Source organism: Vigna umbellata, chromosome 1, assembly GCF_029865625.1.
Source record: "Vigna umbellata cultivar VRB3 chromosome 1, Vumbellata_1.0, whole genome shotgun sequence".
NCBI lineage: Eukaryota > Viridiplantae > Streptophyta > Magnoliopsida > Fabales > Fabaceae > Vigna > Vigna umbellata.
The window spans coordinates 24580473-24652561 of NC_142165.1; the positions used below are offsets into that span (position 1 = coordinate 24580473).

The 72089-nt window shown below is 31.1% G+C and overlaps 5 protein-coding genes, 1 non-coding gene and 1 pseudogene across 6 annotated transcripts; 5 read left to right on the top strand and 2 right to left on the bottom strand.

Annotated features, from left to right (window-relative positions):
- Positions 1-6488: 6488 nt before the first annotated feature.
- Positions 6489-7985, top strand: LOC124836527 (uncharacterized). The gene has a single exon (XM_088101422.1). It carries the CDS (start codon positions 6608-6610, stop codon positions 7604-7606), a length of 999 nt encoding a protein of 332 aa, XP_087957548.1. The 5' UTR covers positions 6489-6607; the 3' UTR covers positions 7607-7985.
- Positions 7986-11854: 3869 nt separating this feature from the next.
- On the top strand, positions 11855-16632 carry LOC124836526 (ras-related protein RABC1). The gene is made up of 6 exons (XM_047311695.2): positions 11855-12282; positions 13660-13728; positions 14403-14468; positions 15143-15264; positions 15429-15557; positions 16242-16632. The coding sequence occupies exons 1-6, from the start codon at positions 12141-12143 to the stop codon at positions 16350-16352; spliced, it is 639 nt and encodes a 212-aa protein (XP_047167651.1). The 5' UTR covers positions 11855-12140; the 3' UTR covers positions 16353-16632.
- A 4357-nt stretch (positions 16633-20989) lies between these two features.
- On the top strand, positions 20990-21061 carry TRNAQ-UUG (transfer RNA glutamine (anticodon UUG)). Its single transcript has one exon. It is a non-coding gene; the product is annotated as a tRNA-Gln (tRNA).
- A 352-nt stretch (positions 21062-21413) lies between these two features.
- On the top strand, positions 21414-27105 carry LOC124836520 (DNAJ heat shock N-terminal domain-containing protein). Its single transcript, XM_047311691.2, has 10 exons — positions 21414-21698; positions 21797-21856; positions 22354-22436; positions 23143-23296; positions 24343-24472; positions 24784-24942; positions 25043-25224; positions 25549-25629; positions 26443-26574; positions 26684-27105. Exons 1-10 carry the CDS (start codon positions 21612-21614, stop codon positions 26762-26764), a joined length of 1149 nt encoding a protein of 382 aa, XP_047167647.1. The 5' UTR covers positions 21414-21611; the 3' UTR covers positions 26765-27105.
- A 20995-nt stretch (positions 27106-48100) lies between these two features.
- Positions 48101-50562, top strand: LOC124836528 (patatin-like phospholipase domain protein). Its single transcript, XM_047311697.2, has 2 exons — positions 48101-49080; positions 50331-50562. The coding sequence occupies exons 1-2, from the start codon at positions 48239-48241 to the stop codon at positions 50395-50397; spliced, it is 909 nt and encodes a 302-aa protein (XP_047167653.1). The 5' UTR covers positions 48101-48238; the 3' UTR covers positions 50398-50562.
- A 10929-nt stretch (positions 50563-61491) lies between these two features.
- Positions 61492-62265, bottom strand: LOC124836522 (phosphoenolpyruvate carboxylase kinase 2 pseudogene; annotated as a pseudogene).
- Positions 62266-65794: 3529 nt separating this feature from the next.
- Positions 65795-69171, bottom strand: LOC124836521 (F-box protein SKP2A-like). The gene is made up of 5 exons (XM_047311692.2): positions 69014-69171; positions 67917-68288; positions 66954-67302; positions 66729-66870; positions 65795-66483 (listed from the first exon to the last, which is right to left on the bottom strand). Exons 2-5 carry the CDS (start codon positions 68180-68182, stop codon positions 66119-66121), a joined length of 1122 nt encoding a protein of 373 aa, XP_047167648.2. The 5' UTR covers positions 68183-68288; positions 69014-69171; the 3' UTR covers positions 65795-66118.
- Positions 69172-72089: the final 2918 nt, after the last annotated feature.

A 72089-nucleotide genomic window follows, 5' to 3' on the forward strand; every position in this document is an offset into this window, starting at 1 on the left:
AATATATCTTATATCTCCTTATATCATACGTTCATATATCATTTGATAGCATTTTTTAACACATTATACTGATATCTGTGATAATTCATTACGTTAAACGCTCATTGACTCAATATTGTTTGGATATTAAATCTTGAGTTTCACCATTAAGTTCAACATGGTAAATGATTATTTCATTCAACACTTTGAATAGAAAGTTGTATTGATAAACTCATTATTCACGGTTAGTCTTAGGCAAATACAATTTGTTAGACGCTTCATTCTATAAATAATATTTCGTTAAGTATTGTATGTTAAACTTTAAAACATGAGTTGCTAGATAGTTTAGTCTCTCTAGAGGATCTTGTCTTAACAAACATATCAATGTAGACACCTATCATGTATTTAAATGAAAAATTTAAAGAAAAAACAACCCTTCTTAATCTACATTTGTAGAATGAAGTGTGCAGAAATCAAGTTTAAGGAATTCTACTATATTATGTTGTTTTGAAGTTGTTTGAGGCGTTTAGTGGTTTTAGCTATAGTTGTGTTCTTCACTAGCTTAACATTTTTCAAAAAGAGATTTTCATTTTCTTGTTTCAAAATAATTAGCTTCCTTTATAGGTTGTTAGGAAGGATTTTACATCAAACTTAGATGATGCCAAATCATTTTTCCAAATCTCATTTTCTTTTAAATAATTTTAAATTGTTTTCTTAAACTTTGATAAGCTTTTGCCATTTTTGAGGAATTTGGCATTAATTCATCATATGCTTCAATGACAGAATGAATATCACTAAAATCTACCTCCTCGTTAGAGTTATCTAATGTATCACCAACTGAGTCAAACATTAGACATAGTTTGACTTCTTCATCATCTTTAAATGAGCTTAGTTCTTCTAAAGTACTTATTGCCTCTTCTTCTTTGACTTTGTTGGTTTCTTCGTATGTGTTTATCAGTATGTCCCACATATCTTTTGCACTTTTACATTGTTATACCTTTTCATACTCTTCTTCACACAGAGCACACATTAATATATTGTTAGCCTCAGAGTTCAAAAGATAACTAAGTTTATGATCTTCTGACCAAGAGATTCTAGCCAAGGGCTCTCCTTCTCTATTCAGAAGTATAAAGTTTCCATTTTCTACAATATCCCACATGTTGACGTGACATGATTCAAAGAAAGTAATCATTCTTTGCTTCTAATGATTGATTTTTTCTCCTTTGAATATAGGACGACGATTGATGGCATATCCTTCATTTTCCATTAGGATCTGGATCATTTCCACAAGTTCTGTTAAGAATTAACCCTTTTAATACCAATTAAAATGCAAGAAAACACTATATAAGGGAAGGAGGGGTTGAATAGTGTTTTAATCTTTTTCGCAAATCAACACTTAATGATTATTGTACGGGTTAGACGATCTGCAATAATTGTTAAACATGTGTATTTTTAATAAAGTGTATAGGAAAACATTTTAAGCAAGAAAAATAATAACACAAGTATTTTTATATTGGTTCCCTCAACCTGAGTTACATCTACTCTCCCTTAAGACTTTTTAAAGAGTTTCACTAAAAATTTACAAAGATTACAACGAGTACAAACCACTCTTGGTATACACCAAGTATTATCAATCACTCTTGGTTCCAACCCTAGTCAATCTGACTAAAATGAGTTTAACCGCTCTTGATATCCATACTAGACAACCTGTCTAGAATGTTTAACTCAAGAGTTAAACAATATAAGTGTTTGAATTCACTTCTGAATATAACACGAGTGTTTTGGTTTGTTACAAAACAGAAGACAACTCTCGTAAATAAGATATATGAATAATACAATGTACTTCTAAAAGCTTGTAAGGGTTCTTTCTCTTTGAACGAAAGGCTTTAGACGATATAAACTTAGAGGTAGAGCAACAACGTAATGATTCAATGATAGCAATTCCATTTTTTTCCTTGTTGTTCTTTATCTCTTTATCGAGTCCTCTTTATGTAGCCTTCTTTGAGATATGACCATTACTTAGAGATTTGAATTTCCTTTAGGTATGTAGCATTTATGATAAAGTCATAAGCTATGTTGCTTTCTTGTAGAGTAACTGTGTTGTGTACGGATGAGACAGGCAAAAGGTATTCATGAAACTTTCTTTGAATATCCTCATGTTTCTAAACATTCTTCTTATTATGAGCATGCTTTTGAATAAATTTGATAATATACACAGAAAAAGAGAGCACAACACGACAGCCAAAAAGTACTTGAACATACATGCATTCAAACCATTACATGACCTAGGCATTTGAAGTGTTAGACGACTTAAGTGCTTAAGCGTGATGGTTGATTTAATTGTTTGATGCTAGTCTATTTTAAGTAACTTGTAAAGATATTTAATTTCAGTTGTGTTCAGAGGCTTTTTCTTTTTGTTCAAACGCTATGACGATTAGACGCTATGTTAGGAGCTCTATAGTGTTTAGCGCTTTTTAAGTTTATGCATTATATGCAATTGTGATATCAGATATTCATATATCATTTGATAGTGTTTGGCGCGTTATACTAATATCCTTGATGATTCCTTTCGTTAAACGCTTATTGGCTTAACACTATTTGGATGTTAGGTTCAGTGTTTACTTAAAGGTTTCCATTATATTAGACATTGTTTGTCAATCATGTCGGTTAGATAATATTTATTTTAAAATGTTGTATTTATAAAAACATTGTAAATGATTATTTCATTCAACACTTTGGATAAATATTTGTATTGATAAACACTTTATTCAGTGTTATTCTTTAGCAAATACAATTCGTTAGACACTTCATTCTATAAGTAATATTTCGTTGAGTATTATATGTTAAACTTCAAAGCATGAGTTGTTACAATTTAGTCTCTCTAGACGATCTTATCTTAAATGTAATCAGATAGTTTTTTTGACTTGCAGGCTAGTCTCAAAAATGTTTATGAAGCAATGCCCTCATCATATACCTTTTTTTCTTAAACCAATTTAAGAAAATCTTGTTATATTTATACAATGCCCATGTTTCGTCCATTTAGGTGTGCAACCTTGATTTTGTTTTTGTGTTATGATATATAAATGATTACTTTATCAATATTGTTCAACATTTACAAATGTGTTTCGTCGCTTTCTTTTTGAACCACATTTATGATCTTCACATTTCAGGAACCTATATACATTTACATTTTTCACCGTGTTAACTCCTAAGAATTTTTGTTGATTTATATTTAACATGTATCCTAAACAAAATTCAATGGTGTTTTCTATAATATACCTTTCCAAAAAAGAAGTTTTTGGATGGTACTAATTCCTACCATATTCTTTAATCCTTTAAACAATTATTCTACAATATATTTTACTCCATCTAAACAAACTTTTCCTATAATTTTCATGCAATATATTTTATAAATTTTTTATAATTCAATCACTAAAATTTTAAACAATCTAATGACTATAATTTAGTCACTCTTGAGGACGAAAATAATTAATTAGTCAATATAATTTATACTATTCCTAAAAACTAAATTACAATTTTAAACAACTTATAATATTCACTACTACAAAAGTAATTTAATATTTTAAATTTACACAACAAAATTACAACTTTCAAATTTAAAAACCAAAATTTCAAACTCAATCAACACTTATATCGATAAAAATATAATGGAGACAAACATGCACTCATACACTAGCACAAAAATCGCGTACAACGTCGAATATTTTGGGCTTTTAACGTGAATTCGCGAACGAAATCATATTAGGAGACGTTAAATTTACATCGAATTTAAAAAATTCAATGTTAAATTAATGTCGAATTTTGTTAATATTCGACGTTAATCAAATTTTTTGTTTTTTTAAATTAATTATGATCATTTTTGACAACTCTACGAGACATGAAAAACAAAAAAATAATAAATTTTAGTGTTTTGTATTTTATAAAGCATGAACTATGAACGTGTAGTGTAGTATCAAGAACAAACAATAATAACCAACAACAAACAAGTTCAATCAAACAACAATAACAAACAAGTTCAACTAAACAAGAACAACAAACAAGTTCAACAAATAAGTTCTTCAAAACGAAAACGAAAACTAAACTTCAAAAGGTGGGTTCGTCGAAATAAAGTTTCGTCATGTGAGAGAGAAAACAGAATGCACCTATGAAGGATAAGAGCACAAAAATAATCGGTTAAAACAAACAAAAATCATATATAAAGTAATTAACTAACATGCATTTGTATCAAAGGAAAGATTACATTTGATGCTTGTCAAACTTCGTTTGAGAAAAGTTTAAGAATAGAAGAGGGTATCGCGTGCTAAGATAAAGTGAATGAAAATCTCTCACTCAAATTTTTATTGAATTCACCAACCTTTTGACGTCGAATTTAAAAGTCATTCGACGTTTTATATCCTTTTACGTCGAATTACAATTCTAAACGGCGGTTAATAATTGCATTTATTTACAAAAATGTCACCGCTCATTTTTAAAGTTGGTTATTCAGTGATGGTTGAATGTTGAACGCGTGACGTTATACACCGTTTTTGTACTAGTGATATGATTGAAATCCCTATAAACAACCACACATTCATTTCATTAATAAAATGAAGATAGTGCATCAACCTTAATAACATCCATAAACCAAGATATGTTTCGGTGTGATCAAAGTGAAACCTCCACCGTAATAAATGGACAAACAAAATGCAAGGAGATCATACTTATGGTGAAGAACCACTACAAAAATGTTCTCACTAATGCCAAAGAAGAAAGAAAACACAACAAATTCGTTGACACAATATAGCAACGATATTACATTCTCAACTATATATGTGATATTATCATAGAAACGATAGATGATCTATCTAAAATTTTAAAAAATGTAAGAAAAGCTTAAGGTTTTAAAAGGTGAAGTTTATAATAAATGATAAATAATTGTTTTAACCTATTTATACATATTTTATTTATTTATTTTAAAACATAGCTTCTATACTCAATTCAACTCGTTCTATAAAGATAAAAGAAAATCATGATTTTTATATTTAAATGGACTAAAAATAAAAAACTTAAAAAAAAATAGATTTGGCTCATTTTTATTTTTATCATTTTACATAACAAAAACATAATTAAACTTAAAAAGAAAAGTAAAAAATGTTAAATTAATCAAGGTCTTCAATCAATCGTAAGCTGATCAATGTCCATCTTAAATCGAAACTCAAAGTCTAGTCTTAGATTGAGAACTTTCCAAGAAGGAAAAAAAAAAATCCAAAGCGCGTGGATGTGTAGTCTATGCCAAATATTGACCTAAACCCCTTCATTTAATTATTATAGAAAGACTACTTTATAGTCTTTGCGTCGACGTGAATGACTCCTTGCCTGGTGGGTTGGTCTTGCCTTTTCCTTTTCCCCCAAATACTACCCATTTCCACGCAATTTTACACCTTTGCCATTTTCATTCAATTCTCTTATTTTCCATTCATCTTGACCTACAACCAAATTCTTGATAAATGTACTTCATCCACCAAATTAAATTTAAAATGTCCACGGATCTAATAAATACATTAAACACACGTTAATGCTTTCCTTTGTTACATATATATTCATTTTTATTTTTTTAGTATTGTGTTTATTCCTTTATATTTAAATTATAGATGAAAAAGTGTGAACATAAAATATAAAAATCCTTAAAATTTAAGTATAAGTTTAAAGTTGTAAAAATAAAAAAGTTATATGGTAGATCTTACGAATCAATTTCCTCCATTTATCCTAGTAAAAATATTCTAACAAAAATGATAAAACTTTATTGTTTAAAAATAATAAGCCGTTCACCAAAAGTTTATGTTTCGCATCTAATTATGCAATGAGTTGAAGAATAATTAAAAGAATTAGGCAACATTGTGAAATAAACCGATACAAAGTACATAATAAATAACACAAAAAGATAAAATTGAATCATTTTCTAATGTATTGTGTAATAATTTTTTTCACACAATCCTTTTAAATTAATTTATACAATAAACACGATATACTCTTATACAGGAATACACAATTGTAATATTAGTCATAAATACACAATGACAACTAATTAATATAAAATAATGTATCCAGTAGACTATTAATTTATCACTTGATTATTAAATACAATGTCCCAAAAGTTCAATATATTAAAAGTTACATTTTTAAAATATTTCAATAATCAGTTAAAAGAGACAACATAATAGTGGGGGATACAAATAATTTGTTTGTTTGATGAAATTAAACCAAAATTATACAATTTATAAAGTACACAATTTGAAAAGAAAATATTGTATTTGGGTAACGAAAACTTATTTAAGACAAAATGGTAAATATATATATATATATATATATATATATATATATATATATATATATTAATGGTTATTTATTAGGTAAGGAAAGAAAAATAGTGATTAATTGACTTTTCAACAAAAGCAATTCATTTGAAAAGTAAGGGTACTTTGTCGAGGACAATTCCAAACCCGTTCTAGATTTTTGCTATAAACCATTCATCCTCTTTCCAACACACGATCTCCTTCCACATCTTCACCCACCGACTAAACCATTTTTCAAGCCAAAACTCCATTGAAGAAAAGTTCCAAAGCAGAGCATGGATAGAGAACAAGAAGAGATGCAATTTGTTGGGTTCTTTGGTGTCTACAAAGAAGCCTCCAAGATCATACTTTCATGGCGGAAAATCTTCTCCTACATCACCCTAACACTCATCCTCCCTCTCTCTTTCATCTTCCTCCTCCACATAGAGGTCTCCTCCCTCCTCTTCAGGAAGATTCTCTACAACTCAATAGTCATGGATGAGACGAAGCCCAACACCCCTCAATACAACAAGCTCTCCGACATGATCTCTTCTGAATGGGTCACTCTTGTGCTCTTCAAACTCGTTTACTTCACTCTGCTTCTCGTCTTCTCCCTCCTTTCCACCTCAGCAGTGGTCTACACCATCGCTTCCATCTACACAGCGAAAGACGTAACTTTCAAGAAGGTGATGAGAGTGGTCCCAAAGGTTTGGAAGAGGCTCATGTTGACGTTCTTATGTGCCTTTGCTGCTTTTTTCGCTTACAATATCGTCACCATGGTGGTTATCTTCTTGTTGGCAATTTCAATCGGGTTCAACACCGGTGGTTTTGTGGTTTTTGGTGTGATAGCGGTTTTGTACTTCGTTGGGTTTGTGTACCTCACCGTGGTGTGGCAGCTGGCGAGTGTTGTGACTGTGTTGGAGGATTCGTGGGGGGTTCGAGCCATGTTGAGGAGCAAGGAGTTAATAAAGGGAAAGATGGTGTTGTCCATATTCGTGTTTTTTACACTTGTCGGGTCTTTTGTTTTGATAAGAATTTTGTTCAAGGAGACTGTGGTGGATGGATGGAGTGTGATTTCTGTGGACAAAACAGCATATGGTGTTCTTTGTTTCCTTCTCTTGTCTTGTTTGTTCCTCTTTGGGCTTGTTGTTCAAACTGTGATCTACTTTGTTTGCAAGTCCTTTCATCATGAGAATATTGACAAGTCAGCTTTAGCAGACTATCTTGAAGTTTATCGAGGAGAGTATGTGCCTTTGACAGCCAAGGATGTTCAGCTCGAGCAGTACCAAGTTTAATGTACAACGTAGCTTTGGTATAAACTAATCAAGCATCATGTGTTTCATAAATTCGGATTCTCTCATGAATTTTTTTATGTTGTTTATATGTTATGTCTTATCAATATACTGATATATACATATATACTTATTTTTATGTTCTAAACAACATTGAAAAACACAGCAGAGAACCTGAACTTGCGTTTGATGATGTGGTTGTATCTGCTGTACTTTATCATCATGTCATCATTTTGAGTGTGAAATTAAAGGGAAAATGAAGAAAACTGATTGAAGAGTTCTTATGTATGTATTTGATTTGCTGCTACAAAATGGAATTCTGATGTTGCTTCTTTTGCAAAGGTGTTAATAAATGGTGCGAGGTATGTTTTGTTTGGTATTAGATTGAGTTTGTGGGTGTGAATAATGTTATGGTAAGCAGTATCTATCAGCATATTAATTTAGGCACTGAGTATGTGGTGGAGCAAAAATAGAATCACGAGTTATAATTAAATGACTCATTTGTTGTTCTGAAATGGTAAGAAAATGAAATTTCATTGGTTACTTCTACAAAAGGAGAAAGGTTGTGAATTAACTATGACCCTACATGAATTTATTTTATTTTATTCTATTTTTACTGCACTTTTTACGATCCTGAAAAGTTCATTTGTAATAAATTGTATTGAACCCCATGGATATCTAGGCAAAATTGAGCATGTATTTAGGAAAAAGAAGAAAAATAGAATCAATTGTTTAGAAATTAAAATTAGTTTCTGCGTTAGCTCAAGTTAAAAAATTTAAAGAAACTATACAAGAGATTTTTTTTATAAATTAGTTTATGCATAAACTAATTTCAATATTTTTCTTATTTTATTTTTTTAGATTTGCTTATGAAGAACTTCAAAATATGTCTTCATTTGAGAGAGTGAATTTTTTTATCACTAATATTACCTATAGATAGGGAAAAAGGGATTTTGAATTTTAATTGGTTTTACAATAAGTTGGATTTCGTTGGTTAAGCTACAAAGGAAGGAGAAATTTCTAAAATAATCTTATTGGAATATGAATGAGAGCTCTGGATGATAATGAAAAATAAATTCAATTTAAATGACAAGTTGATACAAAATGGAATGATAGTTTATCCATAAATGACCACTTAAATGACAAATAGATGTAAAATTGAATTAACTACTCATAAACGACACTCTAGTGAGTAGATGAAAAAGAGAGTAATGAGTGAAAAAAGTTGTTAATATTGAGAGAATGATTCAAAGTTATTCTCCCTTTTTGTAGAGATGTTTTTATATGTATTTTCATATCTTTATATTTTTTTAATAATATATTCATATTAAATCTCATTATATTATTGTAACCAAATAATACAAAATATATATATATATATATATATATATATATATATATATATAATAACAGTATCAAAATAGTAATTGAATAAAGATCAAATAATTTGAGTAAAATTGATGAAATATGTTTCTTATAACAGCCAAATTAAATTTTATTATAAGCTCTTCAAATTATTTAATAAATTAAATGTGTTTTAGTAATTTAAAATACGGATGAATATGAAAATGAGGTATGGGGATAAGTATAAAGAAATGAATAAGATGAGAATGATATGTATATACTCGTTATCATGTCCTCGTATCTAATTTAAAAAATTGAGTATTATCCATATCCATATTTTTAAGATCTAGAAAAAAATAAAATATTTAGAAAGGTGGTAGGTATAAATGTCATTAAGTAAAATAAGAAAAGATAAGTTATACAAAATTGAAGTGTAACATTGGATAGAGTTCTTTCTTATGGGTTGGTGACTATGGGTTTGATCTGTGTTGTATGCATAATACATGTTTTATTTCTTTTATTTAATTATATTATATGAACGTGTATGTGTGATATCGTTTGTAATGTTTGTAATGTTTTATTTCATAAGCATCGTCTACCTTTCCTCTTTAAAGAGAATTATTTTAAATAAAAATATAAGAAGAAAATGGTTGTTTCAAATTCCTTTCGAGAGATTGACAAGCTTTTCATCTTCAACAATTATTTTCTGAACAAGAACGTACATGTGTAAATGTTTTCCATGCAACATTAGATGTACATGGCTTCCTTACTCTACTTCTCTTATACATGACATGAGCCTAGGATTAGTAGTTTCCTTCTTCTTTATAGTAAGGTACAATGTCTAACACAATTAATTGACTTTGCAACATTGGTATTCTACTTTTTCAAAAACGTTAGACTCTCTTAAGGAGATCTTGATGTAGACATGTTTCAGATCCAAACAATTTTTATGTTAAATACTTTGTAAACCAAGAAAATCAACACTCAACCACAAGTGCATCTTGGATGCTTTAGAAGTTCAACTCGTTTTAGATCATGGTGACTAGAAAGAATTCATAATAGAATATTGACGTCCCATTTATATTTATAATAATATGATTATTCTTGAATCGAAGTAGGATGAATGTATAACCAAATCGATGTAGGCTAAAAGTCAAAGTGAACCAGTGCAAGCCAAAGGTTGAGTCAATCCGACACATAACGAAGGTCGAACTGAATCGTCTATAATGGATGGTTAAGACGAGTCAGTTAGACCAAAGGTTGAGATTGATCGAAAAGGCTAAAGGTTGAGACAATTTGACAAGAGTCTAAGGTAGAAATGAGCTTGTATGGACTGAAGGTCATAAAGGTTGGGACAAGTCGAAGGAAGAAACAAGTTAGCTTGGGTTGAAGGTTGAGCTGCTTCAACTCGAGACGAATGTCGAATTGATCGATCATGGTCGAAGGTCAAGAGGAGTTAGTCAAGGCGAAGATCGAGATGACTATACTTGGGGCTGAAGCTTGAAACAAGTCAACCCTAATTAAGGGTTGAGATGAGTCAGTCAAGCCAAAGGTCGAGCCAAGTAGATTGACTCATTTCTGGCCAAATGTTGAGCTAAGTTGGCCTTGGCCGAAGCTCAAGCCAAGTCGGTTCGGGCCCTAAGTTTTAAGAAGTGGACTTTAAGTCTAACTCAACCTTACAAAACCAGCTTGTAAGATAAAATTTGCATCCACTTATATACTATAAATTGACCTTATCTCTAGTTAATGTGAAACTAGACCTTAGTGGATGGTCCGATAATAAGTTGGACAATAGATCCAACAAACAACAAAACTCGTTAGGATAGACTTTAATACCATGTTAAAAAGTGAACTTTAAATCTAACTCAACCCTACAAAACCAACTTGTATATAAGGGAGGTTTGCACCCCACTTATATACTATAAACTGACGTTATCTCTAGTCAATGTAAGACTTCTAACATGAAGTTGAGACGAGTTAATCCGAGTTGAAGGTCGAAAGTAATCAATCCAAGCTAAAGATCAATACGAGTTTGTCAGGCTGAAAATAGAAACGAGTCATAAGATCAAGACAAGTCATTCTATACCAAAGGATAGAAATGAGTTATTCATATATTTTAAAATAAATTTTTTCAAAGAGAAATTAAATTACTAAGGTAGTTAAAATCACAATTATGCTTAAGATCATGAAGGGGTTCGTATAGTCAAAGGATCTTCATTAACGTTGTATCCTTCATAAAAGAGTAGGATAGCAAGAACATAATTTTCTTCACCACCATCTTGGGTTTGACCTTTAACCAAAATAAATGTTTCGTGTGTATTCATAATTTATGTCGATAAAAAGAGAAAATTTTAATTTTTAATTGGATAGTGTGACGGTGTTACATATTTGTATTGATTTTTAATTGGGAAATAAATTTTAATAATAATTGGATGAAATGTGGTGACAACATATAACATTGGAATTTTTTTAGTTACATTAACTTTTAGTTAGATTTTGGTTTCATTTACTTAATAAGGTGAAGAGGGTGCAACAAAAAATTTTAAAAAATGTAAATTTATACGATTTTACAAGTTTGTATGATGATCTTACCAATTCTATTATGTTATGTTACGATTATGCCTGAAATTTAACTTGTAAATTTTATGTAAAATCATAGCAATTTAAATTTCAATTTTAACTAATAAATTAATATATATAAAAAATTTAAAATATATAAAATATTTTAATTACTCCATTCAAATAAAATATTTTAAAATTAAAAAAAAAATTCAACTATAAATAATTTAAATATTATATATTTAATTTTTTAATTACTAAAATTCTTATCTAAACACGATTTAAATTTTATTATAAGAAGTATATAATATGATTTTCTCCCATTAATCAAGGAAGCGTAAAGTGTGGGTGCGAAAACACCGACAACCAAAATAATCACCGCAAAAGGCACGCGACAAACTTTAAACGGGTTTTCCATAACCTTCTATACACTCCTTCACTTCCATCCTTTCCCTTCACTTTCTGCTTCCTTCCACTTTCCATCGAATCGAAGCAATTTCCAAGGAATCGAATAAAAGAAGAAAAAGAAAGAGAAGCAAAACCCTTCTTAGATCCAATCCAAAATTGAACCTATCCATCAAATTAAGAGCCAAGTCCAAGCATTGTCGATTGAATTTCTCATCTGGGATTCTCAATGGATGCTTCGTCTTCCTCGAGTCAACCCGAATTCGATTACTTGTTCAAGCTTCTCTTGATTGGGGATTCCGGCGTTGGCAAAAGCACCCTGCTTTTGAGCTTCACCTCCGATAATTTCGAGGATCTTTCTCCCACCATCGGTTGGTAACATTTAAAATATATATATAATTCTCCCACCCTGCTTTTGTTATCTATTTTTGTAAATTTTAGTTCAAGAGCTTCTCTCTGATGATCGGTGTTAGAAGAAATTATAAGGGGTAGAATTTGTAGTTGAAGGTCTGAAGTGTTAGTTACCTGGTGGATTTGTGATGCGTAGAAATGTTACGAACATACAATACAATCTCTAACACTCCTTTGAAGTACTCTTGAAATTATAAATTTTGGATGGTTCTCACTTCTCATCTATATCCTCTGTCCTGATTTGAAATTTTTTATGATTTGTAATCAATTTCCACCCCCAAAGAGTGTTGCTAGCAGTTTTCTTCTTTTAAGTGATGTGGTAATATAATTATCGATGGAATTGGATGGGGTTGGTTGGTGATGTCTTTCTAATTCATCTAGACTTATAGGGGTTACTTTTATTTTATTAACGTTTCATCCTCGAAGAGCTCATTGAGATCTTGGTACTCATTTTAATTAGTCATGTGTTCTTGTGAACTTAATTGTATGGTTCAGTGGCATTGTAGTCCAAGTTACTCGACAGGGTTGAAGTCGCCACTCCCAATATTAAGGGTGTAAATGAGTGAACCCAAGCCGAGCACTTGAAAGTCCAAGTTTGGCTTGCAAAAACGTATGACTCTGACTGACTCATTTGTTTAAATGAGTCAAAGTTTTTCTTGGCAGCGACTTGTTTAAAAATAAGCAACTTTTAGCTTGTTCATATATAAGTGGATTACAATTTGCTAAATATATCTCGTTTCTTATTTGAGATTAACATGTATACACACTCTATCCCTCACACGAGCTTTTAATGTCAAACCGATGATGCTTGAGCATGAGTCATTTGTATAAGTAAGCCTAAATCTTAGCCATATGCTTAAGATTATTTGGTTGGTAAAACAAACAAGCTTGTTTGAGCAATTAATGAAATAAGCTCAAATAATTTATTACTAGATTAGCTCATTTACAACGCTAACTTGTATATATTTTGACTCCTAATACACAAGTCAGTACCTAGTCTACATGATTGACAGGTTATGGCCAGTCAGATCAGGCTTCATACACTTGATTGTTTACTGGATCTAGTAGTATCTGTTATAGAGGATCAAATCTAAATCAGGATTGGAGAATACTGGCTTCAATGTTGTGTTAAGTAACATTCTATTGTTTCTAATATTTTATTTTGGCTAAAAGAAATATTGAGTGTTTGTCTGCATCAGTCATGATAACCCCATTACGAAAGTTTATATCCATGTGGTTTGTTACATAATTGTAGAGATTCGTGCAATTATTTATGAGAAAGTTATATTTTCTACTCGGTCAAATATGCATTGATTCTTCTTATAATCGTGTTGCAGGTGTAGATTTCAAAGTTAAGTATGTTACAATTGGAGGAAAAAAATTAAAACTTGCTATTTGGGACACAGGTATTTTCAATTATAATTTCTTGATAGGCCAAATCCCTTTTATTCTGTGTTGTTTGCTTTTGTTGTATACTTTCAAATTCTATAGTAGTTGGGGTTTAAGGAAAATAACTTTTACCATTGCTATGAACTCATACTGCTAAGTGAGCGTGAAGCTATGGAGCTCTCATGTTTTGATCTTTAGTTATAACATTTTCCATCACAACTGAAATGAAATTTTTGAAATTTATTTTTGAATATCTCACTGTTGGTTCATTAACATATATTAGGATGCAACCTGGATTTTGAGATCAAGATTAAAAATCTTAGCGCTCAGCTTTAAACAGAATTGGGAAAGTTCTGTAACATTGTTTAAAGTCAGCATATTGGAATGCATCTTCTCAATGATATTGAAGTTGCTAATTGATTAGTATAGTATATCATAGAATTATATCTCAAATATATTTTGTTGATATTCAGCATATATACAATGTATATTTAAGAGAACACGAAATGCGCTGCCTATTTTGTGCAGTATATACAGAGATCAGAAGCATCTGATATACTGAATTCTGCATTTGTTGCAAATTTGTTTAACTTATCCTTTAAAGAATGCAAATTTGTTTACCTTATCCTTTAAAGAAGTCATATCATTTGAATAACTTAATTGCAATACTTTGTATTTTCTCTTTGTGCAGCGGGGCAGGAAAGGTTTAGAACACTTACTAGTTCATATTATAGAGGAGCTCAAGGAATAATTTTGGGTATGTTTCATGATTTTCTCTGTACTTCGCAATATTTTTTTTTGCTATTCAATGCATATGCTGTACACTTCATTTCTTATTTGTTTAATTTTTGGTATCTTGTTCAACTGTAAATCATACAACATGGCTCTGTATAGTTTGCACATATTTCAATTTTATCAATTATGAATATATACTGTATAAATTTAACAAACGGGTGATTAAAATGAATTCATTGATGACATGTATGTTGTCATTGTTTTCCTTTGATGATGACCTTGCATGTGTATGGTGTCATTAAATGCTGAATTTATTGTTGTGCATAAAACACATTTTGTCAAATGATTTTGCAAGTTTATTATTATATGTGAAGAGCTGTCCAGTGGTAAGGTTACACCTTGGTACGTTCCCTAGTGAGGAGCCTTCCAGCACTTGGTATGGTGAGATGTCATGGTTAAGTTTCTGTCAGCGATATGACCTTGACTTGCAGGAAATTTGCTTCAGATTGAATATATCGTAAACTAAATACAACTGCAACGAGAATGTTGGACATATTCCATAGATTATTTATAGATGTTGGACGTGTTTTCTTTCCAAATATGATGTGACTGTTTAAATTGTTTAAGCATAGAATCATATTCTTCTGCAGTTTATATTATAAGTCTATTCAACGATTCTTGGTTGTTTGTGTACAGTATATGATGTCACAAGGCGGGAAACTTTTACGAATCTATCTGATATATGGGCTAAAGAAATTGACCTTTACTCAACCAATCAAGATTGCATCAAGATGCTTGTAGGAAACAAAGTTGATAAGGTGTGTTGTTAGTGAACTTTTGTGTTACTCTTAGTTCTAAGAAATTGAGGGTCATTCTTGATTCATTAATACTGAAAGTTTCAAATGCTGCTCATGTGAACTGTCATATTCAAAGTTGGCATGGAAGAAAGTAATCCTCGTCCTAATAGGCTCTCTTATTTCAGGAAAGTGAAAGGGTTGTCAGCAAAACTGAAGGGATAAACTTTGCAAGGGAATATGGATGTCTGTTTACTGAGTGCAGTGCAAAAACAAGAGTCAATGTTGCACAATGTTTTGATGAGCTTGTAATGAAGGTACACATATAATGCAACTCTTCCAAAATCCTCAAATCAAGGAAACAGCAAGCAAGGGGACACTAAAATATTTGAAATGGTTATTATTGCTATTCTTGTGTTCTTTGGTGATGCCTTCTCATAAAATATTTTTGGAACAACTTGACTTCAAGCAATGAAATGAATAGTAACTTGGGAAACTTTGTTACGATGAACAGAATTAGCCTCTTGTTATTAGGATACAAGCTGTGGGAATGGTTGAAAAGAGAAGTGAAACCTATTATATGGTTGAAAATATTTTCTATCACAATTAAAGATTCTTAAGTTTATTAATGCAACAAAAATTACCCGTATGCTGCAGCCAGTATGCCTGTTATATGGGATATAAATCTCCAAAATAAAACAAATCCTGGCCCTATGGGAAGGGAAATCTTAGTTGTCTGAGATAACTGGAACCAAAAGAAACAATAGAAAATAAAATACAAAACAACTGACAAAATGCCCAAACTTTTGTATGTCCCATCTATTTTTGTTCACAAAGTACTATTTCTTATTGACATAGATTGCAAGATTTACTTTTTGGAAACTTTTTGTCAATAGAATTTAGGGTGTTGTTACTTCTATTTATTTGTATAAATTACAAGTCAACACCCTCATAAAAATGAAAGAAATGCTTCAAATTTGAGTTTTCATGTTTATCTGCAGATTTTGGAGACACCAAGTCTCTTGGCTGAGGGCTCATCTGGTGGGAAAAAGAACATCTTCAAGCAGAAAGCACAAAATTCTGATGCTACAAGTGGTGGCTGCTGCTCATGATTTACATGTTTAAGGGGGCTTTCACCTTCCACTTCTTGGTATGATCTGGATTTCAAGGGCAATTAAATTCATTACGTGTAACAAAATAACTTTATTATAGCATGTATATCAAGATTAAATTATTTTTCTTCTCAAGAATTTACCTTATGTTTAAAGATCTCCATGTTATTTGGTTTGAGCAATCATCTGGGCATAGTTATAGTGCACCTGCATATGAATACTGTTTGTATATATAACGCTTTTGATGTTTTAACATGATCAACGCTGTGCTTCAAGGGGACATTTTTCGTCGACAAACGCGTAGCAGTTATTAAGCTACCATCTTCTTCGACGTAAAAGTAGTATGCAACATCATATATTTGTTTAATCTGCAATCGAGTGTTCAGATATGGCAAAGCAGTAAATTCATAGCCATGACCCAACGTATCTTGTTATCAAATTAACAACTAATTATTCATGGTCATTGCATATTAGAGTCAAATTATAATTAGAAAAGAACGATTGGAAGATTACCTTAATTTAACTCAGTGGATTGAGGACAGGGCAAAAGAAAACACTTTGCATCATGCTTTAAATGTGTATAGTCTTAATTAGAAGCCTGTCAGATATTGTCATTTCATAATGCTGATAAGGATTGATTTACCTCTGAAACATGAATTCTTATGAGAGGTTATGTACTCGACGGTTGACATTTAATTAAAAATATATCACACTAATCTTAAATTCAATGAAGTGCATGTTTGTATTATTAAATTGTTAAAATCTAGAATACTTACAGTTTTTCTCGGAAAAATGTCTATAACACCTTGTAAAGGACAATATCCCAAAATAAAAAAAATGGTAACGTAATAATTTGTGGCCGCTGTAAATGGTCTTTTTCTGCAAGTAGCACAAATCAAACGTTCTGATTCATATTATTATTACCTTCTTTCCTTTAACAAAAATATGTTGGTGGGGGAAAAATCCTGAAGATATTTGTTGAAAATGGTTCAGTAAAGACTTATTACAAGCTAATATTTTTTAGTTTGTTTAAAATACAAAGATGTTACTACTAATTAAGAATATGTATTTTTATTTTAATTGATATAGTAAACCGAAGTTACTATTAGTCCTTTTAGTTTGGATTATTTACAATGTGTTTGTTTTTTAGTAATTTATTTAAATTATGTGGGATAGAGAGAATTTCAGCACGTCCGATATTATATCACCCAAACAAATTTCTCTAAAATATTTCTTAAGAAACTCTAATACATGAAAGTGTATTTTTAAGTCTAAGTTAATATAATAAAATCAATTTATTATGTATATGATGACATAATAAGCCAACAAGCATATCAATAATGAACAAAACTAAGAAGTGTAAGAATTTAAGATAGAGTACTAGAACTAATAAATATTTTAAAATAATAAGATTGAGTATTTTAAAATTAAAATAATTCGCTAATATAAATAGAAATTTTAAATTCGTCTCATTATTTAAAATACAAATCATTTCTCTAAAACTATTCTTTTTAGTTTTATCTTCCTTCTCTTTATGAAGTCTTTCTTCTTGATAATTTGTTTAACGACCAGGAAGTTTTTATGAGATCACAACTGAGTAATCTTTATTTCTACCCAATTAGTTTTTCGTTTGGAGTAAGTAAGTTTCTATCTTTTTTTTCTTTTGTTTTTTTTATGATCATGCTTAGGAAATCTCACGCATATATCATTGGTGTTCATTTTTTGGTTCTTTGTCAATCTGTGGTCCTAAGAGGTCTTTTCTACCACAATTTAGTGATTCGTAGGTGTTTCTAAAGATCATTGTGCGGAGCAAAATGTGTTCATTCTTAAAGTTTCGTAACTTCAATGTAAGGTAAGGGAAACTAGTTGTTTATCTTTAAATTATGTTTATTGTAAAATTTTGGTGCTTGCATGTATAATAATTTGATTAAATCATAATCTGAATATTTATGTTACTATTATTTCGTTTAAGTAAGTATATTTGATTAATTGATGATTAATTTTAGGTGAGGTGTAATTTTTGATGCTGTTGTGATGATGAATTGTATGTTATGATGTTGTGTTGATGAATTAACTTGGTTGGAATGTTTAAGAGTTGAAGAGTCATCAAAGTTGTGGGCTTTGTAATCAAAATGTGGATTTTGATGGGCAAGTTTTTAACAAAATGGTAGGAGTCAGAAATGTGAAATATTAGGTCTTAATTCATGTTAATTAAACCTTGTTAACGTCTTGGGTTGATGAAAATCTGATAAGCAAAGAAGTGTCAATGTGGTGGTTTTAGAAGAGTTTAAGTCCATTTTTGGGTTTTGACAATTGAGATTTTGAGATAAGGGTTAAATGAGAAAAATCAAAAGTTCATGGTCCTTTCTTAGGTTATATAAGACTTGTCTAGAGGTTGAATTACATGAAATCTAGTATGGAGTATGTATGTTGTTATTGTATGATGTTTTAAGTTCAACTTCGAGGTTTTAAGTAGTGAAGATCTAAAGTATAGAGGTTGTAATGAATTTAAGGTGTTGGGATATGTTATTAAGTCAATTATGACTTATTAAGACTCTTAGTTTGTAGAAATTTGAGTTAGAAAGTGTTGTTTTGAGTTTAGGCATTTTTGGAGTTGTCAAATGAACTTAATGCACCTAATTTCGGGTTTAATAATTAAATGAGTATTTTATTTTAATTCTAAATATATAAATTCTAGGGTGTAAGGAATCAATTTGATCACTAGAACAAGTCAAGTGCATCAAAGTCCATGAAAACAATGTTCACTCAATTGATATGGTGCTAAGCACCCCTCGAGCGCCCCATGAGCGCCCCTTTCCAATGTCGCTAGGGCTGAGCGTCGGGTTTCTGGGACTAAGTGCCACTTTCCAGTGGCTGTAACGCTGAGCACTAGTTTCTTGGGCTGAGCGCTACTTTTGTATGGATGATTTTAAAGGGGGTTTTGTACTGTTTAGTGGTTCTTATTGGACTGGTTCTTATGTATTGATGTATATGTAATGGTTTTATGTGATTTCTTACCTTATTTATGTGAAATATATGTATATGATTATGTGGAAAATATTAGGATGGTGATAAGTATGTTGTTGTTTAAGTGAATTATTGATTGACGTAATTCCATGACCTCTTGGAGAAGTTACATGGTGGGTGCCCTATAATATTGTAAGTATGAATATAGGAAGCTCAATCTTGGGGTTCATCCTAACACTCTAATGATCACTTATTCTCAAGTAGAGAGAGGTAAGGTATGTGATGAAAGTAGTAAGAGGTCATAGTTTATGGGTTTTACCTTGGCGTAAGGCAAGTGATAACGAACTAACCTTATATCGTAGCTTGGGGTGCGTCAGCTGATTCACCATTACAAGTACACGAACTATCATAGCTTGATATTCATAGTATATATGGATGATCAAGTTTAAGTCTGTTGCATGATTAAGATGGATGTTTATATTGTGTGAAGTGTAATACATCATGTAATGCTATTTTATTATGATAAATTGTTTTATGTAATGTGTGAGAAGAACATTGATACTGAAGGGGCAAAATGGGCAAAAGAAATAAGGGGTGAGGATGAGTTAGTTAGAGACCCAGGACACCTGGCACCTGCTGTAGAAGCTAGTGGTAGACAACAGCACGTGAGAGAGAGAAAGGTGAGCACACGGTTGAAGGATTTTTAGTGGAGAAATAAGGGATACAAAAGGGAATGTAGTGGCCTCTAGGAGATAGGCAATGATTGAATAGTCTCTCTCTCTTGGATGTATTTCTTTCTATTGCTGAAGTTTTGGAAGAGGTAGCACGTTGTACCCTGTGTTTCTTTCAATTAAAAGGCAAGAACCAACCCTCAGTCGGTGGGGTTCTGGTTCATTCGATTTTGGTGCTCGTTTTTCTATGCTTATCATTGTTGCATTGATTTCTTTATATTACATTTTACCACTAGCTTACCTTTGCTTTTGTGTTGTTTGTTTGTAGGTTGTTTTTCTCTTTTGGAATGATTATCTAAATTGTGTGAATTTAGTGAAATGTCTTTTCAGATATTCCCGCGAGAGGTGAGGGTGAAGTAGATGGGTTGTTAAATAGTTCTACATATAGAGATATTGTCTTTTATAGGTTTGTTTTCTTTTAATGATTTTATGTAATATTTTATTTTAGTAATTTTATATTATTATAATGAGATGGTACATTTATAATGGATTTAAAGTATGAAATGATTTTAAAACTTTGTTAGTTGGTGTGTTTTCGAAGTTTTAATAAAATTTGAAAGATTTTAAGATGTCATCTTAGGGTTGAATAGGCAGCATATTTTCTCTATTTTGGTAACTATGACAGGCGGAAGAGAGTTTGTTTACTTTTTAAAAATCTAAACTTAATTAACTTGAAATGCGTTAGGAAAAAAAAAGTCAAATAAATACTTAGTCATTTGAACAATCTTTAACTTTTAATAATCTCTACATTTAAAATCATAAACTAAAATTTATAGAAACATTAGAAATGAAATTATATTAACAAATAATTTGCATGACGTCAAAGATTTTACTGGGACTCGCAACTCTACTTAAACTCATCGTTCAACTTGTATTGAATTGGAGTTTCATTATAGGTTAAGTTATAAATAACTTGTAGTGTTGAATTTGTCCACAGTTGGTTCTATGGTGTAGTGGTTAGCACTCTGGACTTTGAATCCAGCGACCTGGGTTCGACTCCCGGTAGGACCTTTTCCTTTTTTCTTTGTCAAAGTTCTTTTCCTTTTTCTTTTTTTTTGTCAAAATTCTTTTCTTTATAGTCTTCAGGTCCAGATGATATCGAAAAAGGTGCACTGACACCAATACACAAAATGATGACGCAACTTTCAGGCAGAGAAAAAGAAAAAACAGTTTTATTTTCCATTTTCAATTTTGATATAAAGTATTTCCGAAATCCTGAAAGCCCAAGAAAGAAGGAAGAGAGAAAAAAGCAGCATTGAGAAGTCCAAAAGGAAAGGCCCACAGACAGCTCCAAAAGCCACTCTCCATCTATTGATTGTATTCCGAAACGAAAATGATGATGATGAGATAGGCACTGTCACTGGGACACAATGCGCTTAAAAAACTGTTTTCTCCCGCGAAAAAGCACTTCCCGTGAATTACAATATTGCGCATCAGAACTGTAAAGCCTACACTTCCTCGTGACCCCTTCCCCTTCTCTTCCATTCGTTTTTCCTTCTCTCTTTCTCTTTTTCTTTCTCCTCTTCGCTTCTCTTCTCAGGTTTGCGTATTGCCACGCACCATGGTCAAGGAAACGGAGTACTACGATATCCTCGGGATCGCTCCCTCTGCCTCCGAAGACCAAATTCGCAAGGCCTATTACCATAAGGTTATTCAATCTACTTCAACTAACTATTCTCCTTCTTGCTTTGATTTGATTTAACTTTCTTTTTTCTCATTTTCTTAATTGCTTGGTTACTGCTACAGGCAATGCAAGTTCATCCCGATAAAAACCCGAACGATCCTCGCGCTGCCGAGAAGTTCCAGGTAGCTCCACTCCACCACTGCAATCTCTCACGCTTAACTATAATTTAATCGTAATGCACTCATACAATCATATATTGCGGTATAATTGCTTTAAACTATGTAAAAAACATATCAAAGGGATTTTCCAATTAATAATAATAATAATAATAATAATAATAATAATAATAATAATAGTAATAATGATGATTCAACATTCTTAAATACTGTTATATTGCTTTTCCACAGTATATAATCTATTTTAATATTATGGTTAGAGAAAAAAGATACTATGTTTGTGTGGAGAAATTTTTTTATAAATATTTTCAGGAAAAAAATTGTTTTTTTATAAGTTAAAATTAGGTTATGTGTAAATTGAAAATAATAATTTAAAGAGATTATATGAAAATAATTTTATAAATCAATTGATGCAAAAACTGTTTTTTCTATATTAGAAGGACTTTGTGAACAGGTATTCGTGTAATGTTTTTAAGTATATGTTTAACTTTTTGTGTTAGCAGATATTGGGTGAAGCCTACCAAGTTTTGAGTGATCCGGTTCAGAGGAATTCGTACAATCAAAATGGGAAGCATTCTGTATCGAGGTACTTATGATGATGAGGATTTTCAGCTTAAATACCATTGTGGAACGTCATTGTATTTGCTAACAATCTGATTTGATTAGCTTTAATTATTGTGATGAATGTTATTAAAATAAAGAAAGAAATACTAGGCCTGATTAGCGTTCAATGGTAATGTTACTTTTACCCAAGGCTTTTGGCACATAATAGTCATTGTAATTTGTGAATACACATCTGAGCCCCAATCTTACCTTGACTTGACTAAGAGTACAATCTGGGTTAAGAAAGTGCAAATTCCTCGTTCCTCATGTGTCATAAAGAGAAAGAAAAGTAAGAAAATAATAAGACTATGGTCGAATAAATAAAAATCAAAAGAGGATCAGTATACGCTCTGTTTTATTGTCTTAAGGGTTCATTGGTATTAATAATTTAATTAAGGAGTTATTTATTTAACAAAAGATTTAATTGTAGAAAAACCTTAATTTAGTAAACTCATTTTAATCAGCTTCGTAAATTATAATTGAAATACAGTTAAAAAATAAATCATGATAAGTTGAAAGCTTCCTAAATTATCAGCTAGAATTGGTCCAGTGACTTAGGGTTTAGGGAGTTTAACTTGGATTGTAGGATCAAACAAGTCATTTAAAAGTAAAGGTGTCCTTAATCTTAATTGTGATCTTCCCTGAAGAAGTTTTTCTTTTAATACATTAATGAATGGATTCCTTGACAGGGAAACTATGCTTGACCCCATGGCTGTCTTCGCCCTGCTCTTTGGAAGTGAATTGTTTGAGGACTACATAGGGCATCTGGCTGTGGCATCAATGGCTTCTTCTGAGCTTGCTGATGAAAGTGAGGATCCTGATAAACTGAATGAGAAGTTAAAGGCAAGAAAGTTTTACATTAACTTTTCATCATTCCTTTGGCTGTATTAATGTGATTTTTGTTAGAGAAAAAAAACTAACGTTATTGGGCCTTTAGGTTGCTATAATCGTTTTCAATTATAGGTTTCCCGATCTCACTGTATTTCATTTTTGAACAGAATAGCCGTTTTTAAGTAATGTTCGATCGATTACATATTAATTAATATTCGATTGATTGGTACGAGGTTATCAGTAAAAAAAGATTTGTCTAAGTCACTTTTTTGTTTTTGTCCAAGTTACTTCTTTTTTTTGGTGAGAGGTTATGGACAAAAAAATTTGTCTAAGTCACTTTGTTTTTGTCCAAGTTACTTCTTTTTTTGCCAAGTTTCTTCTCTTTTTGTCTAACTCACTTCCTTCTTTTTTCTTCTTTTTTTCTTTTGTGAGTTTTTTTTCGCACCTTTCTCTTTTAATATCAAACTACAAAAAATAAAAAAAGTAAAATTATTCTTCAAAACACATCAAATTAATCTTCACTACTTCAGCATTGACTTCTAAGTTAATAAAATTCACATTTTCTTTTGTTGATCAATGAATCAAAACGTCTCACTAATGATAAATCGTGATTTTAAGATAAACAAAAGTTGCTCCAATTGAAAGGAAAAGGCAGGTCGTGTCAGAAATTTGTGTTATTGCCATAGTAAACCAAAATTATGAGCTTCTACATATTCGACAATTTCCTAATTTGATATTGTTCTCTTGTAAAAAATCATTTATACTCTATCACTGATTTTTCTGCTAGGAAACTGAAATATGTGCACAATCCCTACTGTCATATATTGCTTCTGGATCTTTTGTTCAATATTTCCCTTGACTTTGAGTATATAAATAGACGATTTTATAACCATTCCACTTCATTAAGTTCTTGGACTCATTTAACCTTGTTGCATCAGCTGGTGATAGACAATGACATTGACAATTTAGCTATGCTTTATATAGTTGATTTGAGAGAAAAGCGGCGAGAGGTTTTCATTTTCTTTTAATTTTACCTTCATTTTCTATATTTCATATAGGCTGTCCAAAGAGAAAGGGAAGAAAAGCTAGCAAGAAATTTGAAAGATTATCTTGCCCAATATGTTCGTGGTGACAAAAAGGGATTCTTCCTACGAGCAGAATCTGAAGCAAGACGGCTTTCTCGTGCTGGTTAGTGAACTTTGAGCTGCCTTTATTTGTAATACTTGGGACGAACCACATGATGCCATCGCTTATCATTCAATGTTGTAAACGTTGAACCTTAAACAGAGGATGCCCCATGAAACTCCTAACATTTCTCTGATTGAAATTTAAACGACTTAGGCCAGACATTTTGCCATAAAAAAAACTCGAATGGTTTTCCTCATGATAGATGGTACAGAATCTCATAGTAAAGACTGACATCATGAATAATTGTTCGTAGCATGTTATTTATCGATGACATAATCAATTAGATTAGTCTCCGCTGTCTCTGAATGCAGCATTTGGAGTTGACATGTTACATACCATCGGCTACATATATTCAAGACAGGCAGCGCAAGAACTAGGGAAAAAGGCCATTTATCTTGGGGTGCCATTTTTGGCTGAATGGGTACGCAATAAAGGACATTTCTGGAAATCACAACTCACAGCTGCTAAAGGTTAGTTACATTACCAAAGCCTCACTTAACAGTCTGTTGCATTTCCTGAGGTTAGCTATTTCAAATGATGTTTTAATTTTATTGAGCACATGCAATTTAGGTGCTTATCAGTTAATTCAGCTTCAAGAAGACATCCGCAAGCAATTTAAAATGGATAGTAGTAGTGGCCCTGAAAATGATGTTGACTCTCACATTCGCCTCAATAAGGACACATTGATCAGTTCCTTGTGGAAGTTAAATGTAGTGGACATAGAAGTTACCCTTGTACACGTGTGTCAAATGGTGAGTTCATAACTCATTTTAATTATTTAACACGAAGGGATGCACTTTAGTAGCTTCATAGTTGATCAGTACACATGTTATTGTATTAATTGTCGTTTATCCAGATACAATGAAGCTCTTGGAGCAAAAAAGTAACTACTATTTCCACGCGCTGAAATGGTTAATAGTATGTTAGCTAGAAAGCCTGAGACAGTAAAGCCTAACATAGTCCGAGACGAGTTATAATGAATTCTATATGACTTCTTTTTTTTATCGCCTGCGACCAGAACAAAAGACGTGAAATGGCTAACTAGCATATTGTTCTTCATACATTTATCGTTGCAGGTGCTAAAGGAAAACAATGTCAAGAAAGAGGAACTTAAAGTTCGGGCTACTGCTCTTAAAATTCTTGGGAAGATATTTCAGGTGCATATTCAGTTACCTTAGCAACTAGCTTTCAGGTTTCTCTGAATATATGCTGTCAATTGTTCTTCATAATAACTTTTGGGTAAAATAACATTTTATTCCTATAATATATGACTGATTTCGTTTTATACTTTTAAAAATATCGGTTTGCTTTAATTCCAATTAAATATTTATTCATTCTATTATATAATGTCATGTTAACGATGACGTGACCAGTAGAAAATATAAAACTATTCCAATGTTTTCTGAATAATACTAAAATGAATATATTTCAATATAAAGTGAACTAAAATGAAAATATTTAATTATAAGAAATAATTCTTTTTTGCTGCTTGTTAGAAATACTTCCTTTTTTTGTACTTATAAGAAATACTCATACTGCAAACTTTATAGTTTTATAGGTTTCCCCCTTAAAATAAGACAAATATATATATATATATATATATATATATATTACAGAGATATAAACAATTTCTTAAAGTAGATCCATGAAAACATATACTACATCACTAAAACATTGTTTCAGTGTAACTTTTGTTATCTGCACGATGCTCTGCCCCATGCCACCCTTTCCCCACGGTCTAAGCATGATATCTATCTGTCTCTGACACTAGGTAAACTTCAAAATGTTTAGATACATAAAAGAAAATCAAAGACAATTATGTACCTTTCATAATATAACAGTGAATCTGTGTCTTCATATATAAATTCTTTGCAATTTGCATATTATTTTAAGGCCAGATTCGTGCCCCACAAGGGCGCAAAGCAAGTTACCATCATCAAGTTTGCTGATAAAACTAATGCTTCCTTCAGGACAAGTATCCAAAAGGAGAAACTTTGAGGAAGAAGATTGCAGCTAGTTCTGATGACGAAGGAAGCACTTCTGATTCTTCAGACGATGAATCGCCTAGAGCAATTTCCTATCGAACTCCCTTTTTCACGCAGGTATATGTGGAAATATTTACAACTAATCACAAAAATTATGTTTATACCACCATGTATTCACGATACTCTGATTACGAAAATACGTACACATTTATTCTTTCTTCTGCAGGGTCTCGGTAGACTTTTCAAATGCCTCTGTAATCCAGCATTTGATGTGGATGATGAAGAGATAGTTTACAAAAGCAAATGACTCATGAACTTAAAGACACTACGAAACAAAAAAATCAGTCCTTTCAATATTTTGTTCGTGAGATGATATACTAAAAGGACTTTTCTGATACCCTCTGAACGTAGTTTTGGGAAGAATGGGGCAAGCCGTGAATAATCAATCATATTTCGTTGCTTGTTGTCATAGTCTTCGCCCTCAAATTTTACATGTGTCATAACACTTGGTCAAGTGTAACATTTCTGTCAAATCCACAACACTTTTCTTTTTCTCTTTTCCTTTTGTATCTCACAAAATTGGAAATGAATAGTAACTTCTATATCGAAATTCAAAATGTCATGCTTTTAGCAAATTATCGATTCCAAATACGGCACTATGAATTTCTTGACACTACCGTATAATACTATTACACTAGCAAATGAGTATCATAGTTTTAGATGCTGACTTTTCTTATATAAGCATGTTATTTTTTGTTTATTACTAGCAAGGATTCAATTTTTTTGTTAAAAAATTATTATTATATAAATTAATAAATAAAAGGATAAAAATAAGTGTATCTGTGAGTAAGTTTTTTCATAAAAACTTATCAGAGATAAAAGTAACTGAAGAACCTTTTTCGTAAACCAATATTGGTTCATACAAAATAAAAAATATAACTTTCTACTTATTGTGAAATATTGCAAATAAATTTTAGTTTATAACTGTCTCATAAAAGTGTTCGTGGACATGAAAACCGTTTTTGACGGATCAGTAAACTTGAATGTATTGCATTGTAGATGGAATTTAAGAAGATGAAAAAACTTTTCTATTCACTTTAGAGGAAATGAAGTTGATGTTGCAGATAGAAAAGCGGGATCGTTCATCAACTCACATCTTTCGTATTAGCATATATTTGAAGAAAAGTGTTGTATTTTTATTATATTATCCCTGTGATTTTAATAATAATAATAATAATAATAATAATAATAATAATAATAATAGTAATAATAATAATAATAATAAAAACAATAATATTATATTTTTTTTTTTAAAAATTAATTTTTATTTTTTTCTCTTTCTATAATAATTTTTACAATTATATATAATATTAACAATTACAATTTTATATTACTTTTACTATTAAAGGTATTTTAGTAATATTTAATTATTATCAATTAAACAATTTTTTTATTTGTCACATTGGTCAAATTCTAAACTAATTTTCGCAAATTTTACTTCAAAATTCATTCTCACTCACCTCCAAATCTCTTCAAACAAACAATAATCAATTCACTCTCAAATCTCCTCAAAATTCATCCACCCATTCTCCCCCAAATCAATCATTTAAAGTGAACACACCCTAAGTGAGACATAACTTACTATGAGCAGAACATATAAGTTTTGGTATCCTCAAAATGGTTAGAGCAGTGGCTTGATTGTAAACAATATATTCAGGCTAGACAAGTCTCAAACCATTGTGCTCTGGTTCTTAAAACATCAATTATTGACTTGGGTCTGAAATACATAGAAAGGGTTTAACGATACGGTGAAAAGTGTTGGGTTATTGGGCTCCCTTCCTATGTGGAGAATAGGCTCAAATAATGTGGACCTTTATGTCTCACTAGGTTAAATAGAGATGGGTCAGATTAGTAGGAAACATTAGAGTCATTTGAAGAGAGGCAAAAGCCAAGTGAGAGAAAAATGAAGAGAGAAAGTTATTCCTGCATAACCCTAAACCTGCATTGGTGTTTTCATCGCTGTGAATTCGTTCATTGTTGGATCGAGCTGATTTTTGGACAGTAGGTTCCAGACATATGGTTCTTCATTCTAATTGTTCGGATCGTCAATCAGAGGTCTAGATCTGGAGAAATCGGTCCTGCACCAATAGCCCTGTTTAGGAGAATTTTCACCTTCTCTGTTCTCATTTGTAAGCATTTGTGCTTATTTAAATTGGCTTATTGAACACACCATTTGGTGTTATTATTGGAGACTCTTTTGTATCCTATTATTGATCATAGTGGATTTTTCTTTGGTCTGGACGACTTGTGATTTTTACCCTTGCATTGAGGGATTTTACACGTTAAAAATTGTTAGTGTCTCTTTGTGATTTGGATTCTATTTTTGTTCTATTTGTTTGGTGCTCCTCACAGATTCTCGCAAGAAGGGGGATTGAACTTTCGCTGCGTTATTACTTTTTTCTAAGTTGTTATATTTTTTGGCCCTTCCCGCATTAGAGTGGCATCAGAACTCTTTGTTTAAGGGATTGTTTAGTTTGCGTGAATGCTGGAGGCACATACAAAATTGATTCTTTTGAACGGATAAAATTATCACCTATGGAAAGACAAGATGAAGGACTTGCTATTTGTGAAAAATTTGCACCTTCCTGCTTTTGCTTCCAATAAGCCTAAATCCAAGTCAGATGAAGAATGAGATTTTGAACATCAACAGGTATGTGGATTTATCAGGCAATTTGTTGATGATAATGTTTATAATTTTGTTCCTAATGAGACACATGCGAGAATCCTAAGGAATAAGCTTGAGTCCTTGTATGCTTCTAAGTCAAGGACTAATAAATTGTACTTGTTGAAAAATTTTGTGAAGTTGAAGTACAAGGAAGGAACTCTTGCTTCAAATCACTTGAGTGAATTTCAAGGACGCTATGATCAATTAGCAGGAGTAGGTATAAAATTTGATGATGATCTATTGGGCTTATTCCTATTAAACTCTTTACCGGATTTGTGGGAGACATTTAGGGTTTCCATGATAAGTGCTACCCCTAATGGTGATATTTCTTTACAAATGGCAAAGAGTGGTGCTCTTAATGAGGAGATGAGAAAGAAAACACATGGTACTTCATCTCATTCAAAAGTGCTTATCATAGAGAATAGGGGGAGAAATCGAAAGAAAGAACAAAATAGTGGTAGAGATAAAAGCAGGAGCAAGTCCAGGTTTCGGTACAAGAATGTGGAGTGTCACTATTGTCACAAAACAGGGCATATAAAGAAGAACTGTTTTTTGTTGAAGAAAGAAAGCAAAGACAAAAAGAGTGAGCAAAGAGATAAAGATATTGATGATGGTGATCGTGTTACTACTACTACATGTGGTGACCTTATTTGTCTTCGTGATTATGACACTATTAATCTTGTATCTAATGAGAGCATGTGGATAATTGATAGTAGTGCTACACTACATGTTACATCCAGGAAGGAGTTCTTCAAATCTTGTACACCTGGTGATTTTGGAGTTTTGAAGATGGGTAATGATGGGGTGTCTAAGGTTATTGGTGTTGGTGATGTTCACTTGCAAACCAACATGGGGATGCAGTTGTTGCTTAGAGGAGTTAAATATGCTCCAGATGTTCGCTTTAACTTGATTTCTGTGCAGGTACTTGATGATGGTGGATTTGATAACCACTTTGGTTCTGGAAAGTGGAAGCTCACCAAAGGTAACTTGATTGTGGCTAAAGGGGAGAAAAACTATAAGCTTTACTAGACAAAAACTTTGGTTGCTAAAGATAGTGTGAATGTCGTGTATATGGAGTCATCTTTGTGGCATAGAAGGCTTGGGCATATTAGTGAAAAATGACTTAACTGCTTAGCTAAAAAGGATGTTCTTTCAGTATTGAAGAGTGTAGAGTTGGAGAAATGTTCTCACTGCATGACTGGTAAACAAATCAGAGTATCCTTCAAGAAGCATCATCCTTCCAAGAAGTCAGAGTACCTTGAATTAGTGCATTCTGATGTTTGTGGCCCATTGAAGGTAAAATCTTTTAGTGGTTCATTTTACTTTGTTACTTTTATTAATGATTATTCCAGGAAGCTTTGGGTTTATGCACTATAGAGAAAGGACCAAGTGTTGGACAAGTTTAAAGAATTTCATGCTTTGGTTGAGAGGCAGTCAGGCAGGAAGCTGAAGCGCATTCGTACTGACAATAGTGGTGAATATTGTGGACTATTTGATGCTTATTGTAGAAAGTATGGTATTCCACATGAGAAGACTCCTCCCAAAACTCCTTAGTTGAATGGTTTAGTAGAGAGGATGAATAAGACATTAATTGAAAGAGTTAGGTGTATGATTTCTGAAGCAAAATTGCCTAAGCATTTCTGGGGTGAGACATTGTTTACATCAATGCATGTTATTAATTTAAGTCCTGCAGTTGCTTTGAACTCTGAGGTGCCAGACAAGATTTGGTTTGACAAGAATGTTACTTATGATCATTTGCGTGTCTTTGGTTGTAAAGCATTTGTTCATGTTCCAAAGGATGAAAGATCCAAGTTAGATGTGAAGACAAGGCAATGCATCTTCATTGGCTTTGGTCAGGATGAATTTGGCTACAAGTTGTATGACCCCGTTGAAAAGAAAGTTGTTAGATCGTGATGTGCAATTCATGGAAGATCAAACCATTGAAGATATTGATAAGGTGGAGAAGTCTACAGCTAAGGAAGATGGTAATGTGGTTGATTTTGATCCAATTCGGTTGTTTATTAATGATTTGGATATTGATGTTCATGATGATGAACAAAATGGTGATATTGATAATCAGCAGATTGGAGATGACTTGGATGTTCCTATTGATAATGTTGATGAAGAGGAACATGATGTGTCACTAAATGAGAGTCTTGGTGATATACCTGAGTTACTAGAAGCTCAACCCAGAAGATCTGACAGGCCAAAACAACCTTCTAAGAAGTACTCTACCAATGAGTATGTGATGTTGACTGATAAGGGGGAACCTGAATGTTATGAGGAGGCTATTGAAAGTGAAGAAAAGCAAAAGAGGTTGGATGCAATGCAAGATGAGATGAAATTTCTGCATGATAATCACACTTATGACTTGGTGAAGTTGTCTAAGGGTAAGATAGCCTTAGAGAACAAGTGGATTTTCAGGGTGAAGCAAGAGAGCAATTCTACATCTACTAGATATAAAGCTAGATTAGTGGTGAAAGGCTTCAGACAAAGAAAGGGTGTTGACTTCAATGAGATTTTCTCACCTGTGGTGAGGATGACATCCATCAAAACTGTGTTAAGTTTAGCTGCTACTATAGATTTGGAGGTTGAGCAGATGGATGTGAAGATAGTTTTCCTTCATGGTGATTTGGAGGAAGAGATTTACATGAAGCAACCAGATCGTTTTCTTGTTGAAGGCAAGGAAGACTATGTGTGTAGGCTACGAAAAAGCCTATATGGTTTGAAGCAAGCTCCGATGCAGTGGTATAAGAAGTTTGAGTTTGTTATGTGTGAGCAAGGCTACAAGAAGACTACTTCTGACCATTGTGTTTTTGTCACAAAATTTTATGAGAATGATTTCATTATATTGTTGTTATATGTTGATGACATCAAACCATATAGGCTACGAAAAAGCCTATATGGTTTGAAGCAAGCTCCGAGGCAGTGGTATAAGAAGTTTGAGTCTGTTATGTGTGAGCAAGGCTACAAGAAGACTACTTCTGACCATTGTGTTTTTGTCAGAAAATTTTCTGAGAATGATTTCATTATATTGTTGTTATATGTTGATGACATTCTTATTGTTGGGAAAGATGTATCCAAAATTGACAGGTTGAAGAAGAAACTAGACGAGTCATTTGCCATGAAAGACATGGGAGCTGCTAAGAATATTCTTGGTATAAGTATCACTCGTGATAGAAAGGAGAAGAAACTTTGGCTATCACAGGAGCACTACATTCAGAAGGTGTTGCAAAGATTCCAAATGGAAAATGCTAAAGTTGTAAGTACTCCTCTTGCTACTCATTTTAAGTTGAGTGTTAAACAAAGTCCTTCAAATGAAGCTGAGAAGATGAATATGAGCAAAGTTCCTTGTGCTTCTGTTGTGGGTATTTTGATGTATGCAATGGTATGTACAAGGCCTGATATTGCACATGTTGTTGGTAGAGTCAGTAGATTTCTGTCAAATCCAGGTAGAGAGCATTAGAATGATGTGAAATGGATTTTGAGGTATCTTCGTGGTACTAGTGGTTTGAGGCTTTGTTTTGGAGGTGATAAGCCTACTTTGGTGGGTTACTTAGATTCAAATATGGTTTGAGACATTGATTCTAGAAAGTCTACTTCAGGCTATTTGATTCAGTTTGCAGGGGAGCCTTGGCTTGGCAATCAAAGTTGCAAAAGTGTGTAACGTTGTCTACTACTGAGGCAAAATTTATTGCACTTAATGAAGCATGTAAGGAGTTGTTATGAGTGAAGAAATTCTTGCAAGAGCTTGGTTTTGTGCAAGAGAAATACTTGTTGTATTGTGATAGTCAAAGTACTATTCATCTTGGTAAGAATCCAATTTTTCATTCTAAATCCAAACATATTGATGTGAGGTATCATTGGATATGTGATATTTTGGATGCTAAGTTGTTGGGAATAGCGAAGGTTCATATAGATGATAATGGTGCTGATATGATAACCAAGACATTGCCAAGAGGAAAGTTTGAAGTTTGTTGTGAGATCGTCGGATTGACGGATATCTCCACATAGTCGTGAGGGGGAGATTTGTGAGTGTTACTCCCTCCACCACCACACAGTGCTCTCTATACCTCCTTATTCCTCTTTTACCCTTCAGTAATATTTAAACGGATGTGAATATACGTTTGATTCTTAAATGGATGTCAATATCCGGTAGATTCTTAAACGGATGTCAATATCCGTGAAGGACAAATGGATGTTGATATCCGTTCACACGGATGTTGACATCCGTTCAAGAAGAAGAGAAATGAGGAGACCAGTGTTAGCCTAGTGGCCGATGTGGGTCATGGTGGTGGTGGTGCTGGTGGTGGTGCTTAGAGTTGTGAGAAGAGAAATGATGAGTGCGGTGGTGAGGCTCGTGAGCCACGTGGTGGACGACGGAGTTTGTTCTAAGAAGGGGGTAATAAGTTGCAGTGGGAGCAGGGGAGGACCCGTTATCGGATTTATGGTGGTGATGAGAAGTCAGAGCTGAGTAGTTGAAATCCTACGACACGTGTCCTGGTGGCGACAGGTGAGAGGTGTGGAACATGTTGGTCTCAGGCTGAGGGGGTGGTGGTTGAGGAGCGCCATAGAAGGGTGGTGGTGGCTGTTGGTGGGGTTGGGGAAGGTGTTTGTTGGTGGAGGGTAAGCAGTGCGTCTTTCGTCGTCGTCTCTATGGTGGTGAGTGTGGCTGAAGGGAAACAACATGGTGGATTTTAAGTTTCAGAATGGGAACAAAGAGAAGGCTTGTTGTCCAATTCTTGCCACTATGACCAGTGGAATTATCTACAATTTTGTATCCGGCTTTAATAATGGATCAAGTATTTTATCGCTTTTTGGTATGAAGGGGTAGACGTCTACTGTGTAAATCCATCACCCATAATCAAAATTTAGAGAAAAATCGTAAAATTTAGAGAAAAATCGCAAAATTTAATAAACTATAAATAATTGGACAGTGACCTCAAAACATATATTAAAATATGATTTCAATAAGAATGCTACTTTTTTTTTGCATTGCTGCATTTTTCATTAACTTCCATAAGTTTCTTATTTCAGGATGATTACCCTTCTAGGCGTTGTTTAACAGCAGAGTTTCACAATTGAAATGAAACAAATGCAATAGATGAAACCAGGAACAAAAAAATAATCATTATTTATTATTTTATCTCAACTATTAGCTATTATTTGTTTCATTTTAGGTTGTGTTTATCTATTTAATTTGTCATGTTATGTGTCTCGCTTACTTTATGGTGCAATAAGAAAAGTCCTACTCTCGACCAAATATTTTACATTTTAAGAGAAAAGTAAGAAGAAGAATGAAAAAATTGTAATAAAATAGACCATTTTATAGAGAAAAAAGAAGTATTCTCTGCGACATTCTATTTCTAGCTTATTGAAATTATTTATCATTCCATAAGTTTTCTAGGGGATGATTGATTTTGCATCCACCAAGTTGTGTGCAATCAAAGAAAGAGAAAAATGAAGGGACGTAGAGAGATTTAGGGTTTTAAAAAAGATAAACAAAGTTAAATGGTAAAAATTAAATTAATGTAAGGTATTTTTGAAATAAAAAAATAGTGAAGAAATGTAGGGAGTATTTGGGGGGTGGAGGGAGTAACTCTCTAAAGTAAATAAATATAGTTAAATATAAAAAAGGTTACTTTTGTAATTAAAATTTTTTTGGAAAGGGTTGGGGAGGTGGAGGGAGAATGAGTGGTGGTGGAGGGAGCAACACCCGAGATTTGTTGGGTTATTGGATTCCCTTCCTATGTGGAGAATAGGCCCAAATAATGTGGACCTTTATGTCTCACTAGGTTAAATAGAGATGGGTCAGATTAGTAGGGAACATTAGAGTCATTTGAAGAGAGGCAAAAGCCAAGGGAGAGAAAAATGAAGAGAGAAAGTTATTCCTGCATAATCCTAAACCTGCATTGGTGTTTTCGTCGCTGTGAATTCGTTCATTGTTGGATCGAGCTGATTTTTGGACAGTAGGTTCCAGACATATGGTTCTTCGTTCTAATTGTTCGGATCGTCAATCGGAGGTCTAGATCTGGAGAAATCGGTCCCGCACCAATAGCCCTGTTTAGGAGAATTTTCACCTTCTCTATTCTCATTTGTAAGCATTTGTGCTTATTTAAATTGACTTATTGAACACACCATTTGATGTTCTTATTGGAGACTCTTTTGTATCCTATTATTGATCATAGTGGATTTTTCTTTGGTTTGGACGATTCGTGATTTTTACACTTGCATTGAGGGGTTTTCCACGATAAAAATTGTTGGTGTCTCTTTGTGCTCTGGATTCTATTTTTTTTTATTTGTTTGGTGCTCCTCGCAGATTCTCGCAAGAAGGAGGATTGAATTTCCACTGCGTTATTACTTTTTTCTAAGTTGTTATATTTTTTGGCCCTTCCCCCATAAAAAAGAATGTGAGATTCTTACCCACTAATGAGTAATGGCATGGTAACGATGAAAGAAAAACTGAAAAGGTTAAAAAAGGATCTAAATTTATGGAATAAAGAAGTGTATGGCATAACAAAAATAAAGAGACACAAAATTGTCATGAATATTATTGAATTGGATAGTAAGGATGATGAAAGGAGAATTAAGAATGAAGTGAAAAGAGTAGAATTGAATGGTAGTTGGTGTGAAGCCAAGTCAAGTTAAAGGAGAAGTTAAAGAATTTTTTGAAAACAAGTTCAGGATTATAAGTATGAGTAATATTAAGCTTGATAATATTGGATTTCCATCCTTAACAAATGAAGACAATATAGGACCTTGATTAGTAACACTGAGGAGTTGGAAATAAAGGAAGATATTAACCAATGTGAACTTCGAAGAGCTCTAGACCCGATTGGTTGAACTTCCACTTCATTAAAAACAATTGGGAGACAATTAAGAACGATGTTATCCAAGTAATCAACTGCTTCCAACACTTTTGGACATATACTCAGGAGTTGTAATGCTTCATTCATAATCCTAGTACCAAAAAAAGTAAACCCAGTTGGTCTTCATGAATTTAGGCCTATATAATTTAATGAGGGTGTATGTATAAGATTATATCCAAGGTATTGATAAATAAGATGAAGAAAGTGCTCCAAAATGGATTGATAGCTCATAATGAGCTTTCTTAAAGGGAAGAGGGCTATTGGATCGTATGCTTATAGTTAATGAAGTTGTAGAAGAATTGAAAAAAGAAGAAGAAGAAAGGGGTAATTATAAAGGTGGATTACGGAAAGACATATGACTCAGACATGATGGGATTTTTTTTGTATAACATGATGGGTAGACTAGGCTTTTGTTGTAAATTGATAGAATTGATACAAGTATATTTGGAGTCTACTACAATTTCTGTTTGGGTTAATGGAAGCTTGACTAAGGAAATAAAACCAAGAGGTTTGAGACAAGGGAATCCAATAACCCCGTTCTTATTCTTAATATATAGTACCTAAGGGGTTAGTAGAGTTAGTAAGGCAGAAAATTGGTAAATAACTACTTGAAGGTGGAGGAATTCGGAAGAATGAAATTAAGGTTCAATTACTACAATTTGCAAATGACACACTTTTTGTATGTCAACCTAATAATAAAAATATTGTGGTAATAAAAATCATTTTGAGATGTTTTGAGTTATTTTTAGGTCTTAAAGTAACATCCATAAGAGTAAGATAAGAGCTATAAGGATTAAGAAGGTAGAAGTGGATAATTTGTTTAGGATATTAAATTGTAGCTATCTGAAAGTACCTAGACATGACTATTGGGAGGAACCCTCGTAAAAAGAATTTTAGAATGAGATAGTGGATAAAATAAGAAATTATCGATCTACATGAAGAGCAAGACACTCATTTTGTAGGTAGTGTGTCCCTTATTAATGTTATTATTTTAGTCCTACCATTATTCTACTTATCGTATTTTAAGGTACTGAAAAGTGTTTATAAAACTATCAAGGAATTATAAACAAATTTTCTTTGGGGATAGGGAGCAGAGGATTGAAAGATATCTTGGATAAAATGGAAAAACTTGTGTAAACCTAAGGAAGATGATGGTTGGGAATTAGATACATTGAAAAGTTAAAGGTGGACTACGAAAACATACGACTCAATATGCTAGGATTTTTTTGTAGGATAAGATAAGAGCTATAGAGATTCGGAAGGCAGAAGGCAAAAGTGGATAGTTTGTCTAGGATACTAAATTGTAGCTATATAAAAATCTCATTCAAGTACCTCCACTAAATTGTCGCGGATTGTTGTGTGTGGATGAGAGAAATGATGAAGATAAGAGAAAAACAAATTAGATAAGTGAGGAAAGTGTGTTAGTGATAGGTGAGTTTTTCTTATTTTTTTTTTATTTTTTATTTGTGTTTAAAGTATGTTTTTTTTATGAATGAGAAGTTTTTTGTCTACTAAATCTTGATACACTTTGTTAAACTGTACCAACTGAAAAAAGAGATAAATAAACCATATATATTCATAAATAAAATACTAAAAGAAACATGCCAAACTATAAAGCACTTTTACCTTTATATAGTTAATTCTACTTTACCTTTATATAGTTAATTCTACTGCATCTCATGTACATTAAATATTTTAATACTTAGCAATCCCGTGAAATAAGTTTATAAAATTACAACACATCAAGTACCAAAAGCTTATATGAAGTATATGTTTACTAAATAACGTTTTATTCAAATATACCTATACCCTATAATTATCAAAGCTGCCCCTACCTTATAATATATACATGTTATACGTTACTATATATTTTACTATATAAGAAAACAAAACCACCATTGGCTTTTGTTTTATATAAAAAAAAAAAAAAAACAAAGTCACATCCATCACGCCTAATAACTATCACACATTCATAAAAGTCTTGCAACAATTTCATAGACTATTAAAAAAAAATGTAGTAAAACGCCCAATTCAAACACCAATTATTTTAAACATTTGTATATAATATATTATGCCAAACACAAAACCACGATTATGTAAATAAAATAAACAATTTCAAACACGTAATTATTAAAAACCCGTTTCGGCTTTATCCACTTAAAACGCCAATACCTAAAAAAGTACCAAATATGTCAGCCATATTTAATAAAAACATCTCATAATAAAACCATACCCACCGAAAATTGCAAAAGCTATTTTGTCTTTATCCCAATTAAATCACCAATGCCTAATAATCGAAAACCAAACCCGGAATTTATTTCCAATTATGTCTATACAAAAAATAAAACAAAATTACGACTTTCACACCAAACTGCAAGGATGACAAATTCACTCTCACATTACTTAACTTAAACTTTACTAAAATAAAATAAAAATACGGTTATTTTAATATTATAACGTTTTTTTAACTTATATATATATATATATATATATATATATATATATATATATATATATATATATATATGGTATAATAATATCAAACCATAATTACTTTCATAATACAAAAAATTAGAATAACCAAAAGTATATATATATATCTTTAACCTAACAGAAAACGACAACCTCTTTTACTGCAAACATATTATGATTAAAATAATTCAATCTTTTTAAATACACATTATAATAATTTCAATGCTCCAAAAGTCTTATAATAATATATGCTTATTATAGAATATACATTCATATTACTATATAACGTATATATTACTATATATGAAAACGATTCCATCATTTGCTTTTTGATGTAAAACATAATAACCATAATAACGATAATAATAAAAAAACAACACTCACCCACTATTTAACTTTATCCCATGAAATATGCACTTAAATAAATAAATAGAAAAATACCATTTAACAAATGCTAAATCCCTTTTAGCTTTATAAAAATAAAAAATAAATAAAAACGCCGGCTAGCAAATGATTAAATATTTTAGAAATTTAAATAAAATATAATTACATAATTTAATAGAAATAAAGCACTAAAAAGAGTGTGACAAAGAAAATATAATTTACTCCCTTACCTAAATTTTCCAACTTAAGTTTAGCGTACTCAGATATTCTTATTCCAAACCGTTCTTCTATCTCAACGTGAGCTTTCCTCATAATATTAATAGGCCCATTTTTTAATTCTAATTATGAGCTTAATTAAATCTATTAAATTCACACAATTCCATTCAATTTAATCTTAACTTAATTCACTTTTCTCATTTTTCCAATCTTAATTAGAGCAGTTTCCCTGCATCTTTATAGTTTCTTCTATATCTCCAAAAATTTTCATTGTCTTTTTCATTAATAACTACCGCTGTTCGAATCGTTAACACTTATTTGAATATCAATTAAGATTTTTTTATTTTAATTTCTTTTAATTTATTTTTTTAATTTTTTATTTAATAATAATAATAATAAGAAATTACAAAATAAAATTTAATATTTTAAATTGAAAACAAAACTAAAAAAATATTAAATTAAAAAATTTATTTATTTTAATTCAATAATAAATAAATATTTTTTTGTTTAATAAATATTTAATTAACTTAATGTTTTTCATATAATTAAATATACATTAATATTTTAATTTATAAAAATATTAAAAAATTAAAAAAAAAACTTAAAAGAAAGTTAATATATTCGATTTGAATTGTTTATATGTTAACCGAATTTTCAGTTATCATATTTTTTTTAAAATTTTTTTGTTTCTAATTTTATAATATATTTTATTAATTTTTGTTTAATAAATAATATTTTATAAATTAAAATATTAATATATATTTAATTATATAAAAAAATTAAAATTAATTAAATATTTATTATATTAAAAAACAATTTTCTGATTATTAAATTTACAGAAATAATTTTTTAATTTAAAATATTAAGTTTGTAATGTTTTAAATATATTTTATTATTATTATTGTTAATGTTATTATTATTAGTATTATTAAATTAAAATAAAAATGTAAATTTTAAAAAAATAGTTTAACCAGTGAACACTGGTTAAGTAAAGAAAAAGATTTTAACTGGTGTTCGAACGTCGGTTAAGTAAAAAAAATTGCAACCGACGTTCGAACGTTGGTAAAGTGTTAATCGACATTCAAATGTCAATGGCTATTAATAAAAATGGTAGAATAAAAATTTTTGGAGGTGTAGGAAGAAACAGTGGAGGTGAACTTCTTTCTTAATTATCAGATTTCATTTGTAACTATATTAGTCGATATATACACAAAAGACTCTATTGTCAGCCTCACGAGATGTTTAAGTAATGAAAGTTTTCAATACTTATGTCATAAAATAAGTTTTGATGTTGATGTGAATGTCATTAACTAGGCAACAGTTCTTATAATAACCACAAACTCTATACCCATAACTTGATGAAAACCCAAGACACAATATAAGACTTAGGAGGGCCATGATAAGAGCAAGAGATAAATTAATTAATTTTGTGTTATTTTTCATGTAGAAATTATATAAATAATTTGGAAATGAATGGAATAGACAAGATGTTTTAGTTATCATTTGATGTGAGAAAACTCCTTTGTTAGGGTTTACCCCTAAATAATTTGATCTTATTAAAAATTTCTTAATTCTTGTGATGATCTCATAGCTTATCAAACGTTGTTGTTTATGGTGCCTAATTTTATGTAATTTTTTTCGTCTAATTGTAGTGTTGTAGGTCAAAATTTTTTTTTCCAATTCTGCAAATTTTAGGATTCACCACTAGTAACATCATCATCTAAATTTCATATTTGTAGGTATAATTTTGGATGACTTTTAATTATGGTTCAAGAACAATCATTGTTTGTTGAAATTTTTAATGACAATTATTTTAATCATAGTTATTTTTGTCAAATATTTAAAGATGTGAACATTTACCATGATTCAAAAATTGTTGTTTGGAGGGTTGATCAGTAATCGTGAAAAGTTCATTATATAGTAATGTAAATAAAAAGATAGTAATGTAAGAGTTAACCAAGAAAACACAAACAACCACCACCAACTAACTACGGTAGGGCATGCTTGATCAACAACAAAGCACCAACAAAGGAAAATTAAAAAAGAGAAAAGTGAGTGAATTTCAAAGTTAACTTAAGAAAAAAACTTTTGTAATTTTTTATCACAATAAAATAAATTATGATAATTTTGTAATTGTCATTTTTTTTTTCAGTTTTTGACTTTCAATAATGATTTGTAATAAATCATTATATTATTTCTCTTGATTAACGAGGATCTGAATCAATCATGATAAAAGATCTTTTCTATTTATAACAGTAACACCGTATTTTTTTTCTTGAATAAGAGTGATCTTTAAACCATTATAATTTTGGTCATTTTATGGTAATTTTGCACTAGAGGGAACTATTCCCCATGTACTTGACGATGCTATGTATTGCCAAAGCCAAACCAAACCGTTCGGTTGAACTGAGTTTTACAGCTACCAATCAAACTACGTCTCTTTCTTTGCACCTACACTTCCATGATATGCATTATTTACTGTTGCTTGGGGAACATGCAATACTACTGTTACTTTTTCCTAATTCATAAGCTGAGACAATCATCACTGAACGCATATTCCAAACAGAAAAAGCAACCATTATTGTTTGTGAAGGCAAATGAATGAGACAACATGATCGATGATAGCTTTATGATTCACTCCACACATCTTAGTGCATCTGATTAAAGACAATGATGCCATCGTAATAATTATCTCTGACCCACACTTCATTCTCCAGTATCTATATTTTTTTCTTTTTCACACATAAACTGAAGAAGCAATTTCCATTAATGGGTTCCTTTGTTATGATGTTTTCCTTGTAACAACAATTCATTAGAATTAAAGTAGACCCAAAGAAAAAGCCAAAGGAGCAGAAGATACACAAGAAAATCAATCCCTACTAGAAAGAGTGCAACTCTCATCCAATAATCTTCTTGGTCTTTAGTTAGGTGTGATTGACTTCATTTTGTCACCATTGAATCTTCCTTATATGCCCATTTAACTTTTCAGATTTACTTCTCAAAAGAATAAGTTTACTTTAAAAAGTAAAAGTAAAAAATTATAGCCATTAATTTTAAATAGAAGTTTAGATGGTTGTTGTTAGGTTGAAAAAGAAACTTTTTTATGTCACTGTTTAATTAAGAGTTTGTTAGACTATGTTAAGAAATTCTCAATGAGTAAAAGTAAAGAGTATTACATAAAAAAAATTCATCAAACTATTATTTTAAGTTTTTGAGTTTGAGATAACTTTAATATTTTGTGTGGATTGAATTTATGTTTCATTATTATTGATTCTTCTAAGTAATAAATTATTTCTCAAAAGATATTAAAAATATAAATTTTTTTTTTCGAACATCCATCAAAATATGTTAGTTATATATTTATTTGCTATAATTTCATTAAAAGAATATCTGATGTGACATAGCCTTCTTGTTTTGGTTGAGTTTAAATCATGATGGTCCTAGTCTGTGCAATTATTCCTTAAAAACAAATCCTAATTTTGAATGAGGTAAAGGAGCGTGCGTCATGTCTTGTCAGTTAAACAAAGATGGAGAATACGAGGGACAGATGCGGTCATTGCCTTTTCCTTCTTCTACGCAAACAAAAGACAAATGTTAATGGATCTCTTCATGATTCTGGTTAAAGAATCTTGAGGAAAATATTTTATAAAAAAATTGAAGGAAAATCAAAAGTGATTGTGCGTGTGAAAGGAGTAAATTCTTCTTACTGATACTATATTTTTTGAGAAAGGATTATAATTGTATTTCGAAAACATGTTTCACATTCCAGTCTATCAAAGTTTAAAAATAAAAATAAAACGAGAATAAAAAAAATGGGTTTTTTTGTGTGAAGGGAGCATGTTTTTTGTGTGAACGCTGAAAGGCAGTTGAGAAAAGTTTAAATCTTGTCTTCATAACTAAGTAGTAAAGTGAGACACTAAGCCATGGAAAAAATAACTCTCAAGATAAAGAAACCTAAATTGATTAAATCTAGATTGCTTAATCCATTAGATGAAGAGTTGAGTATAGAGAAAACCTTTTGATAACGTTATTGTTGACACAATCAAATTAATATTACTCCACTATAGCAATTTCAGTGTTATTAAAATAATAGTCATCAAAATAGAAAAGATAAAATCAACCCTAAGTTGTCTCCCAAAAAACACATAATTGACTCTTAACAAATTAGTTTTTATAAAAACTATACAAAAGGGTTAGTCAAATAAAATAAAAATAATATAAAAAAATTAAGATAAACAAAATAAATAAAATATTAGATAGAAAAATAATAAAATAAAGAAATAAATTAAATTGCCATAAAGATAAAAATAGATAAAAACAATAATAAAGAAAATAGGTTGATTTTAATGTTTTTTCAAAATATGATTCATTATTGGTTATCTAAATATTATTGTTCAATTAATTATTATCTTGGATTTTCAAATTAATCAATATAAAGTTTCAATTAATGTGTTGGCATTATCACTATTAACCAAAATGCAACCTTAATTAAAAGTGAGAACTTTTTTTATTATTTATAGTAAATTCAACTAAAGTATATTGTCAATTAAATTATATATTGTCTAATCATGTTTATTCTTTTGTCTTCTTACCAAGTAAAAAGTTAATTAACCAAAGTAAAGTGTTGATTAATTTTAGTTAAAGTGATTACATTTAATTAACGTAAAGCTTATAGTAAAAACTCATTTATTCACATTAAAGTTTCTAAATTTAATCAACGTATATTCTCAATTAAATTTAAAAATCCTTATATTGATATGACCAATGTAACATTCCAATTTAGTAATATAAAATTTACTAAATTGAAACATTACATTGATAAGGAAAGAACAGAACTATAATTTTATGAAGAACTAAATTCTTATCCTAAAGACCGAAATACTCCTATACCGCTGCTATACCAACAACCTTCCGATGAGCCAACTGAAAAAGTTGTATCCCTAAGCTCACATCATTCAAGTGATCATCGCAAAAGAGAAACAAACACACAAAAACAAGCCACAGAAAAGCAAGGGTAAGCTAGAGTAATTTAATTGATTATACTAATCATGCAAATTAAACAAATACATAAGCATGTGTCAACCGAGCATTTCAAGCATACAATGACCGACCATACATTAATGGCAATGACCGAACACTTGACTTGATCATCTGGGTTGTATGAATGTGTAGCTTGAGGTCGTCCCTGCGCTCGGGGGTGTAGTAATTGGAACACCCTCAGCTGTCACCCGGAGTTAGTCCGTTATAACTCATCTACGATACCCTATAGGCTAGGACCTCCTGCTATTCTCACGACATGACTTACCCATCTCTACTTGAGACTTGGTAATCATTAGAATGTCAGGATGAACGCCGTGGATTTCGCTATCCATATTCATACTTTACCACCAAATTGATAACAAATCACTGAGACATTCCTCCTTGGAATTCTCTTTCACATCCATATTTCAATTATCATACCATACTTTCATTTTGACACCATTACGATAATGCATACATTAGCCATCAAAGCAATTGGAACAATTAATTAAAATATCACACTGGAATAAATATAAATATGGGCCGAATAGAAATAACCAAACATATATGAACAAGACCGAACACCCTGTGAATGTTGGAGACCGATCATTCTCTCACTACCTAAAGAACAGGACCGAACGGTCAATAATAGATACAGCTGAAGAGAAGGTCGAGCACTATTACTGACCAACAACTAGAGGATTCCGAGTACCACAACATAACCGACTACTACCACCATACCAAGTACTAAGTTTAGACCAAACGCTTATGGCTTAGGCCGAGAACACCTATAGCTTAGGCCGAACACTTAGAGTTGATACCGATTACTAATATAAGACCGATTTCTAAAATATCACCGAACGATCATTAACAGGTAAGGCCCATGAGAGGCCGAACACAGTTAAGATTGAATACAAGTACGAGACCGAACGCTAGTACCAGATCGAACGCTAGTACCAGACCGATTGCTACTAAGAGGCCCCACACCCCTCTAAGACGGATCGCTACTAAGAGATCATACTCCCCACTAAGACCGATCGCTATTAAGAGGCCCCACACCCCACTAAGATCGATCGATACTAAGAGATCACACTCCCCACTAAGACCAATCGCTACTAAGAGGCCACACTCCCCACTAAGACCGATCACTACTAAGAGACCACACTCCCCACTAAGACCGATCGCTACTAAGAGACCACACTCCCCACTAAGACCGATCGCTACTAAGAGACCACACACCCCACTAAGACTGATCGCTACTAAGAGACCACACACCCCACTAAGACTGATCATTATGACTAAATAAAATATTAGTACAAGACCGACCGATCATTAACTGAAAAGCTCTACAGAAGTAGAACTCAGTTAAGATCGAACACAAGAAGAAAGCCGAAAGGTCAATGAATGACACTCGGCGATCTACATAATTATGCAGAATAACTGCAGAATTATGATCAACAATTATCTTCACCAATTACTACCACTTCCCAACTTTTAATCCTCTAATCAAGATTCATATACCAATTTACGGCTATCCAAAGGTACCTAAAATCGTTCTAAAATCATCCCAAAGAGTCCCATACTAGATTTCACTCCCAACCCCAAATCTCATTTCACATACCCACTTCCTTAAGATCATAACGAACCAAACACTTATACAGAGAAACTCCAACCAGTTCACAGGTTCCAGCATTCACAGATTCAACACAATTCAATCAAACATTCAAGTTACACACATGCAACCATCTAGTAATTTCATACATAGAAAATCACAATTAAGTTAACTAGCTTCCCTTACCTCTTAATCGAACGAAATCTTCTACCCTTCCAGAAATTTGCTCACACTTCCAGAAAATCTCAAGAACACCTATAGCTCACTGATTGATGAGGATAGACCACCAAAAGACCATAAATGTGATCAGAAATGGGAAGAAGAAGTTGATGAACACATGTAACCAGAAACTTGGCTTGCATGTGTCAAAAAGTTTTGAAATCTCACAAGAGCTCAAGAAATCGAGACTTACCAGCTCTAAACAAGACTTTGATCGGTGGAAAATGATGTTTTTGACTCCAAGATTACTTAAGTTCGGTCTGATTGAAAATCAGATGAAGTAAGATGAGAGATTTTTAGAGAGAAGGAGGAGAAAAGAAAAGAGAAGAAGATTTGGAGAGAAATGATTGTATCAAAAAATGGGACGAACATTTGAAATTTTCCTTTATATAGTAATATTATTTTAATATAAATCATTCGGTCCCATTATTCACACACATCTGTCCACTCCAAAATCTTTAAAATTTTCGGTTCTTACAATCAATATGCATATAAATTAAAGCATCTTGATATTTATCTACAATGTAAAAATAATTACTTTTTTACTTGATTCTATAACGAAAGATATAGATAAATGAAGACCACAACAATATTAAAAAGAACAAAAAAAATTATTTCATTTTAACTTAAATTACAACAAAAGTAACACAAAGACTTAACACTTTATGGAATGTAAAAATAACATAAAAGTGAAAAAGAATGTAGAGCAAGACATTATTAGGTTTCCTAAAGGGTTCCTAAACTCTTTCTTAATGTGTTTCTCTAAGTATATAGAAATTACATTGAATATTGTTTTCGACTTTTTTGTTATTGTAATTTACTTTCTAATAATCTAATATCTTCAAGATATATTTGATTGTTTCGTAAAGATAAAATAATTTAAATAATTACGTTTAATAATAATTGTTTATAATAAATTATTAAATAATTACGTTTATAATCGTCAAAACTTTTTGTAAAGAGATAATGCAGTGTATTTAAACAAGTGCTAAATTTTTCAGATATTAAGACAAGCCTAACGAGGATCGATGAACATTAGTAAGAAGAAAATATCTTATATAATTATTTGGAATATTTCTTCTCAATATTAACTCCAATTAAATTTCTTTAATAAATTTAACAAACTAAAAACAGTATCGTTAGTAGATGTTGAAGATTTGATCTACGGAGTGTCAAACTGAATTCTCAATGAACAATACCATTGTACCGTACAGTCTGGTATGTATTGTATGGTCCAACGAGGAATCAAACAACACTCAGACCGTTTTTCCAGGTCATTTTTCCGAGTTTACTTAGATTTAGGTTGTACTATATGACCTAACAATATGAAAAGATTATCAACGGTAATAACTCATTAAACCCTAAAAGTATTATTAGGTCATCATTAGGTCCGCAAAAGATAAAAATTCATCACAAGTAGTATAAATAAAGGTCTCAGGTATGACTTTAAGGTATTATGCGCATGCATCACCTGTTGTGATAATCGATCGGTTATATTACTAACTTGAACATTAGATTGTTTTTGACGGATATCCACCCACACAATTTTTGACAGACAGAAAGATGAACGAACAACGTATAGATGATCACTAGTGAACCCATTGGATCTTCAGGACAAACTTGGAAAGCTTGAGTAAGGGAACTCAACCCCAGATCGGAAACAACCATTATTTTTTTTTTCGTTTTTTAATTTTTAAAAACATATATAATAAAGCCAAATTAAAATTCGAGTTCTGAAACAATCGAATTTTCAACATATTCATTCTTACACAAAATAATCTATTAGAAATGGATTTTCAATGGACAAAATTATAACTTGATTTTCCAATTTTCTTTTTAAAACTTGATAAAGATAACGAAATTGGAGACTTTTTCATATGAGAATTTGGTTCCTGACTGTAAAGAAGTCCAGTTTGGAAATTAAAATAAAAATATAATTATTTTGATAAAAGAAGAAAGATTTATTTTAAGAAGAAAAGAAGAAGAAGCAAAAGACAGTGGTAAAAAACAAGAACAGGGTAAAAAGAAACAAGGAGAGGAATAGGCCCACGTGTCAGTCCATCTAGAATCATTGACTTTAAGGACGCTCTCTCTCAATCTATTCTTTCCTTCTTTTAAAAATCTTAGTCTCCAAGAAATTAAAGAGCAGCATCACCTTGAAGCTACACTTGTTGTGATTGTGAAGAACAAATCCCCTGCCACACTCTCCCACCGTTTCCAAACCAACCACACAGACATAAACACAACCCTCATTATTTTTGTAACATGTTTCATCCGCAAAGAGACCAACAACCCACGATTTCTTTTCCTCTGTCGAATGGAAAAGGACACACAACAACTCATACTTATGACGCTTGGGGAGCCACAAACTCTGGTTTAGTACCTTCAAAGAAGCCACCAAAAAACTACAAGAATTGTCACAGCTGCAACGACATGGAAGTGCAATTCGGAACAGGGTCAAAGGTGGATGATGAATCTGGCATGTGTTCCCCTCCTTTGTGGTCCACCAGTCCATCAAAGAGTCCCCATCACCGCAAAAACCACTACCGCTGCCTTTCCCCCGCTTCCAAGACTCAAGCCATTGCAAGAGGCCAAAGGGAGCTCATGGAAATGGTTAAGAACATGCCTGAGTCAAGCTACGAGCTTTCTCTCAAAGATCTGGTGGAACACCCCAGACTTGAAGTTGGACAAGAGAAAGGGGTGAAAGGGGTTAAAGGGGTGAAAGGGGTGAAAGGGGTGGAAGAGGCAGAGGAGAGGAAATTGAACAACAAAAATGTGCATGCTAGAATGGTTGATAAGAAGGGTCAGGTTAAGAGAAGTGGGAAAATTGATAGTGGAGGGTTTTATTTGAAAATGGTGTTTCCAATGTCTCTGGGATCCAAAAAGAAGACCAAGAACGAGGCCTTGGTGAATAATAGTCCAAACAAGGTGTCTCCTAGAACATCGGTTTCTGATGGATCTGCTAAGGGTGTTGATAAAGATTGGTGGAAGAAAAGCCTTTCAGCATCTGGTGGAGAGAGTGATAGTGGTGTTTCCAGCATTAACAGTGGAAGCATGAAGAGTTCTGCTAGCAGCAACAGTAGCAGTAGTAGCAGAAGTAATAGCAGGTATGTTCAAACAAGCCAATACAAATGGATATTGAGTTTACATGTTGAAACTTGAAACCATAGAAAATGTATTGCCTAACTAAGTTGCTATTCTCAAAATGGTATGAATTTGGCATGACAAAAAGTATGAATTTTGCTGGAGGACTTTGATTTGTTGTGAATGATGACATGATCAGCATCTTTCTAAGATCATTTAGCAGTTAAATGCATAAAGGAAATTAATACTGATGGTGTAGATTTTTATCAGTAAATTCTGCAGAAATTTCAATGTTCTTGTACTTTTCCAAAGTATTTAGCAGCTTGATAAATTCTTAATTAATGTAAAAACTTTTATGGCAATACTATATGTTTAACTTTTAAGAAAAGGTATCTGGCTGTACTTGAAACACGTACATAAAACATAATTATAAGGTAAAGTTACTGTTATGTAGCATTCGTGGTTTCTTATTATACTTTGAACCATGTATGTTTTCAAAATTCAGAACACCTCTTTGTTTTCTTTAAGTATAATCTTGAATAAAAGTCTTTTAAACCCTGTAGCTTTCAAAATGCTCTTTTGAGGATAGTCACAACACCAAGTTGTTTCCTGTAGGAAATTGTGTTTCTTGGGAAATATGTGCTTGAAATCTTCACTGTCTCTGGTAAATGACAAAGTCAATGAAAGTAAACAAAAGTATGCACGCATTGTCGGTTTATTGGCCTTACTTCACGGAGGTTAAAGGGTCAAAGGCACCACCTGTTGTAGTCTTTTAATTGATAAAGTTTGGTGGCGTAACTTTTAAGGTCTTTAAATCAAATCAAATGTTGCAGTGCTCAGTTGTTGGTGGGTAAAAAAAAAAAACAGAGTGGTCTTGTTCGTGAGCTAGGTACATTTTTGTCGGACACCAAGATTCTAATTAAGAACATAAATTGTTGATTTGTTGCATCACAACAACCAAGTTTTATTCTTCCCATGAATAAATAATCTAGCACAGATTGCCGAACAATACTAACAACTATTTATTTGTGTTCACATAGATTGTAGTAATTCCAGTTCACTTGTTATCATTGCTTGAACATGGTAGCAACTTCTGTTACTTAATTACAATGTTTAAAGTTTTGGAGTTTAATTATGTCATTTTAGGTATAATAAGTAAGAGTTAGGCTTAAGATCTTCCATAATATTAGGTGTTAATTCGAATCATGAATTTTTTGTCAACAATATATCATTATTATGAGAAAATTGACCAATAACTATTTTTGGGATGCAGGCATGAAGTGAGTGGTAGTAGTTGCTGGCCTTTCATGCGAAGACTTGAAATCCAATCACAAAAATAGAAGTTGGCTGAGATTATTATGAGTACAATTTGATATACGTATATGCAATTATAGTTTATTGGGTTTTAGACATGACATGACATATAAAAAACATAATAATAATGTGAGGAGTGTGTTTATGAATATTTTCTCATAAAGTTTAACGAAGTGGTATATTTTATTCAATGTTTTTTCGAAGAACATGAAACCACCTCGAATGGCATTTATGTGATGAGTTGGATAGCTTAATAGGGCATAGTATAATGGTAGGGACAAAAGCCTTTTGATCTTTTAAAATATTTAGGGTGGAATAGTCTGGTTTTTCATTACGCGAGGAAAATACGTTATAAAAACTATTTAAATCTTAATAAATATTTAAATTAGTTATGAAAAAACTATTTTTCTTATTTATCTTAGATAAAGAAGTTATTGAGTGTATAGCAAGGTTCCACAATTTTATGAGGCATTCCAATTCTAAAATAGTGAGTATAAAACACCACACAAAAAATGACTTGGAGATGTTCGATAAACAATTATCAAGTTGAACTCGAAATCCTACTAGACAAGATTATAACTCTGGTCATAAGATTATAGGGATAGGTGTATCGATTAGAACATAGTTTAATCACTATTAATTTTTTTCTGAACTCTTCCTAAAATTTGCAATATAGCGAACAATAACTTAAGTCGTTACTCATGAAGACACAAATCTATTAAATTCAAAATTATCACAAATGTTGTGGGAATTATGAGACAGGTTCAATTAAATGATGTAAATTATTATGAAACATCAATCAACATATCCTTAGAGTCGTGCATTATTAATTATTATAGTATTTTAATTCAATTGAATAGTAATTTATGAACTAAATAAAAATATCATTCCGATTAATCCTAAAATATTCATCAAATTTAGCTATCAATTAATTATCTAATTCAATTTTCACAAAAATTCATATCATAATCAAGATTTAACAAATTTAGATTTAAAAGAAAAGAAAGAGCATAATTGAGTTTAATAATTATGAAACGAAACATAAATAATAAGAAATGTGAGTCAACTAAATAGTTTAACCTTCCATAAATCCATGACTAGAAGATGAACCAAGATAGAAAAAAAAAGGTAAGAGAAGAAAAATTTAAGATCACGAGAAGTCTCCTATTTTATCACTCTCATCTTAAAACCTATTAATAAACTAAATTTGTGGGCTTATCAAATTAATCAAACTCAATCCCTTGTTCACGAATTCTAATAACAAGTAATTCTTTAAAAACATGATTGGAGAGTTGTGACTTTGTTACATATTTTTAGGTCTTTGTACATGAAAATTGGTTTTCTTTTCTCAAACGAGAAGTTTGAGATCTTTCTCTTAGATTTTCAAGGAAGCAAAGAATGTCTAAACCCAAGTTTAACAACTTATTAGATAACCTTTATAACATTGATAGCTTAAGTGATAAGACAAATTAAGAAAATTAAATATAGAATATGGACTGTTTGATTTAGGAATGGACTGTCCAGTTAAGGAGTGAGTTCGGTCCAAGCAACCGGTTGGTTGAACCCAAGCTTGTTATTTTAATAAGAAAACTGAACTCTTACACCAACAATTTAAGGCAACCAAGTAATATTAATTAGACCAATGATTAAGGTTTAATTCGATTTGGGTTGTAATTAGGTGGACTCTAATCAAATTTTTCAAAAAAATTTGAGATAAAATGTGATGTAAGTGATGTAGGGATAGGCGGAGTCTTGTTACAAGAAGGGCATCCCATTGCTTATTTTAGTGAAAACTCAATAGTGACCATGTTAGGTCCTATGATAAGGAGTTATATACCCTTGTTAGGTCCCTTCAAACTTAGGAGCACTACCCAGTCTCCAAAGAGTTTGTCATTCATAGTGACCATGAGTCACTTAAGTATTTGAGGGGACAACACAAGTTGAATAAGAAGCATGATAGATGGATGAAATACCTTGAATAATTCCCTTATGTGATCAAATATAAGAAAGAAAAATCAAATGTTATGGTTGATGCTCTCTCTAGAAGGCACATCCTTTTCTTTAAACATGGATCACAAATTCTTGTATTTGAACATATGAGAGAGTTTTATGCGCAATATATCTTCTTTTCCTCCATCTTTTCTAGTTGCCAAAAAAGGTCTCAAGGAGGTTCTATGTGTCCAAGGGGTACTTGTTCAAAGAGGATAAGTTGTGTGTGTCTTAAGGTTCCCATAGGAAACTCTTCATCAAGGAGTCACATGAGGGAGGTCTCATGGGTCACTTTGGAGTTGATAAGACTTTAAGCTTTCTTCAAGAAAATTTTATTGGCCACACATGAGAAAATATATTAAAAAACATTGTCATAAATGCATTACATGTTTGTAAGCCAATGCCAAAATTATGCCTCATGGCTTGCACACTCCCCTCGCCATTGCCTCCTCCCCATGGGAAGACATTAGCATGGATTTTATCCTTGGTCTCCCCAAAACTCAAAGGGGATTTGATTCTATCTTTGTGGTTGGGGACAGGTTTAACAAAATGGCTCATTTTACCATACCAAGGGGTAGATGATGCAAGTTACATAACAAAATTCTATGTTGTATAGCATGAATGTTGTATTTCCTATTTGCTTTGATGTTTTCAAGTGCTTTCATAGTTTGTTCAAGATTCTATGTTTTTTAATGTTTTGTTTGTAAGTGTAGTTGATATCGTTTAACCTGTAAGAGACTCGTTCCCGATTTATGTTTTTGTTGTTTTCATGATTTGTTTTAGACTTAGGTATTGTATCCCAATTTCTTAAGACAAGAATATTTTTTGAATGTCTTTCTTGTTACTGATACCTACTACTGATATGTTTAGGGTTTTGATGTATAGTCCATTTATCATATATCATTTTTGTTATTTTTGAACGTTGAGCATTTAATGTCATTTAATGCTTGCTCAGAACGACAAAGTGCTTTTTAATTTTCTACCGTTGAGGTAGCATTTAACCATTTATCTTTTCTTCTAATGATATCATTTAGACTAAGTATACGTATTTTGTGATTTTATCTTCTTACAGCAATAACGTTTAGCATTTTTTGTGTTTTCTTTGGTGTTTTAAGTTTTAGTCTTTTAGGATGTTTTTGTCAAAGATATTCTCTTAACATTGTTTTGCTTTCTGAGAGTTGGACTGAATACCCCTTTGGTATAGTAAGCTTGCACGTTTAACTTCAACTCTCTTAGACGATTTGACCTAACAGTTGTGTAGCATAGTGTCTGAGTGTTTTGACTTAGTTGTTTTTCTATTTTCTAAAATCCTGAGTGTTTTTCCTTATTTGGCCTAATTTTAATGCTTTATTTGTGCTTTTCTATAATCCTATAATTTTCTAAGAGTTTTCTTTAGTCTTTCTTTAGCTAGTCTAATTTCGTTTCTCTTGTGTTGTATCCAACTAGTGTTTATTTTTCTGCTTATTCTATTTTTCTAATGTTATAGCTTAGTTTGACCTTTCTGTGCGTTAGACTTCTTTCTCAGAGGATCGTCTACGTCTTTTCTTCTTGTTTGGATACTTTTTCTTTTTAACTTAGAGTTTATATCCTAGCTTTTAATGCTTGTTTGGATACTTGTTCTTTTATGAGTGTTAGACTTTTTCTCAAAGGATCGTCTACGTCTTTTGTTGTATGGATACTTATTCTTTCTAACTTAGAGTTTTTATCGTAGCGTTTAATGTTTGTGTTTTTATTCTTCTATTCTATGATTCTTCGTTGTTTCATGTTGTTTAGTTAAACTTCAAAACCAAGGTTCTATAGACAAGTTTTTCTTGTCTTAACAGTTTTAACCTCAAATCCATTGAGATAACATCATTAGAGTTAATAATGACATTTGAGGTATTGTCTATTTTGAAATCTAAAGCTTTTGTAACAGTTTTGTTTTTGAAAGGTACCTTAGAGGATTGAAGGAGAAAGGTGTGTTTAAATTGCCATATGCCTAAACTCCTAAGCGATGTAATATTATTGGGTATACTAAAACAAGTTCACCAATTGAAGGGAACAAGGGTTTTTAGGAACCTCAATTTCATTCCCACATATAGCACTAATATTTTGACCTCAAGTTCGTTGAGATAACATCGTTAAGGTTAATCACCGCATCTAAAGTATTGTTCAGTTTTGAGCTTAAAGCTTTTGTCACAGTTTTGTCCTTAAAAAGCATTGCAGAGGGAACAAGGAGAAATGTGTATTTAAACTATTTTTGGTCTCAACTCTTAAGTAATGTGAGATTATTGGATGTATTGGAATAAACTCCATAGTTGAGGGCTAATATGAAGGAGATTTTAGGAATCTCATTTTAGTTCCCATAGATGGTGTGAGTGTTTTAACCTTAAGTCCCTTGAAATAACATCATTAACATCAATCACTACATCCAAGATATTGTCTACGTTGAAGCGTGAAGCTTTAATTACGATTTTGTCCTTAAAAAGACTATCTAAAGCTTGAAGGAAAAATATGTATTTAAATTGTTATTAGGACTTTGACATGTAAATGATACGAGACTATTGAGTACATCTATTACTATTTATATTATTAATTCAATCTAATATGATTCCATATTGTTTATCTTAAATAACTCTTAAATACTTATTAATGACACATTTAATTTATTTTTTAAATATAAATATTTCACTATCTAAAAATAAATTTTAAAAATTATATTATTTATTTATTTATTTTATCTTTATAATAAAAAATTGCAATTTTTATCAATAAAATTGAATTTTTAGTTAATAGTTAAACTGTATCTAATAATTTAAAAATTGAAAATATTAGTTTAAATTCGTAAATTTTGTATACTTAACTCTATTTTAAAATATTCATTTTAAATATTTAAAAATGTTCAGCATTGGTATAAATTTTTATCACCTAATTCAATTATTTACTACTTGATAGTAAATTGTTATATTTAAAATAAGTTATAACGTAATATAATTGTTTGAAAAAGTATTAATCTTTCACTCTTTTTTTCCCAAATAATCGATTCCCTACAGAAAAACACAAGGTATAAATTTCGATCTCCTGAGATCGAGTTAAAATTATTAGTATTCTATTTCAATATTAACAACTTCTTCATTGTGGCTAAATTATTTCAATATTTTAAAAAAATTATTAATTAAAATAAAAACAATTTCATTTAACATAATCACTTTTAGCTAGTGTCTTTTGAAAAAAACAAAAACACCATTAACTTAAATGAATAAATAAGGTACATTTCTATCCATAAACTGTCACATCTTATAAATAACTAAAAAATAATTATAATTTCATTATTATGAAGGTGTTCTCATCTCTTGAACTTAGAATTTTGATATGTTTGCAGTTACAATCAAAGTTGTCACCTCAAACACGTTAGGACATGTATTGATACACGTCAACCGTTCTTGTATATTTCTCCAAATCGAAAACTTATCTATTATCAACCACCGCGAACATCTAGAAGCTCTGTATACCACACAGTTTTTTTAAGATAACGACGTTTTATTAGATTTATAGAAGTTATATTTTGATATTTATTGAATAAAATACATTTATTTAATATTTAAAAATAATAATATTTTAATTCTATTTATTTTAATTTTTAATGTAAAATTTTAATATATATTATTATTATAATGTTATAGGAATGTAAAGTGGATATAATGTTTTTTTCAAGAATGTTACAATATTGTTTTTTTCTAAATTTATATATAATTCAAAAATTTATACATTATAATTGTGACTAGTTTATTTAATACAAAATAATGTATAGTTAATAAACTCATAGAAAAAACAAAACATAAATACTATATCTTAAATTAAAATTAAAGTTCAATCTCGATATTTAATATTTTAGTGCAAATTTTTTATCCCATGCACACATATGTACTCTTGCACTAAAGTAAAATAATATAGATGAATAAAAGTAAAAATAATTGATTTATTTGGTAATTTTGATTTTGAGTAAATGAAGAATTATAGTTGTGTGTTTTTCTAATGTAAGCTTATTTTATTTGTCTTTCTTTTATATATATATATATATATATATATATATATATATATATATATATATATATATATATATATATAAAAGAATTAAATACATTCAACTTCTATTTCATTTTTCACATTCTCGGAGCGCTTAATTATTCGTTTGGTCCTAAGTTTGGTCAAAAAATTTTAAACTAATTTTTGCTTAATTTTTTTATTTCAATTGTGTCTTAAAGTTTGTTAAAATATTTTAATCAAATATTGTTTGTTAATATCGTTAAAATAGTTAACTTCTACATAATTAGACATGTTTATTTGATGTAGACGTGATACCCTATTTTTTTTTGAGATCCTCATACACAGAAAATACTTTGTGCTCTCTCGTCCCGTCAAAAAAATTCTCCAAAACCTTTTCATCTCTTCTCTTTTCAATTTTCTTGTTGAATTTAATTTAATCTCATCAATTTTCTTAATGATAAAGACATGAGTTCTATAATGAAGTCTCAATTATTGCGTAGGAAAGGAAAAAATGATGAAGAATGGGTTTGTAATGACTATATGTGTTCTCTATTTTATTTATTTATTTTTATTTTATTATTTTATCTATATTGAAGGATTAAGGTATACGTCGTGACATTAAATATGTCTTCTTTTCTCAGTGGGTATGAAGGTGAACTCAAATCAAATAATGGTGGTCGGAGAGGGTGATAATTGGGTTTCTTGTATTCTCCTAGTACAAAGAAAGCAACCCTTAGAAGGTATGGTGGATGAGTAATGTAAGGTAAAAAATGCACTAGTACAAAAAGAACGTATAACGTCACATGTTCAATGTCTAACCACTAAATATCCAACGTTAAAAATGACTCGTGTCATTTTTTAAATAAATGCAATTATTATACGTCGTTTAGAGTTGTAATTCGACGTCAATTTGTTATATTGAGTAAATTTTGCAAAAATATTTGGCGCGAAGATGAAAATGTATTTACGTATCACGTCAAATTCCCTAGAATTAGACGTCAAAAGAATATAAAATGTTGAATGCCCCAGCGTTAGACGTTAAAAGGTGAATTAATTCAATAAAAATTTGAGTGGGAGATTGAAAATTCATTCACTTTATCTTAGCGCGCGGTATCCTCTTTGCTGCTCAAACTTTTTTGGAACGAAGTTTGACGACCATCACATGTAATATTTCTTTCATTTGTAACAAATGCATGTTAATTAACTATTTTAGGTATGATTTTCGTTTGTTTTGATCGATTACTTTCGTGTTCTTGTCCTTCATAGGCGCATTCTGTTTTCTCTCTCACTGATGGCAATACTTTATTTCGACGAACCCACCTTTTGAAGGTTAGATTTCATTTTCGTTTTGAAGAACTTATTTGTTGAACTTGTTTGTTGTTTTTTGTATTGAACTTCTTTGTTGTTATTGTTTGGTTGAACCTGTTTGTTGTTTGTTGTTGATACTACACTACACGTTCATAGTTCATGCTTTATAAAATATAAAAAACTGAAATTTGTTGTTTTTCTGCTTTTTAGGTCTTGTAGAGTTGTAAAAAAGGATCACAATTAATTAAAAAAAAACAAAAAAGAATTTGATTAATGTCGAATACAATTTAACACCTTCCAATATGATGTCGACCTCAAATTCGACGTGAAAGGCCAAAAATCACCGACATTATAGGATGTTTTTGTACTAGTGATGAGAGGAGGATAAAGTGTTCTCTATGGGGAGGAGCCTCTTGGCTTGGAGAATGGGAAGAAGATGATGAGTAGAGTAATGAATAATGAGAGGATGAAGATGTTTAGATGGTTATGGTAGGTGGAACAAGAAATAGGATTGATTGAAGCATTTCAAGCAAAATTCTATGTCAGAAAATTCCATGTTTGCATCACTTGCTACTAAACCATGCCTAGTCATGCAACGTTTAATTATTTTAACAAGCAAAAAATGCCTACTAAACCATCCCTGTATTTGTCATTTAATCTCAATTTGAACCTAACTTAAACAATTTCATTCTTGTCTAAATTGAGACCAAATTTAGATTTTATATAAATGTAATCATTATTATAATTATATTCGTATTAAAATTGATATTTTTACTAATATTTTTAACAAAACTAAGTTTATTTAAATTTATATTCTACGTTGAATTTTGTTTAAATTTTGTTTAAAATTTTTAAGTGTATTTATTTTAAATTGTTATCAATTTGTTCTAAAATTTAGCATTTTAATTTATAAAATTGTTATTTCTAAATCAACTTTAATATTTGTATAGAAAATATAGATATATAAACATTTGAAACAAAATTTAAATAAAGTTTAATGTAAAATATAAATTTAAATAAACTTAATCTTATTAAAAATATTTAATAAAAATATCAATATCAATAGAAATATTATAATATTTATATAAAAGTTAAATTTGTTTGAATTTGGATAGGAGTGAAATTTCTCTATTTTAAAAAAATTGGTATTGAATGGGAAAAAATAACAAATACAAAGACTAAATTGAGATTTTTCACATGATATTTGTCCCATTAGTAATATGTAACATATCATACTATCTTTACCACATGACAAGATCCTCATTTGAAAAATGGCATTTTAAAAAAAAAATCAAAAACTAACATGTGGCATGTAATTTAGTTGAAGTTCTTAGTACTATATTAACTCAAATGACTAATTTACATCATATTTTCTAAAATGATGATATAATTGAGACCAATCAAAATATGATGACCTAATTAAAATTTTTGAACAAAAACAAGAACCAACCAAGGTTTAAACCTTATTATAATTATAAAATTAAGTATAAATATCTTTTATAATTTTATTTTAAGTGGTTTTTATTTATTTTGTGACAAATTTTTATTATATAAATTGTTAACTTTAAAAGAATATCAAATCAATAAAAATAGTTAAATTTAAATAAAGAATCACTTAAAAGGAAATATTGATAAAATAATTATTTTAATTTATATATATATATATATATATATATATATATATATATATATATAAAGTAAAATTAAAAAATAAATGTGAAAAAAAAAGAAGAGAAATCCTTATTATATATTCATCACTTTCTTTTTTTTTCTTCATTTTTAATGTAAAATATTTAAGATTAACAATTAAATATAATTTTTATTCTTAAATTATTTTAAAAAATTTATATTTCATGTTTGAATTAAATTATTATCTATTTATAAAAGTTATATAAAAAATAATTCTACAATACATTGTAATTTAACATTTATATATATATATATATTTTTAAAATATATTTTACATTATTCTTATAAAAAAAATAGTATATTGTTTAATTTAAAAATAAAAAAAACTTTTAATTATAATTTAGAGATGGAAAATATATTTAGTTTAATTTAATGTCTTTCAATTTTGAAATAAAAATACTTTTAGTCTTAAATTTTGAAATAAAATTTAAATTTATTTTTATTCAAAATTTTGATATATTTTAATTTCAAACTTAACAAATACATGGAATATAAATTTTTTAACTTAATTATATTAATATTTTTTTATATATCAACTGTTTTTTTCAATTAACATTAAAACATAAATATATTAAAAATATAAACAATCCAAATATTAACATAAATGTATTAAAAATATAAACAATTAAAATATTAACCTAAAATATATTTGACACAAAATAACATAACTAAATTAAAAAAAATTCATTAATTTTTAAATTTAAGAACTAAAATACTAAACAAATATTTAAGTATTAGATCTTCTACCCACAATATTATATCTAAATTTATTGAATGTTTAAGAAAAATCTAGAGAGATATGATGTGATCATACTTGAATAGAACAAAATCAGATTTGTGCCACGTCATAATTGATATCCACCATCAGTATCTATTTTCACCACATCCTCAGTATCCATCAATTGTTTGTTGTTTTTCAACTTCAATCATCGTACTCGAGTGTTTGAAAAATGGGCCACCAAAGATTCTACACTGGACCCCATTGACCCAGTCTCACAAACTAAGACTAATTACTTTATTATTAATTGTTAATCCTTGTTTAAGAGGCAAAAATTGTAATTTTAGAAACATTATTATTTAATCTGTCTAACAATATTCTTTAGGATTTCAAGACTACTAGGTTCTACAAATGGAAAACATGGTTTCCTATTTCACAAAAATATCCAACAGAATCAAATTTCACTCTTAAGTGATACAAGAAAGAACATCAGAAGGAGACACCGAAATTATGTAATATTTAATAAAGATACATATCCCTAAATCACATGTTCATTTAATACTCACAAACTTTATATATATATATATATATATATATATATATATATATATATATATATATATTTTATTTTTTTAATGTTAGTTTTATAACGAGTTTAACTTTCAAATTAAGAAAATTTCACCACGAAGGACTAATGTTTTATAAATTATAGGTTAAACCTCTTTGGAATTCCTTATTTATGTGGATATTTTTCGGTTAGATCCTCGTCTTATCGGTTTCGCCAATTTAGTCTTTAAAAATGAAAAATTGACTTAATTGGGACCCTGCCGTTAAATTAACTTAACGAGTTTAAGTTTTTTATGACATGGCACGTTCACGTGGTAAGTTTTTTATACGTGGCACATTCAAGCAGGTTACATGGAATGTATAATTAAAAAATAAAAAAAATAAAGTTTCTGATAATTGAAACCCAAATTAGGGTTCATCATCTTCAACCTTAGCGATTGATGCTCAGGGTTCATCACCAAATTAGGGTTTACTAAAATCAAATTGAGTTCGACCACTAGTAAAAACTCACATTTTTAACTCGCACATTATGCTTCGGATCAAGAAAAACTGAAGCGTATCAAAACGTGGTGACAGTTTCGTAATTTTTAGAACACTATATGTCTCGGTTGTCAAGCAACCAATGTCTAAAAGGAATACTGCCTCGGTTGGTAGGGTGAACCGAGGCATAAACCCCACATATAATACACTAATCAGACCTTTTCACCTGGTACCTTTCTGGTGGCAGAGATACTGCCTCGGTTGGCAGGATGGACCGAGGCATATAAGCCTTTTTTTCCCAAATGCCTCATTCAAGCCAGGAAAACCTAGCGCCTATCCTCTTTTACTTTTTCTCGATGATGTTGCTGGCAAAGAGATTATCTACGGAGTCGAAGAGAACATTGTCGGGCTTGATGTCGCAGTGGGCCACGACCATGTTATGGCAGTGGGCCACGCCCATGTGATGGCAGTGGGCCAAGCCTTCGAGAAGGCTCTTGATGAGGACGGTCTCCTGGGTCTCGGAAATGGGGTCGTTAACGATGCGGCCGAAGAGCATGTGGGGTTGGCAGAGGTCCATGACGATGGAGAGATAATTGTCGTCCTCAAAGACATCGAAGATTTGAAGGATGTTAGGGTGAGGAGAGAGAAGGGTCATGAATTTTGGTTCATTCTGGAGACACTCACGGTCGGTGGAATCAGCGATAAGAGACTTGTCGGTGACCTTGCAGGTGTAGGGTTCGTTGGAGAGAGGGTGGAAACAGCGGAAGATGGTTCCGAAGCGTCCACGACCGATCTCCTCGTTTACCTAGTACTGCGTCTTCAGCACTTCGCACCAGTAGAACACATTCATGGAGTTGTTGGAAAAACTATCATTAATTGAAGGAAGAAGACTAAAGATTCGTGAAGAAACGGAGGCACTTGGTTTCAACAGTAGATCCTTATGCAGGTCTGGTTGCATGTAAGTTTCATCCATATTCTCAACACTATGATAGAGATTGGCTATGCAGTCAACCATTTGATTCTTATTGAGTTCCTTATGACAGTACCGATGGGCAAGCATAACAAGTTAAAGAAAAAGCTGAGCAACCTGATATTGCGTCTTTAGCGCTTCGCACATTCTTCGTTCGACGAGCAACAACAATGGTCTTGGGGTGGATGGTGATGATTGGGGTTAAAAATATGGGTTGAAAATCTGGGTTGTTAGTGCAGGTTGGAGTTTGCTTGGAAAGAAATTGTGGTTGAGCGAGAACAAGCATTATTGTTATTCACGACTTCTAGAGCTTCTTGTGAATGTGTGGGCATACCACAATGCAATGAGAATGGTGTATGTGGACCCCGAGACTGGTGTAATGCAGGAACAACACAAGTTCAAGAGCTGCAAGGGTCAGATGTGGATCAAGGCACAAAGATAAGGAAAAGAGAAACCAAAAGAGCATAGAAAAACAGAACAGAACAGTAAAAATTAAAAACACTTTACTGCCTCGGTTGTCTGTGAACCGAGGTAGAATCCAAACCCTTTTGACTCGGTTCAGAACCGAGGCAAAATGCCTATCCCTTTTTACCTCGCCTGTATATGCCTCGGTTGCGGAACCGCTGCCTATAAGCGAAAATAATCGTTGTTCTTTCCCTTGATTGCACTAGTGGAGATTAAAGACGCAACAAATCACGGATTCATAGAGTTCGAGATTGGAGTGAGTCCAATGTCTCCTAGGGCCTCTCCTTCGAGATTGGGGGTTTTCTCATGTTTCTGTTTGTGCAAGAGAGATAAACTCGCAATGGGTTTCTGTTTCTGTGTTTTGTGATGTCTCTAGGTTTGTAGGTTGATGAATTTGTGAAGAAGGAGACTTGAAGAGATGAAGGATGTGCTGGTTCTCGCAATTGCTCGAGAAGAAGAAACGAAGGCGCTGGAGCTCTCACGACGTGGTCTCGCGGCGGAGCAAGGAGTTTGTGATTCTGGGTTTTGCGCGACTAGGGTTTAATGCGATTCTGCGTTGATGCAGATGAAGTTGTGTCACAGTGCCGCTCGCAATTAAGAAAAAAATGTATTAAGAGATTTGGACCCTTCAAATTTGCAGTTGTAGATTTGGGGAAAAAAGGATGGGTTGCGTACTTGAATTCCTGCAACTACCTCAAACCATGCCCAACCTTGTTGGATTCATCTCCATGGAAATTTTGCAGCTTTTTCTTTACTGAATTGCTCATATTATTTTTGTGATTATTTTCTATGATAACCATTCTTTCAATTGAATTATAAGTATTTGATTTCTAACTTTTTAATTTTCTTTGGACATTCTAATGCATATATTTCTTTTTTATTATGTAAATTGATGGTTAATTTGTCAGATGCTCCAAACAAAGAAAAAGTTCTCAGAATCATTTTAGCGAAAGTGGATTTGGCAACCTTGACTGCTCTCAATGCTTGCCAACCTTCAAGAAGAACGAACCCTAAATCCCTAATTCCTCATCTTTAGATTTAACACGTTTTAAAATTCACCACCAAACCCTAATTTTAAAATGTTTAATATTATTAAATTACACATATAAAGCTCTGTGAATGCCACATATAAAAAACTGGCCACGTCAACGTCCCAAGTCATAAAAAACTTAATTCCGTTAAGCCAATTTAACGGCAAGAGCCCAATTGAGTCAATTTTTTATTTTTAAGTACTAAATTGGCAAAACCAATAAGACATGGATCTAACTAGAAAAAACTCACACAAATAGAAACTTCCGAATGGATTTATCCTAAATTATATTATTTATCATGAAAAATATATAGATAAAATGATCACAAACTACAAATTTTAAAATAAAATTATTGATTTATTTGATATCAGATCCCACCTTCTAAGAATGAATCTACTTGTTTTTTGAAAATATTTTTAAAATTATTATTTTTATAACTTAATTTACTGTTAAACCACATGATAATATGCTTTTGAGGATATATTTTAATACTTTAAATTATAAAAAAATCTAATAAGATAGATTAATACTAAATTTTCTAAAACAAAACTTTTAAAAATTAAAGGTTTTTCTTACAATGCGAAAAGATTGACTAATTATAAATCTTTTAATATGTTAAGGAATATTTTTTAGTATATAGAGTTCAAAGTAGTTTTTCTATAAATACAATGTAATTTGTCATGATTTGATGTCCCATATTTTTGTTTTTCTTTTGATTTTTAATAAAGATTTTATATAATGACACCGATATCTTGAACTTATTTGAAACCACACAACAAAGTGAAACTTGTTAAATGGTGATAAAAGATAAGAACTTTGGAAAAAAAAACTAATATGATGAATTACAATTACGAAGATAATAAAAAACAAACAACTTAAATTTAAAAATGTTTGTAAATAAAATTTACTAAAAAAAATTACATTTATCAAATAAGTTATAACATTGGAAATAAAAATAATAACTTATAAAAAGAAGTTAGAGATTACAAGATATCTAGAGTAGTGTGAAAAATTTAAATGCAATTATGAATTTTAAAAGTAAGGTAAAAATGTAAGAGTAGCACTAATAAATACAAGTAATTGAAAGCTATATGAAAAAAGAAAAAGAAATTTTGTAATTGTATCACTTATAGAAAATGACCAAATTAGCTCATAAAGAAGTAAAATATAAACATGAAAATTTAAAGCATGTCATTGGATTGTTACTTCTAGCTCTCCTTGATCAATCCTTCAACTACAAAAGCTTGCCATTTCCAACCAATAATCAAGCATGGGCTGCCAGGTGGATCAAGTTGAATGTCAGTACATCCTCCTCTTCCAAAGTACTGCTTATTTTGGCACAAATGGGTTATAGAAAATTTTTCATCATATGTGAAACGTAACATGTTCTCTTTACGTAATTGCATATTAGTTAAGGTCATTCTTTTAATGTTGGTGTTTCTTTGATTAGTCAAAGAGGCAAGAGTTGTAGGTGTTAACAATAAGGGTGGAAAGTTGGCATATCTTATTGATTGGGTCACAAGTAGGCTAGGGTTTTTGTGGTTGGTTTGAATGTGACAGTAATATGTTCTTTGATTTGGTAGGTATTTCTCTTCATAGAGTTTAATCAGGGACATTGAGTTAATGCAATGTAATTGAAGATTGTGTAATCAGATCCCTACTAATATTCTGATTAAGGTCAACCACTAAACCTTTCTGGTGACTCCTTGGATACAATTAGTTAAAGTTGTAAATTGAGTATAATAATATTGACGGAACTGAAGTAAGTTTCCACAAATTTGATCGAGGGATTTCATAAGGTCATAAACTCTGATTTTAGAGCTCTAATGGACCTATCCCATGATTAAAACTCATTCAATCATGCCATCATCTACAAACACAAACCAAGTAATTAATTGAAACACAATTATGTTAATGATGATGAAGTACACAAATGATCATATAGAAGTTTCAAAGAATCTTTCTGAATTATAATAATAATAATTAGTATTTTAAACTAAATTAATTATATTTTTATAAGTTTATATATTAAAAATAAAATTTGCATGCATAGATTACTTATTATTTGCATGCATAAATCCAACCAATTAGATTCAAATTAATAATTATAATCAGAAGTAAAAGTACAAGAAAAAAGATCCAATTTTAACAAAAGCATTTCATAGTTAGACCAATCCGAATCAAGTAAAACTCAATTTATCTAATATTTCTCAACTTCAAGAAGAAAAAACAAGCGTCCTTGCATAAAAGGATATGCAATAGTAAGTCTATCTCACCATTAATTCATAGCCAAGCTAGGAACAAACCCCATTTTTACACCCAAAATATCCTAAGCTTTTCACATGAAATCCAGATATGAACAGCAGCTCAAGCACCAAGTCCAACCAGTTCTACAATAAACATGAAATGATGCAGCATTAATATAAACTAATGCAGAAGACCTAAAACTCTGAACCCTTCAAGTGAACTTCTCCAAAGTGTGTTTCTGCATGAACCAGTGTGGCTCAATGTGCTGTATTAGGAATGGTGCTGATACCACGGTGTGCTTGGACAGCACATGCACAGTGCACAGATGTCAGACTGAGACAACCACTCATGATGAGCGAGTGTCTTCCAGAACAGGTGTGGAGTGCAGGGGATGAGTCACACACAGCCTGCACAGCAGAAGGGGTGAGTGCTGTGCATTGGCTGATGTTCAAAGTCCTTAATCCATCCTCATCATTTCCCCCTTTCACAGATCCCCACATTCTGTTCTTCACTTTGCTTTGTGCCAAAGAATACATTGCTCTGTCTGTTATGTTTTGGCAGTAGTACAGTCCAAGGGACCTAAGATGAGGACATCTGGTTGCCAAGGCAATTACACTGTCATCTGAAATAACAACACATGAGTCAATGTTGTACTATATTGCCAATCAAGAGGCCAAAACTGATACATATATACTAAATGAAGTGACTATTGGCCACTTCCTGAAGCTGCATCATGCTTAAGAAAGAAAGAATATGGTTATAAGAATGTAGATTTTGAAACTTTGAGTGAAATTACTGAAATAATATGAGTAGTGAAACCAACTGGCATCTACAGAACACTTAAATTACTGAAATTTTGAGTGATACCTGTTATAAGGACACAACCACACAAGTCAAGTGTTCGAAGATCAGGGCAGCCATAAGCTAAACTCGTTACTCCAACATCACTGACATTTTCACACCATCCAAGGTTCAAAGACTGTAACTGATTGCAGTAACGTCCAATTGCCTGCATTCCATTTATTTATTAGAATATATCTCAGCCATCTTAGTTGTTATATGGTTGTGACAATCAACAGGTCTTGAACCCACCTGTAGTGCAGTGTCGGATGCAGCTTTAACACATCCACATAGATTCAATACTTTAAGCTCTCTGCATAAACTGGCTAGGTAAGCCAGAGCACTGTCACTAAAGGCTGAACAACCACTAATGTTCAGTTTTGTAAGATGCCAACAACCTAGGGCTATGGCATACAATGAACGATCTGTGAGCTTGAAACTTTTGCTGAGGTCCAGGATTTGCAGGTCATGACAGAAATTTGCAATAGACGCAACAGCATTGTCCTCTAGTTGGGGTTTGTCTTGACGAAGGATTAAAGTTTGCAGTTTTGTAACTTTAGGAGTAAGAGATAGGACCAAGTTATTCATGTTCTTGCTACACCTGAAAAGAATTACATAATCAATTTTGAAACTGGTTTTGAACTCTACCCTCAAAAACATGCAAACATCAGTTTCCTTGTTTAAATTTTCTAAAACCAAGTTGCCCTATTACCAGTAGCTTATAGTTGTTATTTAAACAAGTGCAGACATGTTTATCTGACCTAAAAGGTAAATGTTCAACACCATAGACACACTTCATCCTCTTGTCTTCCACACAAAGGAATTAATCCATATTGCTAAATGAAAAGCAAAGCAATCATATGAAATTAAAATGGGCTGCAATCTCACCAAGTCTCTATGCTAGCAATCCATAAACACATCTTAAAGGTGAGCTAAAACTTACGGCAGAATCGAAATTGCAGCAAAACGAAATCAATTCATGATCATATAATAAACCAATGAAACCAAGAATAACAGTTTCAATTTGCAGCTAATAGCAGATACGTAGAAAAACATCATGTACATTCATAAACCAGAGAGTGAAAATATAATTCTTTGTGGTTTATAATGTTTGATATACATAGCATTTAGAAATCAGAAAACGCAGAGAAGTTAAATTATAACTAAATCAAAAAATAAAAGCATTTGAAGGGAAGATAAGAAATAAAGATGTACCATGAGAGTGACAACCGGGTAAGGCCAAAGCAAATTGCCTCTCTCCACCCACGACAAACTTCAGAAGCTATGATCACCGTTTGATCATCAACAAGTGACAAAATTTGCATCAAAAGCTCCACTGGAATATCTTTCCAATCAGTGATCACCCCAGCTTTCAAGTTCACTCCTTTCCCACTATTTTCACCACCACCAACCATCATAAGCTTCCCAAAACTCAAGTTCAACACCCCAGTTCTCAAACCCTCCTTGCCAACCATTTCCATCAAAGCCAGATAAACTTTGCCCTTGCTTTTACAAACAAAGTAGCAGTGATGCCACACAAGAAACAAGGATAACACAACAAATTCTAGAACCTTGGAGTAGCCCTTGCTTCAGTGCAAACAAAATAATAACCACAAACCATAAATTTAGTTAACGGCCACAAGTTACTACCAGAGAAAGATAATAACAATCATAGCAACTAACAATCAACAGATGAGCTTTTGAATATTTTTTTTCCTTTTGTTTTTTACATGTACCATCTTTCAAAAGACCAAATGTGGATCCTCTCCTATAAAAAATTCCATTCTTAATTCACCTGTTATGAAAAACTAACCCTAACCCCAATATTATAACATTTTGTGAAGGAAATACATAATAAATAAATGATAAAAACTGTCTAATCTAATTGGAAAAATTCTGCATATTCCAGAAATACCCTTAACGTGCTTCTTAATGGCACGATTGGCACAAAGCATCAAACTTGATCATCACAGAAAGAGTATGAAACATTTTCTCCTTCAAACATTGAAAACCCCTTATGCACAAATTTGACATGCATGTTAAAAAGAACCCAAATACTTCAAATCGTAAGATAAAGGACCAAACTAACCATACAAAAAAAAAAACAAAAAGTTGATCAAAAGAAAAACTAAACCTTTTTAAAATATAAAGCAGCAACCACAGATGAAAAAAAAAAAAAAACCCCACAACCCAATCTAAATGAAAGTTTTCTATTCTACTTCTTTTAAAAAAAACCATCAGAGGTTAAAAATGTGCAGGATCAAAAGTAAGAGTGAAAAACAACACAAGAGAGATAGTAAAATGACCATTACCAGCTCGTAGCTATATGCCAAAAAGCTTGGTTCTTTATGATGCTACTGATTAAAGGAACAAAGGGTCTGTTTTCGCTTCTGTGAAAACTGCAATAGAAGTGAAGGAAAGGAGAAGAAATAAAGAGGAAACTGTAACAGAGAGAAGAAACGGTACGGCTCATGATAGCGACGCGTATGATGCCACGTGTAGCATGAAGTGACAAGGGTGTGGACCCCACCTGAAGCTATAACAAAGATGAAAAAAAGTGATAATCACTAATTGGCACCCAGAAAGAATTGGAAAAAATTGGAAAAAGGTTATTATTTAATGCATGAAAGGAAAAGAATCATGTTATCATGAAGTTAAGGAAAATCGAAATTAAGGAAAGAAATAATTGTGGTGGTTTTGGAGTGTGTAGAAGGTTGTTTTGGCTGAACCCGAAACCGCTAGAAAAAAGTTGAAGATAATAGGTTGGTGGGTGCAGTATGAGAATACTGTGATGCATGCAGATGGTTAGAGGATTAGTGGAATGATTATATTTATTTATTACATTAATAACTCGTTGAACAAAATTAATTATTCAGATCAAATCTTATTAAATTTTTATTTTGAAGAAAAGTGAATGTACTGAATTTGAAAAGTAAGAATGATACAAATAGAGCTTCATTTAATGGTGATAATATTGTTTATCTCACCATTAAGATGTTTCTATTATCTTGTTATAATAGAGGTATTACATACTTGAATTAGAATATAAATTTACTGTTGGATTTTTTAGGTACTTTATTTATGTAATTTTTTAAATTTCACAAAATTAATATATTTCAAAATATAATATAAAGAGAATATAAAATATGTTTAAGAGGATTTGAAGTAATTGAGTTGACAGTGAGTATAATTTGTTGTTAAAATGAATTATAATTAAAAGACGCAATTAAGAAGGGAGAAATTCATATTTTATTTTAAATTATTTTTTAATTTCTAGTTAATTTAGAAATATGATAATTTTGACAATTATATAACCATTTGATTATATATTCTTAAGAGTAAGAGTACTATGATTATAAAAAAATATTTTTTTTAATTATAAAACAGAAAAATAAAATAAAATAACGAGTTTCTGTTATATAAATTTACTAAATTGTTGGCATTGTGCATGATTTTCTCTCAATTTTTATTCTCATTTTATAAAATTTCTGTAATGTGTGAAGATTAATTTCATCTTTCAAAATTGGATATTTATATTTCCTTAACATTTTTTTTCTTTCATTTGTGTATTTCTTCTAACTTTTTCTTCCTGCAATATTTATTACTTCCTGATAACGTTCAGTTTCTTTGTTTTTAAATGAAGAAGTTTCATTAATGTTTTAAGGATCAGTTAAAGACATTAAAGACATAAAAGTTGAACCCACGTCAAACATAAAAGAAAAAAAAATAAAACATATATATTTTTATTTATTTAGTAATTTCAAATATTCATACTCTCCACATTTTTTTACAGAATTTAAAAATATGTTTTAGTAACAAATTATATAATTGAAACATCAAAAAATCATATCACGAAGAATAATTTTAAATATTAATTTTACTTCTTATTAAAAGAAGATAAATTTGGTTACAAAAGGAAAAAGTGGAAATAGGAGAATAAAAATGAATGATAATTTTATTGACATTTAAAAAAACATTGTTAATATTTTATGCATTACAAGGAAATGAATCTTAAATAAATATATAACAGAAAAAAGGGTATATAAATTTTTATTTCCATATCAATGATTATATTTTATGGATATAAAAGCTATATTCGCGAGTTTATTAATATATATATATATATATATATATATATATATATATTATAAATATTTAGAAAATCAGTTATAATTTTATTAATATTTTAAACTACACAATAAAGGGATTTTTTTTCTTCATATACTAAAAGATGACATACACTTAGTATGCTAGAAATGTTTATATATATATATATATATATATATATATATATATATATATATATGGGTTTGCTAACGCGCGTACGTCTGTTTTTCATACATTTTAGCAATGTGTACCGGGTTTTAGTAGACAAAAATATCCTTATATATCATGGATTATATGTTTTAAGGTTAAGGGTATTTTAATAATTTTCATTCTCAAAACTAAAAAAAAAAAAAAGAAACCCCCAAACCCTTACTCACCTCTCTCATTCCTCTCAATCCTTTCTTTTTCATCTCTCACTACAACATTTTCTCTGTTATCCTAGCTCCAATTAAAAAAATCAGAAACAATTGTCTTTAAACAATTTGCCTTTGTAAAGAGTTGAGTCATTGACATATTCACCTTCAGGCAAAGGTTCATCCAAGATCTCTTCAATTTCACCATTTTCACTAATCTCTCTAATTTCATCATCTGCATATGTTGAATCAACGTCTCTAAAAAAAGGCCAATTACCAATTCTTTTGGATGTCATTATGCTTGTGAAAATTAGATAAAATTATATACGACAAAAATTATAAAATGAAAACTCATTATAAAGTCAATTTTTATAAGAAATTGTTAGTGTTTCTGATTTTTTCCAGGCCAATTACCAATTCCTTTGATGTCATTATGCTTGTGAAAATTAGATAAAATTAGATAAAGACAAATTATAAAATAAAAACTCATTATAAAATCATTTTTTGTAAGAAATTGTTTAACCGCGAGTATTTCTGATTTTTTCCACGTCAATTACCAATTCCTTTATGCTTGTGAAAATTAGATAAAATTATATACGACAAAAATTATAAGATGAAAACTCATTATAAAATCATTTTTTTGTAAGATTGTTTAACAACAAATGTTTTTTATTTTTTCAATTGGGGCTACAGTAGGGATGACAGAGAAAAGATTGGAGTGAGAAAGATGAAAGAGAAAGGGTTGAGAGGAATGAGAGAGGTGAGTAAAGGTTTTGGGGATTTTTTTATTTTTTTTTAGTTTTGAGAATAAAAATTATTAAAATACCCTTAACCTTAAAACTTAAAATCCATGGTATATAAGGGTATTTTTGTCTACTAAAACCCGGTACACATTGCTAAAATGTATCAACTGAAAAACACGCGCGTT

What these genes read in the sequence shown, in the direction of transcription:
- LOC124836526 (XM_047311695.2), top strand. Translation starts at nt 12,141, where the DNA reads ATGGATGCTTCGTCTTCCTCGAGTCAACCCGAATTCGATTACTTGTTC. An exon ending in ACTTGCTATTTGGGACACAG is followed by an intron (nt 13,729 to 14,402) that starts GTATTTTCAATT and finishes CTCTTTGTGCAG; the next exon opens with CGGGGCAGGAAAGGTTTAGA. An exon ending in TAGGAAACAAAGTTGATAAG is followed by an intron (nt 15,265 to 15,428) that starts GTGTGTTGTTAG and finishes CTCTTATTTCAG; the next exon opens with GAAAGTGAAAGGGTTGTCAG.
- LOC124836527 (XM_088101422.1), top strand. Translation starts at nt 6,608, where the DNA reads ATGGATAGAGAACAAGAAGAGATGCAATTTGTTGGGTTCTTTGGTGTC.
- LOC124836521 (XM_047311692.2), bottom strand. Translation starts at nt 68,182, where the DNA reads ATGGAAATGGTTGGCAAGGAGGGTTTGAGAACTGGGGTGTTGAACTTG. An exon ending in ACCCGGTTGTCACTCTCATG is followed by an intron (nt 67,303 to 67,916) that starts GTACATCTTTAT and finishes AATTCTTTTCAG; the next exon opens with GTGTAGCAAGAACATGAATA. An exon ending in TGGTTGTGTCCTTATAACAG is followed by an intron (nt 66,484 to 66,728) that starts GTATCACTCAAA and finishes TTGTTATTTCAG; the next exon opens with ATGACAGTGTAATTGCCTTG.
- LOC124836528 (XM_047311697.2), top strand. Translation starts at nt 48,239, where the DNA reads ATGTTTCATCCGCAAAGAGACCAACAACCCACGATTTCTTTTCCTCTG. An exon ending in AGTAGCAGAAGTAATAGCAG is followed by an intron (nt 49,081 to 50,330) that starts GTATGTTCAAAC and finishes TTTGGGATGCAG; the next exon opens with GCATGAAGTGAGTGGTAGTA.
- LOC124836520 (XM_047311691.2), top strand. Translation starts at nt 21,612, where the DNA reads ATGGTCAAGGAAACGGAGTACTACGATATCCTCGGGATCGCTCCCTCT. An exon ending in ACAACTCACAGCTGCTAAAG is followed by an intron (nt 24,943 to 25,042) that starts GTTAGTTACATT and finishes CATGCAATTTAG; the next exon opens with GTGCTTATCAGTTAATTCAG. An exon ending in TTGTACACGTGTGTCAAATG is followed by an intron (nt 25,225 to 25,548) that starts GTGAGTTCATAA and finishes TTATCGTTGCAG; the next exon opens with GTGCTAAAGGAAAACAATGT.